Raw genomic sequence first — 72,089 nt, 5'->3', positions numbered from 1 at the left:
TCATGAAGGAGCTGTACAGTCAGGCAGCCCAAAATCTGGAGAGGTGCTCTACTTGAGTGTCTCTCTGTGGATGAGATGGTACAGGCAGAGAACAAGACATGATGGAAAGGTGGTGATGCAGGGAAAGAAAGATGCAAACAGAATCAAACCTTGGAGACCTTGAACATCCTACCCAGAGTAGAACCACCAATTAACATCTCATTGTGCATTGCAGAATTTCCTTAGTGAACACACAGAGTTGCTCATTTATCAATATTCACGGAAGGACAGATGAGAACACTTTATTATTAAGTATTTACCTCTGGGAACAGGAGGAGGAATGTTTTTGGGCAATGAATGACTTGACTTGTCACTGTGTGGTTGTCCCTTTTTAATGAAAATTTTTGCCCTCATCAGATATGCCTTTTATGATAAGAGAAGTCAAAATATGTGGTATTTGGGACATAGTATATCCTTTAATGTTTTTCTTTTTTTTTTTTTTTTAATATTTGGAAGGATCTTTTTGCATGTTTTTTTTTTTAACATCTTTATTGGAGTATAATTGCTTTACAATGGTGTGTTAGTTTCTGCTGTATAACAAAGTGAATCAGCTCTACGTATACATATATCCCCATATCCCCTCCCTCTTGCGTCTCCCTCCCACCCTCCCTATCCCACCCCTCTCGGTGGACACAAAGCACCGAGCTGATCTCCCTGTGCTATGCGGCTGCTTTCCACGAGCTATCTATTTGACATTTGGTAGTGTATATACGTCCATGCCACTCTCTCACTTCGTCCCAGCTTACCCTTCCCCCTCCCCGTGTCCTGAAGTCCATTCTCTACGTCTGCATCTTTATTCCTGTCCTGCCCCTAGGTTCTTCAGAACCATTTTCTTTTTGTCAGATTCCATATATATGTGTTAGCATACAGTATTTGTTTTTCTCTTTCTGACTTACTTCACCCTGTATGACGGATTACTACAAGCAACTATATGCCAATAAAATGGACAACCTGGAAGAAATGGACAAATTCTTAGACAAGCACGACCTTCCGAGACTGAACCAGGAAGAAATAGAAAATATAAACAGACCAATCACAAGCACTGAAATTGAAACTGTGATTAAAAATCTTCCAACAATCAAAAGCCCAGGACCAGATGGCTTCACAGGCGAATTCTATCAAACATTTAGAGAAGAGCTAACACCCATCTTTCTCAAACTCTTCCAAAATATTGCAGAGGGAGGAACACTCCCCAACTCATTCTACGAGGCCACCATCACCCTGATACCCAAACCAGACAAAGATGTCACAAAGAAAGAAATTGCATGATTTCTTACCAGTCAATATTATCACTGAAATCTCAGCTTCCAAAATGTGCCATTGAAGGAAAATGCCCAAGAAAATTGAAGCCCTGTCTATAATGTAAGAAATGATAAAGAGCTTCATTTTGGATGGACAGCGGTCCTTTCGAATGAAGCTGAAGTTGTCAGAAGTGCCTCAAGAAATAGGTTACAAATATGCAGTCAGACTTCTCCTGTTCACAGTTCTCTAGGCATAGATTTGCTCTGACAGAAATGGATTTGTGCACACAGCTATCAGGCTGTCACTGTAATGGATGAAAAGCTTCCAGATCCTCAACCAAGTCACTGCCTGCCCCCAGACCACGAATGAAACAGGATTCTCAAAGTGAATTGTGTTACCAGCACAGTTCAGTTTGATAAAGATTGAATAACTAGGTGAAGCAGCATTACTCAAAGCCTAGAGATTAGGGAGAGAAAACAAGTGAAACAAGATAAAATGGGAAGTACATTTATTTTCCATGGTTATCCTTAAAGCAGCTTAAGGTCTCAGGTTTTTGTGGGATTGCAGTACGTGCATGCTATTTCAGTAGTTACATGTAAAAGTCGATGTCATATAAATAATTGGAGATAGTATTGTTATGCCAGACGTATAGAGTTGAAATATGGTGATTATTTGTACACCTTCTCGGGCCTCTAAAGAAATACTTTAAGCCTCTAATGGAATAAACCTGAATTTTAAAAAAATAATAACATGCTTATGTGCTTCACATATTTTATGGGCAGTTCCATTAAGAAGCAGATTCTAGTGTGTGTGTGTGTGTGTGTGTGTGTGTGTGTGTTTAACTGATTTAACTACTTTTCAACTCTAAACTTATCTGAAAAATAGAGTATGTCTCCTAGTGCTAGATGATGCTAAATGTTTTATAGATGTTAAAGTGTGTTGGTTTGGAAATGAGAAAAGTAGACACGTATCTTTGGGTATTTTTTGGTGTCCATTTCAGAGAGTTTGCAACCTGTGGCTTATACACTGATAGCACGAAAGTGACGAAAACCAATGAGGCGGGTTCATGTTCCAAAAGTCCCTTCCCTTCCGATTTATCTAGTTATTTTTATTTACTTATTTTTCCATCTCCTTGTGGCTTTCAAAACACATATCAACTGTTCAGTCTTTTGGGGGGAACTAGTTCACTGTCCTTTCTTTCATGAATCATTTTTCGTCACTTAGAATGATAGGACTCTGTAGTTGGAATGCAAATATTTTAGTGTGTGTGTATTGTATTTTTGCCTTAATTCTGTCACATAATTATAAGTAGACACCCTGCCACATGCATTGCATTTCCTTGTCATATTTTGCCAAGACTCAAAGAACAATGAATAGTCAATTCCCTCTTTATTAATGCTTTCCTTTTTTTAATACAACATATTTTTACTTTACTACCTTCATAAGATGGAAAGTTGCATAGAGAGCAATAAACTTTTTTCTAGTAAGAGCATGTAGAAATATAAATGTACTTCTAATAATTTCTTACCTGTGTCCCTCCAAAATGAATATTATGCTTTCATTATTTTACCATTCAGGTTGAAATAGTGTGTGGTTTTCCTTGTGATGGCCTCTTTGAATCACAGTTCATTTAGAAAAGGGGTGAGTAGGACGTAAAAGAGGAATTACCAAGGGGCCTACGAAAATCTGGGGGTTTGGCTCCACTGTGTATACATATATGAAAACATCAAATTATATGCTTTAAACATGTACAGTTTAATGTTTAATTAATATGTCTCAGAAATGGGGGCTTTATCATTAAAATAAACTAAAAATATATGACAGTGGTTTCAGTGTTGTTCAAAATTTCCATATGTTTACTTCTACCTATGTACTGATTTTCTAGCTATTTTATCAATTGTTAAAGAGGGATATTGAAATCCCTAATTCTTTGCAATTCTATTAGTTTTTTCTTCATGTATTTTGAAGTTCTCTTATTAGATGCATAAATATTTAGGGATCTTATGTTCTCTTCATGAATTGAACTCTTTATTATTATAAAATGACCTTCTTTATCTAGGGCAATAGCCGTTGCTGTAAAACCTATATTATCTCATACTAATATCGATAGGTTAGCACAATTTTGATGAATGTCAGCTTGTTATATATTTTTTCATCATTTTACTCTTAACCCTTGTGTCTATATATTTAAAGTGCTTGTTGTAGACAGAATAAAGTTAGGTCTTGCTTTCTATATGTCTTTTAATGGGAGTATTTAGATCATTTACATCTAATACGCTTGTTACATGGTCAGGAATAGATGTATGATCACTATATTTGTTTTCTGTTTGTCCATCTGTTCTTTGTTCAGTTTTCCCTCCTTTTCCTCATTCTTTTGGATTGGCTGAAAAATTTTTATCATTCCGTTGTGTCTCATTTGTCATCATATTAGCTATAATTCTTTGTTTTGTTGTGTTAATCATTGATTTAGTGTTTATAGCGTGAGGCTTTAACTTGTCACAATTTACTTTCAAGTGATATTACATTATTTCATAAACAGTATAGGAACTTTGGAAAAATTTACTTTTCTTTCCTTAGAATGATTCACTTCAACTTCTCCTCTCCTGATTTTTGTGCCATGTTCTCATATATTTTAGTTTTACATATGCTATAAACCACAAACTACATTTTAATTTTTGTTTAAATATCCAATGATCCGTTAAAGAGATTAAATGAAATAACCTACTACATTTACCCATGTACTTTTCACTGTAGTTCTTAATTACTTTGATTAAATCCATATTTCCATCTGGCATAATTTCCTTTCTGCCTGAAATTTCTTATACTATAGGTCTGCTTGGGACAAAATACTTCAAACTTTTGTATGTCCAAAACAAAATTTTTTTTTAATTTTTTGAAAGCAAAAAGTATTTTTGCTTGGTATAGATTTCTAGGTTGACCGTGTTTTGTTTGCTTTTTGTTTCAGTTATAAATATTTCTATAAATATTTTTGAACGTTGTTCTCGGACATAGTTAAATTACTTGAAAACAGTTTGTTCTTGCCAGATTTTGCTTTTAGGATTTTTTTCTGGAAAGATCAGAGCTGTGTTCAGTGTTTGATCTTAGTTTGAGTCAAGGAATCCTGGATGGGTGGAATATAGATAGAGGGCAGTTAATCTTCTGATACAATGGGTAAACTATACCACAGGATAACATGATATGGTATGTTGGAATTCAGAGTTTCTAACAATGGCCAATTGATCACTGGACCTCAGAAAATGAAATAGCCTAATAGAGGCTGCTTGATATACAGGAGGGAGGGGATTTTCTGGATCTGCCTGGCAAAAACATAAATCAATATCATAAGGAATCACAAAGTCTTATCTACTGTTCAGACTCATAGCAATTCATCACTGCAGAACTGTTTAGCTGAGGAAGGAATACTCTTGAGCAGAGACCCTATAATTAATTCATGGGTATATGATAAAACTCAAAACTACCCCTATTCTTTCCCAAGAGGGACCTGCAGCCATTTTCCTGAATGAATATAAACAAGGGTAGAAGAAAAACGTCCAGGGATTTTTAGATACTAGGATATTAGTTAGCATGTTAAAGTTATAATCATATTAAATCATTTTTACATTCACTCAGTATGAAAGGAATGTCATATAACAGATTTTTATAGTGAAATGATATATAGTTACATTCATTGCAAATCTTTCTAAGTCATAAACGTACTAAACTAATAAATCCACGTGATAAGCCATTCATATTGGAAATCTTTACAATTTGTTTTTCCTTCTGAGAATTCCATACTTAGATGGATGTTTATATTCATTGCTCCTTGAAACAAGAGTGATTTTCCCATCCCAGATTTCAGCTTGAGAAAATGAAAATAAACAGACATTTTCATGGTTTTACCAAGTGCAAAAAGTAAACATTTTTATTAGAACTCAAATAATAGATACACATTGTATTTTCAAATATTTCTGGGTCTATAATAGTGTAGGGGCATCCTTAGTTTTTAGCAATTAGATAGAAGAAAAACCTCTTCTGAAGTGTGTTTGCAAACATCTGCATCCCTCTGGTTGTAAAACCACGTCTGCTTCTCCCCAAACCATTATTAAGAAAATATCCACTTGTCTGCTGAGGTCCTCAGAGCCGAGGTTGCTGACAGAACGCTGAGTGCACAGAGCTGATTTCTGTCGAGTACAGCACAATGGCCACTTCAGAAAGCAGCTACTGTTGGAAGAAGAATGCTTGCCTTACTTATTTTGTTACAGACTCAGTACTTATAAAACCTGGGTCCAAAAAAAAAAAAATTAACAATTGAGTCCTTCCCTTAATTAGCCCAATGATGTATAAATAGGCTACAAATAGCTTTTCTGTAGTTATTTGTGGGTAGGTTGGAGCAAACATTTTAAAGGCTGGTTAAGAACTTTAGTTTTTTTCCATCTTGAGTGATCCTGAATTATCTGGGAAGGTCAATATAATCATAGTGTCTCTATAAGAGGAAGGCTGGGGGATCTGGGTCAAAGAGGAGATGGGACTTGTAAGAGAACATATTCAGAGGTGTTTGCAATTAGTATGTGGACATCTTTGGGATACATTGTGCTGTCTACCACATCATGGGATCTAGAAATTCTATGCATAGTTATATATCCACCAAAATGCTTGCATACATGTACCTGAAGAGATACTTTTTAAATGCATGTTGCAGTGTTATCTATAGCCACTCCAAAATGGGAAGATGGTCCAACCACAGTAGAATAGATTAATAAATTGTGTTCTGTGTAATTCAAGACAGCAATGAAAATGCACAAACCAATGTTATAGGCACCAACATGGATTAATCTCAAACATGATACTGAGCAAAAGGAATCAAATGCCTAAGATTACGTGGGAAATGGCTCAAAGTGAACTTTGAGGTTCCGAGAAGTGTTCACTTTCGTGACGTAGACTGTGGTTACATGGCTCTTTGGTTTGGGTTTCTTTTTTAAAATAAATTATTGAGCAATAGTGTTACGTTTTGTGTGGTTTCCTGCATACGTGATATATGATGTATAATGAAATAGTTCATTAATGGTGCCTACCCTCATAAGTGAATCATTCCTTTGAGCGTTATGAAGAAGCAAACTTTTGGGGCAATTATATGGTCCACAATAAAGAATATCATCTTTCCCCAATAACAGAAGTTTGTACATACATGTACTTTCTTAGCTGCTTATCTATCTATCTATCATCTCTACTACCTACCTATCTATCCAGTTATCTATCTATCCATCTATCTATCTATCTATCTCTACTACCTACCTACCTATCTATGCATTTATCTTTCTATCTACCTACCTACCTACCTACCTGCCTATCTATCTATCTCATGTATCATCTGTATCTATCATCTGTCTCTAAATCATTTATCAATCTATCATCTATTATCTCTCATCTAATCTATCATTTATCTAAATTTGTCATCTGTCTATATCTTCTATCTATTTATCTTATCTATCCATCCATCCATCTATCCAGCTAGCTAGCTAGCTAGCTGTTTTTCTTCTCCAACTATGTGGCTTGGCTTTTCACTTTCTTTTTTTTGTAAATTTATTTCTTTTATTTATCTATTTTTGGCTGCATTGTGTATTCATTGCTGCACACGGGCTTTCTCTAGTTGCGGCGAGCGGGGGCTACTCTTCATTGCGGTGCGTGGGCTTCTTATTGCGGTGGCTTCTCTTGGTGCAGAACATGGACTCTAGGCGCACGGGCTTCAGTAGTTGTGGCACATGAGCTCAGTAGTTGTGGCACACGGGCTCAGTTGCTCTGTGGCACGTGGTATCTTCCCGGACCAGGGCTCGAACCCGTGTCGCCTGCATTGGCAGGCGCATTCTTAACCACTGTGCCACCAGGGAAGTCCCTAGACTTTTTAATGATGGCCATTCTGACCAGTGTGAGATGGTACCTCATTGCAGTTTTGATTGGCATTTCTCTAATAATTAGCGATATTGAGCATCTTTTCATGTGCCTATTGACCATTTGTATTTCTTCTTTGAAGAAATGGAAGACACACATCTGAACGTCCATACAGCTAATGATTGGGAGTAATACAGGCTCATATTACAAATCACACTAGGAATAGAGGCAGCAAATGCAGTTATAAAAGTGATACTGAAAGTCTTGCTGGTTTTCATAAAGCCAGCCAAACATAATATGAATGTACATAGGTTCCTATTGGATACTATGTTGTAAAAATATACATATATTATTACCGAAATATCATTAATAAAAAATACTATGTGTTCACATGAGTTAGGTAGGAGGATAAATCGGGAATTTTGTGCCATGCAGTTAGGAAATATTGCTTAGGAGAACAAGGAATTAGGTATATGTTTATTTCAAAATATCAAGTATTTGCAATGAAACATTTATGAAACATAGAAAAGTGTCCATCAGAGAATAAAATGAGTGGTACCCCTAACTGTAATGCAAACTACTCTCCATATTTTGTTGTTGTACAGTCTTCCTTTGAAAATTGTTTTACAGAGTAGACTTCGTAGTCAAAGAGATGTGTAAATGGTTCAAATGAAGGATTTTGTTCCGGTGGATAGATGAGAAACACTTTGGAATACATGGGCGTGAAGGAAACAGAAGGGAGGGAAGACATTTTGTTAGGGTCTAAATGTTTCCCCAGGAACCAGCCAAGGGAGCAAAGGTTGAATGTGAGGAGCTAAAGAGCCATGTGAAGTCGGAAGATTTTGTAGATCCTCATGAAATCGATGGTAATTTGACAGGTTGATTAAAGGCGCCAGGGGAGACGGCAGAAGCCCAAGTGGAAAGACAGTTTTTCAATCAAGGGAGCTTGGCATGAAGGCATATGGTCTTCTAGACTAGAGCAAGGTATAGAAGGCACAGAGTCTCTTCCCATATGAAAGAACATATGGGTATGGAGCGGGCATTCTCAACCTTGACCCTATTGATATTTGGGGCAGGGCACTTCTTTTTGGTGGCTATGGGCTGCCCTGTGCACTTTGGGACTTTTGGGGACACCTCTGGTTCTACCTACCAGCTGTCAGTAGTGTTCCCATAACTAAAAATGTCCCCGGTTCTTGCCAAATATCCCCTAGGCTACCCAATGCTACCATCTTATCTCCCCCTCTCACCCCGCAAAGAAACACTCATTTATGCCATAGCCACCTCTCTGGGTGAGACACAGTAGATGAGTTCCTGGAGGGTCCTCCCCAAATACTCGAGACTGAATAACACCCCGGTACTTTCCCTCCCAACCTTTGGGGTTAGCAGTTTACATTCAAATGCCAGGGCTGTCCATCACTGGCTTTCGTAGTATCCAGCAGTAGGAGCTGGAGGTGAGTTTACTTTCATGAAATGAATACATACATAAAGTTACGGAACATTTCTCATTCCAGAGTGAGGTCATTCAACTCTCCACCTGTGCAGATGGGAAGTTCACACCTGCTGGGGATTTGAGGTACCCAGGAGAGTCCAGAAAATAGCCACACTGTGCTTCTCCATAGGACTCTTGCCTGTGTGGTTTTTTATTGGTTTTTTTTTTGCCACGTTAACATTTTAAAATTGAAGTATATAGTTCATTTACAGTGTTGTGTTAGTTTCAAGTGTACAGCAAAGTGATTCGGTTATCCATATTTTTTTTTCATATTCTTTTGCCTTATAGGTTATTACAAAATATTGAGTAGAGTTCCCTGTGCTCTACAGTAAGACCTTGTTGGTTATCTCTTTTATATATATTAGTGTACCCGTTAATCCCAAACTCCCAATTTATCTCTCCTCCCCCAACCCCGCACCAACCACAGATGTAGAAAACAAACTTCTGGTTACCAAAGGGGATCACCCCTATGATTTTAAGCCAGTTTGCAAGGAGCATGGCAGAGCTTTTCTAGCTGAGATGATACCTTCATGGAGCGACAGGCATCCATTCAGAACATCCTGGGTGTCAGTTCTATTCAAAGGCTTCCTGAACTACCAATAGATCCTCTATCAGATGGTTGATCTATGAGAATGACCTCAGGGTTTTGTTTCATTGTCGGCGGTTTTCTTTTAGTCCCCTAGCTGATGACAGGCAATTATGTCAATGACATAATCAGAGGATACACGTGGTTGCATAGAATGCTTATTTCTCAATATCTCCAGGACAAGCTAGTCAGCATTCTCAAAATGTTTCCTTTAGAGACCTACTGTTTAGGAATTTTAAACTTATTTACAGTCAAGTATTCATCTATTGAAATGGAGATAGTCTTACAAAGGGTAGTTCTACTGAAATCACATTCCCAGTATCTTAGCTGGAATTAGGAAACTAAATTGGAATTAGGGAAACAAAAGTGACAAACATGAATGGTCTCACAATGTCTCTGAAACTGACCCTGTACACTACAGAAAATGGGAACTGACGTTGGGCAATATCAGAATGAGAGCAACAAAATCTTTGAAATTTCCATATTGTTTGGTATCATAAAATTACTCTGCACCCAACATATGAAGACACATGTTAAGCATTTTGATAAGAAGGATATTATTGAAACATCTATTTCAAAAGCACATTTTGTAAAAGCAGAATATGCTTCTATGGAGATGTTTTGCATCAATGTGGGGTTTATTTTTAGCTCCCTCAAGGACAGCTGCCAGCTTATGACTGAGAATCTGCAACTTGATGGGTCAGTGCATCTTAAAAAAATATTACGTTACTATGGGAATTTGTTTGCGGAGTGAATTTTGAAAAGATTACACCCAGCAAATAAACAGAGATGAATACAGAGTTTCATATATCTTTTAGATGAGTTCACAGTATTTCTCTACACATCATTGATGTATGATAAAACAGAATTGTTTGGGGCTCAAAGGCTTCCAGGTTACATAAATCCAACTAAAGAGCTAAATATTCAGACTGCATTCCTTCATCGGGGAGAGAAAAACAAAACGCCATGCAGTGTCATGGAGGTTGAGATATTTGATCTGCATTTGGAAATGTCAAACTAGTGTTTATAATGACATGAACATAGATTTCTATTAAAATATTTCAACCTTGGGTTAATAGGAATATATTAACTATACCATCAATGATGCAGCAAAGTACTGATTCATGATTTACACACACATCAAGGTAGGGGTTTAAATGCATAGTAAAGATACCCAAGAGGGGTGATCTGTTTACGTGTTGTAGTAATCAACACAGCTTCCTCCTCATCCTAGAAGACTGCAGTCTAAGACAGGTCCCTCTTCTGTGCTTCCTGACGTGACAGGGTCTCATGTCCTACAGAGCACAATGAAGAAATAAATGAGTTCCACACTTCATAGACATTACTCTTGAAAAATAATGGTCTAATCTATCTCCCCCACGCCCCTCACTATCCCCTTTGGTAACCACAAGTCTGTTCTCTATGTCTGTGAGTCTGTTTTTGTTTCATAGATAAGTTCATTTGTGTCATATTTTAGATTCCACATATAGGTGCTATTATATGGTATTTGTCGTTCTCTGACTTACTTCACTTAGTGTGATCACTCTAGGTGCATCCATGTTGCTGCAAATGGCATTATTTCATTCTTTTTTATGGCTGAGTAGTATTCCATTGTGTATATGTGCCACATCTTCTTTATCCAGTCATCTGTCGATGGACACGTAGGTTGCTTCCATGTCTTGGCTATTGTAAATAGTCCTACTACGAACATTGGGGTGCGTGTATCTTTTCGAATTATAGTTTTGTCTGGATATATGGCCAGGAGTGAGATTGCTGGATCATAGGTAGCTCTATTTTTAGTTTTTTAAGGAACCTCCATAGTGTTCTCCATAGTGGCTGTACCAACTTACATTCCTACCAGCTGTGTAGGAGGGTTCCCCTTTCTCCACACCCTCTCCAGCATTTGTTATTTGTAGACTTTTTGATGATGGCCATTCTGACCGGTGTGAGGCGGCATCAGTGTAGTTTTGATTTGCATTTCTCTAATAATCGGTGACGTTGAGCATCTTTTCATGTGCCTGTTGGCCATCTGTATGTCTTCTTTGGAGAAATGTCTGTGTAGGTCTTCTGCCCGTTTTTTGATTGGGTTGTTTGTTTTCTTGGTGTTGAGTTGTGTGACCTGAAGAATCTTTAGTAGCATATGTAATTGTTAAAAACTCGAAACAATCCAGATGTCCGTTAACAGTGGAATGTGTAAACATACAGAGGCTCTTCCTGTCAGTGAATCTCTGAAAGGATGAAAATGAATAACCTCTTGCTACACATAGATCTGCATCACAGCTGAGCGTCACCAACAAAAGGCTGAGAAGAGGAAGCCACATTTAAAGAGAACTTGCAGAATCAGTCCTTTGGTGTTAAATCTCAGAAAAAAGAAAAAGTTGCCTTTTGGAGGAGAGTAGACATCTCTATGGGCACTTAGCAGGAAGTAGGCCTCTGAAGTCCTGCTAAGGTTCTGTTCCTTGATTTGGTGGTAGTCATATCTGATAAACTCACGGAGAACATACGTTTTGTGCATTTCCTCACATATAAATTATATTCTTTAATATACATCTTATTAAAACATATGACACTTTGATTTCAATTATCTAAAAGGAAAATAAACCAACTCTGCATGTGTGCGTGTCTGTGTGTGTGTGTGTGGCTTTTCACATCTGAAAAAAAAAAAAAAACAGAAGTAGATTCAGCACAATGTTAAAGATATCTCTGGGAGTGTATGTGTACTTTACGTTTTACAATTTTTAAAGTTTTCTAAACTACATGTGTCACTTTATTAAAGTTTTAAGGAAAAAAAGTTGCAATGAGATAGCAAATAAAACCAGCGCATTTTTGACAGCATTGTCTAATAAATTGTTTTGAAGTTGTGCCACTAGAACAGCTGAATTTAGTGACAGCTCTCAGTTCTGTTGTGCCAACGAAAATCTTTGGTTGTATGCAGTGTATTCCCAATGCAGTGTAGTGCTTATTTATTTTATACATAGTAGTTTGTACCTCTTAATTCCCTCCCCCTATCTTGCCCCCTCTCCTTCCCTCTCCCCACTGGTAACTACTAGTTTGTCCTCTATATCTGTGAATCTGTTTCTGTTTTGCATATACATTTGGTTTATTTTTCAGACTCCACATATAAGTGATATCATACGGTATTTGTCTTTCTCTTTCTGACTTATTTCCCTAAGCATGATATTCTCTAGGTCCATCCATGTTGCTGCAAATGACAGAATTCCATTCTTTTTTTTTTTTTATGTATCAGCCCTCTTCATCTTCCCTCAATTTAGAAAGTTCTCATTTTTCTTCAACTGCATTTTATATCTAAACCAACTCCAATACACTAAGTCCATTTTAATCTCTCTTATTGTCGCTACATAAAATATTAAAAATAATCCACAGGCATCAACAATGTTAATTGATTTGTCTGTAACTCACTTTAAAACTATATGTAAAGTTGATTGCTTTTAGATTCCGCTTATTTGTCAATGAGGTGAAGCTTTCCTATCCTGAAAAAAAATTTTTTTTCCAGTGGTTTTCACTTACAAATTCGAATGCATAAAATTTGAGGTAGTAATTCATGATTTGGCTTGTGGGTAGAGGTAACTATTCACCGTGATGTATCTACCTTAAAACGAAGGGCATAATAATAGACTTTAGGGCAAAACACTCAGCTCACAGGGGAAGTTATGTTCCCGGCAGATGTTTAAATAATGTTATTGCCTTCCAAGGGAAACACAAGAAAAGTCCGTAGGTGAATGCATCTGTAATGCATTAGTCTTGCAATGGGCATTAATCCTTCAACAGTGCATGTTCCTGCAGCTTTGTGTGATCAAAACAAAGTGACAGTGAGGGCAACCGCCCGCCATCAAGCCTCAAGCAGGCATCTGCAAACATATGTCAGAACCCCTAATGGCAAATGACAGGATAAAGCCTCACATCATATGCACAGATTGAATCATTTTTACAAACCCCTGACGTGCTGGAAAGTGGACCCAGTCCACATCTCTGTGTAGTGCCCTTCTCTAGAAACTGCCCACTTAGATGGACATCTTTTTGTTGGGATGACTTCACCTTATTCTTACGTCTAAAACTGTAGAGAAATATGTTACTGGGCTTTAGGGAGGGAGCTGCAAAAATAAGTAGCCAAAAAGTCCTACTTTAAAGTCCTATTTCCACACATGAGTTTCAGGCAATAAGGATATGGTGAATAGCATAGTCCTGGCAACCATAAGCCTGAATCGTAACAGAATTCCCATCCACACTGTGGAATCCAAAACCGGAATATAATAGTTACCCTATGAACATGTTCTGGATGAATGTCAGGCAGTTCAACCAGTATCTTTAAATTAATTTTTTTTGCGTATTTTAATTTTTATTTCTAAATTTTATTGAAGTAGAGTTGAATTACAAAGTTGTGTTAATTTCTGCTGTACAGAAAAGTGACTCAGTTATACGTATATATACATTCTTTTTCATATTCTTTTCCATTATGGTTTGTCACAGGATATTGAATATTGTTCCCTGTGCTATACAGTATTATTTATCCATATTATATTTACATTAATTTTTGAAGAGATGATAGATTTGCCAGTGTGAAGATCGTGATGTATGTATTCAATAGCCAAGAGTCTTTACATATGCACATGAAGATTTACAAGTTACTTGGAGGGGGAAAAAAAGTCCCATTAGGATTTAGTTAACAGATTGAGGGCCAGAATGAAACATTTTTTGTGCATAAGGGTAAAAATAACAACAGGATGATGGAAGTGGGAACTCTTAGCATGAAAGAGAATGGCAACAAAAAATATCTGCCTCCAGAAAATCTGCAGAGTATTTTATGGACTCTGTAGCTAGAATTTATAAAAATGAAATACTTTAAAACATTGAAGTATAGTTGATTTGCAATGTTGTGTTAGTTTCTGCTGTACAGCAAAGTTATACATACATATACATCTATGTATATGCATACATATACATACATATATACATACATATACAGTTATATGTATATACATACATAGACATCTATTTTTCTCAGATTTTTTTCCCTTAAGGTCATTACAAAATATTGTATATTCCCTGTGCTATATAGTAGGTCCTTGTTGTTTATCTATTTTGTATATAGTTGTGTGTATCCGTTAATCCCAAACTCCTAATTTATCCCTGCCCCTTCCCCTTTGGTAACCATAAGTTGCACAGCAAAGTTTGTTTCTATGTCTGAGTCTGTTTCTGTTTCGTAGATAAGTTCATTTGTGTCATATTTTAGATTTCACATATAAGCTATAGCATGTGGTATTTGTCTTTCTCTGTCTGGCTTATTTCACTTAGTATGATCATCTCTAGGTCCATCCACCTCACTACAAATAACTCAATTTCATTTCTTTTTATGGCTGAGTAATATTCCATTGTATATATGGACCACATCTTCTTTATCCATTCATCTGTTGATGGACGCTTAGGTTGCTTCCATGTCTTGGCTATTGTAAATAGTGCTGCAGTGAACATTGGGGTTCATGTATCTTTTCAAATTGTAGTTTTCATCTTTTCTGGATATATGCCCAGGAAAGAATATTCACTCTTTAAGTGAAATAGTCCTCTACTTATTGCATCCTCTAAAAATTTCTAGCTGTGGGTTTTTGGGATAATCATTAATCTTTATCCAACTCAGTTTGCTTCTGTCAAATGGGAATAATCATATCAGCCTCAGAACTGTTGAAGAAATGTAAATAAAATAAAGTATCTCAAACAGAGGGCAGAACTTGGCCCAGGAAGCAATTACTGAGTGGGACTTATTGTCATTATTATTACTCCAGATAATCTAATCTGTCCTACCATTGTGTCAAAAGGAATGAGAGGGAGGAGAAAAGCCTTAGAACAAGATTAATCATTTTGATTATGTTCCTGCGGTTAACTAATTGTTTGCTGAGTGATCTTGAATCAGTTTTCCAGTTCCTCTGGGTCTCAGCTGAGGATTTTTCTTGTTCTATAAAATGAAACCGTCATACGAACTTATCTTCACCATTTGTGTAAGCTGTAATGTTACAAGGTTTTATTATGTCTGTTCTTCAACGAGAAAAGCCTCAACAGGACACTGGAGGCCGCTTAATTGGAGTCATAACCAATTAGCTTCTTGTTCCTGAAAGACACGATGCCCTTTGGCTGTATTTCCACTCTGGCTCCTTTGGTGAAGTCATGGTAACATTTTAAAGAAAAAAGAAAAAAAAAGAACAATATTGACCCTGGTTAATGTCCCTTGCTCCATTACTTTTATGACTTCTTTATCTTTTTTTTTTTGAAGAGGAAGCATGGAGGAGAGGACTTCACTAAACACGGTCATGTAATGAATCTCGATGTCAGGAAAGGCTTGTCAGGTTGCTGAATCTCATTAGAATGGCAGGCAGGAAACCTTAATTAAATACGATTAGGAGCAAGAATTCAGTGTCAAGGAAAGTTCAGGATGTCAGAATCAAAACGGCCAACAAGAGCTGTAACGCAAAGTGCATAGGCTTAGCACTTAGCTGGAGATGTTGAAAAACATGTATTTCAAAAAAAATGCATGGCATAAAAAACATGATTGAAATTTTGGGTTACATCAATTTAAAATAATAGGCTAACTTTTTTTTTGACATGTACATATAATGTACATATAGCTGAATCTATAACTAGGCATGAAAATTGGTCTCTGCAGTTCAAGGCAATATACATTCTTTGCAAAACCGAATTTCTTAAATTTAAAAACTAGGTTTTCAGTAGGCAACACAGAAAAATAATTGCCCCTCCCACAAAAGGCCCTCACCATCCATGTTCTGCCAGAAACAGTGAATGTTTTTATCTGTCGTGAATCGTTTCACCATGATAATAAAAATGAAAGCTGATGTGTGTTAGGCAAACAGTATCTCTAAGAACACGCTTCTAAAACTTGTCTTTTCTTATTTAAAACACTTACTGGAAAATGGCCCCATACGGATGTATAAATGCATTTGGATACGTGTATGTGTATAAAGCAGTGGAGACAGAATTAGAAGACGTGTGAGGACAGAAGGAAGGACAGAAAGAAGAGTACTTGGATTGGTCAGCATGAAAGAATGCCAAAGAGAGTGATGTCAAGTACAATCTTTTTGATACATTTTATTCAAAACCACTTAACCAAGGCCTAATGCCCAGCTGCAGACCACTGTGTTTTAATTTAATTTCGTGTAGTTTAGATCTTGGCGCCTAAAAGCAGAAGTTGATTTTAATCTCACCTTTTTCATCTTTCTGTTGTCTTGGAGTCATTAAGAACCTCCCAGGACTTGCTTCTCTGTCCCCCCACCACCAACCCCTGGCCAAATAAAACCCCCAAACACCAAAGCATTTTTACGTCAAAGTTGTCAGATTATACTGTTTGCCTTAGGGATCCAATTTCCCTCTTATAGCAATTACTAGATTTTTAAAATTCCCTCCCTCAAGAGGATGGATACCTAAAGCGATCAAATAGAAAAGTATCATCTGCTATAAAGAAGTTTTGCAGAGAACAGAATTTCTTATCACCATATAAACAAACACTGCTTCTATAAGCATATGCTCAGACATGGAAATAGTCTCATTATATACACCCCAATGGCATAATGCTATTTGCCAAAATGGCACTCAGTATTCCATATATGTTCATTACCAGTTATGCACATGCATCTATACCCATGTATATTTACATGTACATATAGCTATATGTGGTATGGGTATGTAGAGATCTATTCAAAGATATACATAGATATTTGCATACATGTGTATGAGAAACTTCCATGTGCAACGTTCTGGAATTTGCAAAAGAAATCAAGAATATTTGTTGCAAATCACAATTAGTTCATTCTGACAAAACAGCAAGGAGAAAATAAGCCAAACTTCACCTGAAGAAGACAGATTGTATTTCCTTTATGAGCTATGTAAGTGACTGGAGCATTTTAAAAAATCCTTAAGACGCTAAGTGCCATGATGGTGCTTTCTTTCAGTCTACCTATGGAGACTTACTATGTGTGTGTGCCTTTTGTTGCAAAACTTGATCGTGAAAACAACCACAAGAGCATGAATAAGTATATATACTAATAAGAATTATTTGTCAATTTGATTTTGCACGCAAAGTTCTTTTCATAGAATTAAGTTGCTGGAAAAAGAATACTGCAGGTAAACTTTAAAGACATTGTGCAGATAAGTGGATTATAATCTCTACTTCCTTCTGTGATTGACATATGCAGGGGCCATTGTATTCCCCACGGAGACATAACATGCAGGAAAAACAAACTACAGAACCAAGAAAGCATCACCCAGGAGATGAAACTAAATCCTTATGGCTGTTTACTCACATGTGACAGTTGTTTATTCTTCCCTTTTAAATTGATTTCTGTTTATCCCTAGATGGTGTCATATAATATTTATAAGAAAGAATCACAAAAGATAGGAGAGTGCTTTTGAGTTAGACTAATTAGGTGCTTGCTTAGTTGTTTAGATGAAGCGAAGTTATTTAAATGCTGATTTCCGTTTCTGTAATTTCGTAAACATTCCTTCTTCCCAAGACTTATACACAAAGACTCGTCTCATGCACATGCAAGCACGGTACATGCACACACAGCAGAGCGCTATGGGCTGGGAAGTTCATGCGTGAATGTTTACATGTCTAGCTAGAAAGAAAGATACATTGATTGATATCGACCTATAATCACTTTTGCTATCCCATTCATTCGTTATTTGACTCTCCTAAGAATTCATCAATGTTTTACTCTCAAGTTGGAATTGTCTTTGCAATCCCTTAAATTTGGAAAATTGACATGATGATTTGAATAACTCCAAACCCTGAATTATATTTTATCTGAATTGTTTAGGTAATTTGATTATAATAATAAGGAAGAGAGGGTAGAAAATTGCTTTTAGTTTCAATGCTTCCAAACGCTGAGATGCATAAAGTTAAATTCAGAACTGTCAGTCATATATTTCTATGAAACTGTGGAAACAGGAAATCTGTTCATTTGTGGCAATTATATGCTTTTTTTTCATTACCAATTTGAGCAAATCAAGATGCAGTAATTTCAACTCCAAGGGCAAGGCTACACCCAATTCTCACCCAGCTGTTTCTGGTGCTTTACACAGCATTCATACTAATGAATTCTGATAACCAGAATTATTCTTTTTATAGACACTGACATTCAATTAATAATGGAAAAAACTGACTCAGGTTTAAGTTGTGCAAGGGGGCACCCACCAAAATTCTGCAGACATCAATCTCATGAATTTCAAATAACTCTGAGGAAGAGAGTCCGTGAAAATAATACCGTTTATTGTAGCCATTCAATCTCTGTTAGTTGTGATAGATCTTCAGGATGCATCAGTAAACATTCCAGAGAGTGCTATGGTCAATGTGGAGTAAGTATTCCTTCACAGAGTGAAAGCAATATTACGTTTGAAAGATAATATCACACCATATTTAGAAGAAAGACACCCAGGGCAATGAAACGTATGATGTTCTTCAAAAATACCATCTGGGGGTTTCCCTGGCTGTCCAGTGCTTGAGACTCTGTGCTTCCACTGCAGGAGGTGCGGGTTCAATCCCTGGTTGGGGAACTAACATCCCGTATGCCGAGCGGCCAAAAAAGAAAAAATTCTTCAACTGAATAAAAATGAAAATACAACATATCAACTTAAAAATTATAATAAAAAAATACCATCTGTATTTTATGATTCAAGTTAGTATCTGACTAGGAAAACCTAAGTCATCTTCTCACAACTTCAAATGGAAAATTTTGAATGCTTATTAAACATGGGAAACAGGTAGACAATGAAGGAAATCACTGGTGATGGTCTCTCAGAATTCTGCAAACTTCTCCACACATCCCAATATGAGATGCGAACGAAGGGGCATGAGTAGCCCGGGGACCAGAGAGACATCAGCCCTCAGATTGTCTTGACTTCTAGCTTATCGACTGGTCTCTGAATCCCAAGGTCAAATAAAAAGCCGAGGGTTGATTTGTATTCCCTTCTTGCAATTGCTTCCTGTATATATCTTCTCTTTATAGAGCAGTTAGAAACATGGAGAACACCTGGCTATGCCCAGAGGTTCCATGAGACAATGTCTATAATTTCCTGTCTCTCAGCTTCCTCCTCTTTCTTCTCTATCCTTGGAATACTTCCTGAACAAGTCATTTGCCTAGGAGTCTTGGCCTCGGGATATGCTTTTGGAGAACTTGAACAAATTAAGTCATTTTCTAAGCAGAAGAAAATCCTAAATATCTGCCCACAGCTGACAGTAATGTAATTCAAAAGAAAAATACAAATGTCTTCCTGATTGATTACTTGAAGCATTATTTGGTGTTATTTCACCTTGTTTTGTTTTCAGTCATTTACATGAGTTTTGCTAGAAAATGGTGCAGTAACAAATAATCCTCAAATTTTAGGGACTTAGTCAATGATGGGCTATACTTGACTCATGTTGTGTGGTAGGGTATGTGAAGCAAACACCACCTGGAACGTGCCTTTCTTATTTCTGAGGGAAGGATCATGAAACTGGCAAAGACCCACAGCAGGTCAAAAGCTTCTGGTTGTAACTCAAGTAGGACGCTCTGCTCAAACATTATTGGCCAAAGAAGATGTATGGAGCAGATTGAAAATGCTGTAGGATGTTGTTGATTAGAAGTGTCTTTGTATGCTATTTTAAGGATATTGGAATAAATCCTGTAGAGAGTAGAGAGTTGAAGCCTCACTTTGCAGAGAGGGGAAATGGCTATTACAAAGAGAGACACCCAACCAACGTGAATGGCTCAAATGTGAGAGAAGTTTGTCCTGTCCATAACAGGGTGGGTAGGAGTGGTCGAGATCAGCCAGGGTTTTCCACTGTGTGTCCCTGCAATTGTCTGATGGGTGGTTGTCATCTTCAAGCATGAAGCTGCATGCCCATCATACAGAAAGGAAAAACAGAGTCCAAGGAAAGCAAATTTACTTTGACTAAGAGGGATATTCGTTGACAACCCTCAAAAAAAATCAGCTTTTTTAACAATGACAACAAAATACACAAATGACCTCTGTTCCCCACCTCTGGGTCAAGCATGGAATATGAGCCATCACTTGAGTGTATGGACCAGCTCTGAAGACATTCAAGAGGAATGGGCGAAATACAGCATCGGGTATCTTCATAGTCATATTCCGAGGAAATCCCAGCACATCTGAGATCATCATGGGCCACCATAATGTCTAGGTCAGACATATTACCAAGCAATGACTCAGACTCATTTTGATGGAAAAGGAAATGGGAGTATCCTGTGAATGGATTGTCTTCAAGTGTTTTGTGGGACATGACAGCTAAGGTTTGAAGGATGAGCACCACGGTTTTATGAGTCTGTGAATAAGTGGAGGCTCTTTATCCACTTATACAATATTCAGTCTTTTAACAAATAGTCATTATGGTGCGCCACTACCATTTAGAACACTGGGATAACAGTGGTAAGAAAAAGATATGTATTTGTAAAAAAAAAAAAAAAAAAGTAAATAAAATGTCAGCCCCATCACGGAGCTTTTAGTCTGGGTCCCCTACTCTTTTTTAATTTATTTTTTATAAATTTATTTATTTTATTTTTGGCTGCATTGGGTCTTTGTTGCTGCACGTGGGCTTTCTCTGTTGCGGCGAGTGGGGGCTACTCTTCATTGTGGTGCGTGGGCTTCTCATTGTAGTGGCTTCTCTTGTTGCAGAGTATGGGCTCTAGGCACGTGGGCTCTAGTAGTTGTGGCACGCGGGTTCAGTAGTTGTGGTGCACAGGCTTAGTTGCTCCGTGGCACGTGGAATCTTCCCGGACCAGAGCTCGAACCCATGACCCCTGCGTTGGCAGGCGGATTCTTAACCACTGCGCCACCAGGGAAGTCCCCTGGCTCCCCTACTCTTTAAGGGTTAGGTAGCCCTCTACCTTCTGAACATCCTTGCCTTTAAGTCTTCACCTCTTTCTTGAGTACTTATTCCAAATGGGGGACTCTACTAGGTTTCTTACATAGTCTTCTCCTTCAGATATTAAAATACCTTGGGGCTTCCCATATCTGCATCCTTTTGAGAGCAGAGAGTTTCTTACTGAGATGTCCCTTGTTTTCTTCCTATAACAGGAATAGTCACCAGATACACGTACCGATCTGAATTGTAGGGTTGCTTGCCTTCTGGGGTTTCTGCCGTAAGCTGTTATAAGAGGCTTTTGGGCTGGAGGTTCATGGTTCTCATACGACATTGTCGGGGACTTGCTGACTCTGTCACCGTATCCACTGCCTGGGAAGCTAGGATTCTATCACTACTTCTTCCGTTTTCTCGTGCATTGGGGGGAGGGTTAGCTGTTGTTTGCTGGAGCTGCAGGTACCTCCTGTTGTGATGGGGCAGAGATCTTTCTAGGTGGCTGGTGGACTTGGCTTGCCTTGCAGACTGGTTAGGGGTCCATGCTAGTGGTCCAGCCATTGTCTCCGCCAGATGGGCAGTTTGGTCATGTGACATTTAGGAGGAAATGAGCCCCATGAGATGGCAGCTTGCTATCGGCGCGTCTGACCTCACAGCCAACATGGGTGGGGACCTCAGAGCCCTTAGATTGCATTTGTGGTATTATTTGGCCGAATAATAATTTTCCTCTCTCTGTGTCAGGAGATGTATATTCTGGACCACTGTACCCTAGAACACTCAATTGGCTTGAAGTCACTTCTACTTTTCCATGCCGATATAGGACATCCTTCCAGAGCTGAAAGTTCCTGCACCAACTGCAGGAACCTTGAGTTTTAGTTTTGTTTGTTTGCTTTGTTTTATTGAAGTATAGTTGATTAACAACGTTGTGTTTCAGGTGTACAATGAAGTGATTCAGTTATACACATATTTTTTTTTTCAGACTATTTTCTCTTATAGGTTATTACAAGGTACTGAATGTAGTTCCCTGTGCTATGCGGTACGTCCTTGTTGGTTATCTGTTTTATATATAGTAGTGTGTATCTGTTAATCCCAAACTTCTAATTTATCCCTCCCTCACTCTTTCCCCTTTGGTAACCACAAGTTTGTTTTCTATGTCCATGAGTCTGTTTCTGTTTTGTAAGTAAGTTCATTTGTATCATTTTTGTAGGTTCCACATATAAGTGATATCATATGATATTTGTCTTTCTCTGTCTGACTTACTTCACTCAGTATGATAATCTCTAAGTCTATCCATGCTGCTGCCAATGGCATTATTTCATTCTTTTTTATGGCTGAGTAATATTCCATTGTATATATGTACCACATCTTCTTTATCCATTCATCTTCCTATGGGCACTTAGGTTGCTTCCATGTCCTGGCTCTCATAAATAGTGCTGCTGTGAACATTGGGGTATGTGTGTATTTTTTTTTTTTTACTCTTTTTTTTTTTTTTTAAGCCTTATTCTTTTAAATTTTATTTACTTATTTATTTATGGCTGTGTTGGGTCTTCGTTTCTGTGCGAGGGCTTTCTCCAGTTGTGGCAAGTGGGGGCCACTCTTCATCGCAGTGCGCGGGCCTCTCACTATCGCGGCCTCTCTTGCCGCGGAGCACAGGCTCCAGACGCGCAGGCTCAGTAATTGTGGCTCACGGGCCCAGCTGCTCTGCGGCATGTGGGATCTTCCCGGACCAGGGCTCGAACCCGTGTCCCCTGCATTGGCAGGCAGACTCCCAACCACTGCGCCACCAGGGAAGCCCTGTGTGTATTTTTTTATTAGGGTTTCCTCCGGATATATGCCCAGGAGTGGGATTGCTGGGTCACATGGTAGTTCTTTTTTTAGTTTTTTAAGGACCCTCCATACTGTTTCCATAGTGGCTGTACCAATTTACATCGCCACCCACAGTGTAAGAGGGTTCCCTGTATTCAGCAGCTATGCAGTTGTTCATAGTGATACACTACTAACACAGAGAGAACAGCCTCAATCCAGAAAACAAGTAGCAAACACTACGTGGAAATCATAGCCCTTTGCCTCTGCTACTCTCCCTCCAGAGAAATTTCCAGACTTTAAAAAACTTTTTGTGCTTTCTCCTTTACTTCCAACACTTGAAATCAAAGGATAACAAGTAGTGAATTGATAATGAAATTATCACAGTCAAACCAACCCTGAAGAAAACATAAAGATAAAAACGGGGTTGCGGGGGAATGGTATCGAAAAGATAATGTAGACCTAGTAAGTCTCAAACATGATTTTTGGAGAAAAGATAGATGTTCTCATTAAACTACATACATACAAAAAAAGAAAAAGCCACAAGTGAAAACTAAGAAATGACAAGTGGGAAAACAGCCAAGAGATGTAACGAATTTGGTAACATGTTCAGTAGTAAGCAAACAACACATTTACAAGAAATACCTATTATGGGATAAGAAAACTGGTTAAAATGATCCAAAATGACACATAATCTGTAACTGCTTTTCTTGGAATAATATAAAAAATGGTTTAAAAAATGGCTTTAAACAAAAAAGAACTTCCAACAACTCAAAAGAAGTAGCTTATCCAGATGATTTTACAGGAAAAAGTACACCAAGCTTTCAAAGAAAATATTTACTCCAGTGATTTTTTTTAAGACAGTGTTAGAACCCTGAAAAGGAGAACCTTGGAATTTTATGGAGTGAGTGTAAATGGTAAAAACACCTGGACACACAGCACACACACAAACATTTAACATAAACTCACCTGTGAAATTTGACTTGTTTTATCAATTTCTGACAGTGTGGTCTTAAAATCCCAAGTGGGGTGTGAATCTCTCTCTCTCTCTCTCTTTCCTTCTTTCCCTCCCTTCAGTTCTATCCTTTTTGCTTCATATAATTTGAAGCTCTGTAAATAGGTCCATATACATATAAAATCATAATGCCTCCCTGATCACCCATCTCACCTTTTTTCCCCCAAGAAGAACCGTCTTTATCTCTGACAGTCGTCCTTGTGTTTACATGAACTTTGTAGGAGATTGGAAGAGCTACTTATGATCTGTTGGTATGATCATGTTTTCACCTTAGTGCTTTTCAATCTGTGTCTTTAGACTTCAATGCATTTAAAAATAAACAGCGTATAGCAGGGTCTTGCGGTTTTATCAGCCTGACAATCTGTCTTTTAACTGGAGCATTTAGTCTATTTTCATACAATGTCATGTTTGGTGTGGTTGCATTTCAGTGGGCCAGCTTGACATTTATTTTCTGTTTGGTCCATCTGTTTTTTTCGCTGTTACTTCTTTTCCACATTCTTTTGTGTTTTAGTATAATGTTGGTACTTTAACTGTTTATTATTTTTAGACATTTCTATTTTTTTGGTAGTTATTCCATTGATTACAATATCCCTCTTAGATGCTTATTTAACTTTAAAAAAAACTGTATATCTGAATCACTTTGCTGTACCCTGAACCTAACATAACATTGTAAATCAACTATACTTCAGTTAAAAAAAAGAAGGCATAACATTGTAAATCAACAATACTTCAATTAAAAAAAAAAAGAAGATGTGATAGATTGGTCAATGAAGGCTTTTAAGTCAGAGTACAATAATGACAGTTGGATTTTAGAAAGGGCATCTTGGTGGCCTTACAGAATACAGGAATTAGATGGGCAAAAAGCACAAGAGGTGGCTCGTTCGTTCTAACAAATGTCCCAGATTAATGTAAGATACTAACAATAACAGAAGCTGGGTATAGGGTAGATTGGGCTTATCTGTACTATTTTACTATTTTTAGTAAATCTAAAATTATTCAAAAATGAAAATAATAAAAATATTTCTTTAAAAACAGTGGTAGGAAGATACTGGGGGCAAATACCACAGAAGTCATAGGAAGAGATAATTTAAGAGTAGGTAGAAACCACCTTTGTAAATAATTGCAGATGAATCAAGCCAGTAAGGGACGGACTTTAGGTTTTAGTAAGAAAAAGTTCATTAATGACCATTGTGAAACCGGTTAAAAGAGATTCTGAGATTTTTTTTAAAAGCAAAATATTACTAAAAAAATAGAATTGAAAAGCAATTTTCCATCCCCTCTATGTTATCAATAATATATTATTTTATTTTATTCTTATTTTTTTCATTTTTGGCCACATGGTGTGGCACGTGGGATCTTAGTTCCCCAACCAGGGATCGAACCCAGATCCCGTGCCCCCTGAGTTGGAAGCGTGGAGTCTTAACCCCTGGACTGCCAGGGAAGTCCCTCAATGATATTTTAAATGTTTTAGCTACTTAAATTCTTGTTGAGAGACCTAGTATAGTGTCGTATTTCTGAGTTTTGAGATATTTCAAGTGAATGGTTATTAAGTTATAAAGATATACCAAAATATGGGCTTCCCTGGTGGCGCAGCGGTTGAGAGTCTGCCTGCCAATGCAGGGGACACGGGTTCGAGCCCTGGTCTGGGAAGATCCCACATGCCGCGGAGCAACTAGGCCCGTGCGCCACAACTACTGAGCCTGCGCGTCTGGAGCCTGTGCTCCGTCCGCAACAAGAGAGGCCGCGATAGTGAGAGGCCCGCGCACCGCGATGAAGAGTGGCCCCTGCCTGCCACAACTAGAGAAAGCCCTCGCACAGAAACGAAGACCCAACACAGCCATAAATAAATAAATAAATAAATAAATAAAAATGTAAAGATATACCAAAATATAATTTTAATATAATTTTCCTTTAAAAGTCATTCCCCAAAATTGAATAGTCATGGGGTTACTAAAGTTCCTTTTGTCACAAAGGCTGCTTCTTTATGAATGGCTGTTAATAGCCCCATCTACCTAAATTATTTTAAATATCAGATTCCTCTAGCCTTAGTACTACCCACCTTTACATTTGTATGATGTAATTTAAAGAAATTAGAAAATGTCAAGGGTTGCCAAATTAGCAGTATGTGCCTTGATCTTGACCCCAAGAGTTGTATATCTAATTTATCATTCAGTTCGTCCATGGGCAATTAGGTGAGTACGTTAAAGCTAACTTCAGAGGCAAGATGGGCTTTCAGCTTGCATTTTCTGACTGCAGGTAGCTGAATTTCTGAGGAGGATGGGCCATATCACAGGGGGAAGATTGGTGACTGGAGCAAGATGGTGTTTCTCACCCAGGCTCAATTTTCAGGGGTTGTGTGTTCTTTCAAGGCTCACTTAATTTTTCCAAGGACTGGTTTCTTCATCAACCCTGAGGGTATACATAAAAACAGATCCAACTAGTAAACGGAGTACACTGGTACTACAATTGCTGAGGATTGGAATTACTGTTTTTTGTTGTGTTTTTCATAAACACACACTCCCATGCACCTCTACACCTGGCTCCAAATTCACTGCCCTCACCATCCTAGGTAACGTGGGAAGAGTAGGTACATGGAAAACCAGTTCACGGTTATTTGTCGCCAGAGTCATGTAGGGTTGGGCTGAGCCTCCCTGGGTAGATAAACCATAGCTAGAAAATAATCCTTTGGAGAATATGAAGTTTATCTGGACACCTCCATGGAAAGCACTGACTATTGAAGGGGGCTGGGCTTCAGTAATCTTCTTGGGCTGCTTGGGCAAGAGTTGGTCGTGTGGGTCCACATGAAGGGTGACTGCCGTGAGCCCTGATTCTTCCTAGTTGGCCCCGGAATAACAGATGCCCGCCTTGTTTTTAGCCAGTCGTCTGGGGAATCCACAAAATTTATTTAGGAGGGATTCTTGATGGGGACAGCTTCAATTTTTATATCACCCGTGTGGGTTAAAAACAAACCTTCCAAATACAGTAAGTCCCCTACATATGAACCTTCAAGTTGTGAACTTTCAAAGGTGCAAACATGCATTCGCATGTGCAGTCATGTAAGTTAGTTCATGTGTCTGGCATACACTGTCACATGTGTGCATCCTCTACAAGTGGTTGTGCTTTTGTGTACTGTACAGTACTGTATAGAGTACAGTAGTACAGTATCTTTATTTCAGGCCCAGGATGTCCGGAAGCAAGCGTAAAAGCAGCGGTGCTGTAGCTGGTACTGCTAAGAAGTGCCAGCTGTTGTACTGGACTACTGTACTTTTCAAGGTACTGTACTGTAAGATTAAAAATGTTTTCTTTATTTTTTTGTGTTTGTTTTTGTGTATTATTCGTGTGAAAAGTATTATAAACCTATTACAGTACAATACTATAGATTACGTTAGTTGGGTACCTAGGCTAACTTTGTTGGACTTACAAACAAATTGGACTTATGAGTGTGCTCCTGGAACTCGTTCGTATGTAGGGGACTTAACTGTATCTCTTTGGGAAAATGTCGTATATTGAACCACTCATTCTGTGTGTCTCAACCTCTTTAAATCACCTGTGTAGTCACCTCGAGAGAGGTCATAATCCCAACTGTGATTTTTCCCTTTCATAAAATAGGGGAGTGTCTGGGAATGGTGCTTCCCACCATTCTTTCCAAGACTAAATTTCACTGATTTCAATGCCTTATATAGGTCTGTAATACATCCTTTTATGTTTGGTAGGCTACCACATTTATTTCAGTCTTACTAATTTCCATGAACCACTTTGTGTCAAAACAAAGTTACTATTAGATTTTGCAGATTGGTGTTGCTATAAATCTTTCAGTTTATCTCCACTCACACACCAGACTGTAGCTTATCAGTCCAGACCTCTAAAGGTAAGCTCTTCAAACCTACAACAGTACCTTCATCAATGAAACAGGGAAGGAAGAAGTAGGACAAAAATATCCTTTGCCTAAAATATTAAGAATTGTTTCAACAAACTATTAGGTATAAAATAAGCTACAAAAATATACTGTACAACACAGGGAATAAAACCAATATTTTATAATAACTGTAAATGGAGTATACTGTTTAAATATTGCGAATCACTATATTGCACACCTCTAGTTTATATAATATTGTACATGAACTACACTTAAATTTTAAAAAAATTCTTTCAAGCTTTCCACATTTCCATAACTAGTTCTTGGGATATATTTGTAGGCTGTGTGTTTTATAGCCTATAGAAATACTTAGAACACTTTGTTCTGATGGCAATTTTCCCTCAAGTTATTTGGAAGTATTTTGAGACTATTTGGGAATATTTCTACCCTTTTCAGGACAAGAGGAAGTCAAATACATTTTGTCAAATGTGGATGTATCAAATAATACAAGCTTGGTACCTGGACAGGTATGAATATGTATACAAGCTCCAACACTATACAGTAGGGCACCCTGATGAATATCTTGCAGCCTGTGTCCACATCTATAAAAAGAAGATACTGTCAAATTTTCAAAGTCATCACACTAATTAAATAAGCTCTTGTGATAGCCTTAAAGAAATAGAGATTAAACTCAAAAACACTTTTTTTCTCTATTCCTTAGTTTTAATGAATGAATGACAATGTTTGAATTAGAAAAAAAACAAAAACAAAAACACCCCAACTATTTGCATATTACAAAAGATGGCAAGAATAAAGCAAGATTGGAAATAGAAAATAATGTTGAAATGTTTGCTAAAATTCTGCTTGATAAATCTCTCCCTTTTTCTTTTGGAAGGAAATGTACTTTCATTGTAGAAAATTTGGAATACGAAAGACAAAAAGAGTCAGAAATCTTACTCCTCCAAAATTCCAACCCAAATCAATGATGAAAGTCGATGAAGATAACTAATCATCTTGTTCTCTAATATAACTTTCTCTGTGCATGGGGAAATGCATAAAAACAAGGAACTATAGTCATTTATAAGAATTCCAGGAATTTTAAATTTTATTGTATTATTTTTTAATAAATTTATTTATTTATTTATTTACTTATTTACTTATGGCTGCGTCGGGTCTTCGTTGCTGCGCGCGGGCTTTCTCTAGTTGTGGCGAGCGGGGGCTACTCTTTGTTGCGGTGCGCGGGCTTCTCATGGCGGTGGATTCTCTTGATGCACAGCACGGGCTCTAGGCGCGTGGGCTTCAGTAGTTGTGGCACATGGACTCAGTAGTTGTGGCTCGTGGGCTCTCGAGCGCAGGCTCAGTAGTTGTGGCGCATGGGCTTAGTTACTCCGCAGCATGCGGGATCTTCCCAGACCAGGGCTCGAATCCGTGTCCCCTGCATTGGCAGGCGGATTCTTAACCACTGCACCACCAGGGGAAGCCCTGTCGATGTATTTTTAGGGAAAGAAAAATGTCCCTATTTTTTTCAGGAACTTTAGTATAAACATACAGATAATCAAATGCCTATCAATAGCCTACCATGCTTTACTGAGATAATTAACAGCATCTGCTTTGAAATATGAAAATAAGGCCATTCCATAGTGATAGCAGACGATTTGGCGGCCAGAACTTTTATCAGCTGACAGGAGAGCTCCAGAGAACCTAAAATAATATGGCAAGAGACAGACTATAATTACAATCCATGCAAGATCACTACTTAACTAAAGAGACGATGGTATAAACAGTGGAAATACTAGAGGAAAAAAAAATAGATAAAGCCTTGCAGCTACTACTCAGGAGTAGTTGGATAGGACACTTTCAGCAGTGAAATTGAACCTTTTATAATGGAACAGTGGGATTTAATATATAATTACTATCTCTGAAAGCAGTAACGTGAAAAGCAATGAATACAACTGAACACAGGAAATAATGAGAAGATTGTAGGATGCAGCCATAACAGCAAACTAGAGCTTTTGGAGAGTAACCCAGATACAAGATCACCAGGAGACACAATTTTGACATCTCCTGAGTAGAATGTGAAATTCTTCAAAAGTAGAAATATGTAGCCCTCATGTCTACATAGTGTTTTCTGACTAGGATTAACAATGTCTGGTGTCAGAAATCCAGTCAATTCCTATCCCAAAAGAGAAGAGAAACATAGAAAAGCTAAAAATCAGATGAAGAAAACACCCTAGGAAAAAAATATTATAGGAAGAAACACCACACTTAAAACTAACACGGTATCAAAATAAGTATAACATGTGATCCTTGGAGCAACAGGAATGAAAAGACAAATACATGAATTAAAAAGTGAGCTTCCTGGAAAGACACTTAAAACAGGTAAATATACTAACGGCATAAGAAACATCCCGCTGTAGAAAAGATAGTTTGGAAAACACAGGAATATGAAAGAGTCATTTTGGTAAACACAGCAAAAGCAAATTTGTATAAAGTTAAAATATTTAGAAAGTAACATTTTATTCATATATAATTTTAAAAACTTTTCATGGAGCAAAGAGAAACTGGCATCTCTATACTGATTTGTATGGTATTTCAAGGGCTATTCAGTTATTATAGAATATGGTCCTTTTAGGTTTTATAAATCATTGTCTTTAAATTTTTTAAAATTTACTCTACTTTATATGTTATAGACTGAGTAGAACACAAAAAAGGAGCACATTTTATTCATATATAATTTTTTTTTAACTTTTCATGGAACAAAGAGAAACGTGGATCTCTATGCAGATGATTTGTACCATATTTCATGGGATATTCAGTTATTGCAGAGATATGGTCCTTTTAGATTTTATAAACCATTGTCTTTATTTCTTTTTTAATTTGGATGACTTTATACATCATAGATTGAGTAGAACACATTTTATTCATACATAATTTTTTTAAACACTTCAGGGAACAAAGAGAAGCTTGAATTCCTATGCTGATGATTTGTATCGTATTTCAAGGGATGCTCAGTTATCCCAGAGACCTGTGATATCAGTTGATGACAGAGATCAGTTATCACAGAGTATTTCCCACTTTCTTTTATCTTCTATAGTGTTTGTTTTATAGAAGCTAATGCTATGGTATTTGTGTGCCAAAATATGCACAATTAAAGCTTCATGGTGGACTGTATTCTTGGTAATTAGCAGTGTCATTCTTTTCTCTCTTTTTAAGTTTTTTAAAAATTTATTATTGGCTGCACTGGGTCTTCGTTGCTGTGCACGGGCTTTCTCTAGTTGCGGCGAGTGGAGGCTACTCTTCGTTGTGGTGCGTGGGCTTCTCATTGTGGTGGCTTCTCTTGTTGTGGAGCACGGGCTCTAGGTGCGAGGGCTTCAGTAGTTGTGGCACGCGGACTCAGTAGTTGTGGCTCACAGGCTCTAGAGCACAGGCTCAGTAGTTGTGGTGCACGGGCTTAGTTGCCCCGCGGCATGTGGGATCTTCACGGACCAGGGCTCGAACCCATGTCCCCTGCATTGGCAGGCGGATTCTTAACCACTGCGCCACCAGGGAAGCCCCCATTCTTTTCTCTTTTGATAGTGTTTTGTTTTATTTTTTCACTAAATTAACCTTCTCTCCAGATTGACAACAGAAGTGGGTTTTGGTTGGGTTTTTTTTGCCATTGTTATTGGATTTTGCCCATTCTTTTGTTTCCATCATTTGAGTCCCTTTGGATTTTGCTTTTTCCTTTGGATAACATTTTGTGTGTGTGTGTCAATAGATAAGATTAGATGTCTTACATTTGTTGGTAAGATGAATATATTCTGCCTTGAAGGATTCTATTGTCCTAACTTGTGTAAGTAGATAGTTATATTTCACAGAACCCTGTACTTTGAGTACTCTATGGAATTGCTGCTCTGAAGAAGGATGAGATTAAGGAAATTCTACATCCTTTGCCTTTTCACAGATGTCACCGTCTGATTTTTGTTGATCACATTATTTTCCTAGCTGAATCTTAGTCCTATTTTAACCCTAAAATGTCCAAGCATATTTAATGTATGCTGATAATATATAAATAATCTTGTTCTCCATCTGTATAAAGAAATTATGTAACTTGTATATTTCTATACATATTTATATATTTAGCTGAGAAGACTTTCAAACAAAACCCAGTTACACTTGGGTTTAGTTGCATATACAAGACTGATTAACCTTTCTCTTAATTAAACAAAAATTAAAACAAATACAAATTTTCTTCTTTTATTTTGGTCAATTTTATAAGCCTGATGATAATACAAACGCAACACGAGTTTGGAGGAGACTGGAAGTCAGGGATTCACATATAGACTTGGAAAGAACCTTAGCTCATAAAAAATTTTGAAAGAAATTTACAAAATTCTAAAATAAACTAAATTTATTTGGTTTTATAACCTCAAATCAGCAGTTATAATGCCAAGGTTGTGTATATAGATGGTTACATGGGCATAAATGTGTATGTACAAATGATATTATAATATTTTTTCAAATAAAAAAATAAATATTTGCACTAAACTGGAAACCACTTAATTATCCATCAATGTAAGCTTGCTTAATTAAATAAAGGTGTATCAGGAAGTGAGATACTTGAAAGGCAAAACAGTGGGATAGATTTGTATCAGTTGACATGGAACGTCTTTTTCTACCCAAATAGGGTGTCAAACAATATGTATAATTAGCTTCCATTCATGTAAAGTGGGGAAAAAAGCCCTATATTTCAAAAAATGCTATATTTTCATATTTTAAAATGATTAATCAACGTTCACATATTATTAAACAATGTTTTTGAATGGCTTATTTGAAGGCACTGTTCTATTTATCTTGTTATTATTCTGAATAAGGGGCCCAATTCTATCTGGTATGTTTGTATCTGTTTCTGTGTAACTTGTACATATCTACAAACTGCCCAGTTTCTCTGAAAGTATTATCTACAAAGATAATCCTCTACTTGTATTATGTACATCAGTAGAATAATTCGCAAGAGAAAACGTATGTTCATGTGTGCAAAATTACATGCTCAATTTTAAATCATCAGCATGTATCAAGAGATTATTTTTTGAAGACCCTTGATGAATATCATCCATATTTAGACAGCTTTAAAACTGTACTTTTTGGTAAAAAGTAAGTCTTTAGTGATATTTCCTCCTAATTTAGTTTAAATGCATCAGTCGTTGTTTTGCCGTCAAACCATTGATTATATTATGGTGTTACACAGCCTTGTGACATTTATAAACTGTCTAAATGACTAAGCACAGAAAATTGAAATAACAGGGACTTTGGGTTATAGACAGATCTGCAGTGAAAAATCCTATGTTAATTTTCCTCTTGTGCAATTCTGGAAAAGCCATTAGGTTTTCTAAATTCATTTCTGATTTGCAAAATAGAGCGAGGTATCTGTTATGGGCTGAATTATCCGCCTCCCACCCAAGGATTTCTGTGTTGAAGTCCTAACCCCCAAGACCTCAGAATCTGACTGTATTTGGAGATGGGGTCTTTAAAGAGGTAATTGGGATAAAATGAGATGATGCGGCGGGGGGGGGGGTCCTAACTCAATAGGACTAATGTCCTTATAAGAAGAGGAGATTAGGACACAGACACACAGAGGGATGACCACGTGAGGACACAGGGAGAAGACAGCCACTGACATGGGCAGTAAAGAGGTCTCAGGAGGAACCAGCTCTGACCATACCTTGTCCTTGAACTTCCAGCCTCCTGGTTGACTTTTAGACTTCTAGTGTGAAAACAAAATGCTTAGCTTTATTCTACAGAAGTAGAATTATTAGTAGTAATAATTTTCTGACACATGGCAAACAATTCATACATTGATTTCCTTTCTTTTTATTCATTGACCTCTAAGAAGTAGGATTACTAGGTTGAGATTTAACTCACAGAATAATTATCTTCATAGGACTGATGTGGTAGTCTTTAGAAATGTACAATTCTCATTTTTCTTCTTTCACAAGTCACTGAACCATCCTGAGAAAAATCCCTTCTTCTCTAGACACAACAGCACACATTTATATGCTTCTCACGTGTAAATTCCATGCGCTATGTTTAATGTTCATTTTGTGGTGTTTCCCAAGAGAGCAGCCAGAGAGACCAAGACATAAAACACATAAAAATAAAAGTCAGAGCTCAAAAGAATGTCATTTCCTCTTCTCTACTTCATGAAATATAAATGTTTTCAATTATCAGTGTTCATCAGCTTTCTACCACTGACACGTTGGAAGAAAATTTACAGCTGTCTCTTTACTATTGATTTTATTTTCACATTTAATCTTGATTTAAGGGTAATCCTGTGACATTCAAATGTTGAATATGATTTCTATTTATATGAGATGGGAATACAAGTGGGAGGAAATACTCAGTTATCTCTGAGAGATTTTTATATCTGCATCTTGTCGGTGGCCAATTCGTCTTACCCCGTTGGAAAGGTTAATATCCACTTTTTCTAGTCCAATACCGCTGCTATCTCCTTTTCCTATTTATCTTGTGGATTATCACAAGACCCTCTGTTAGGGCTGAATCCATTTTCCCTCCGATCAGAGAGTCTTCAAAGCCAAAGTTTTGCTGGACAGATGAAAATATAGGACAGTGGTAAAGTGTTCCAACTCCTACATGAACAGAAATGGACTTTGAAATCCAGTTGAACAGCATCCCTTTTGCTACTGAACTAAAAATCTTGGGTAAATAGGCATAATAATACTGTTACTGAATAGAAGTTTGTGTGCCCTACGCACAGTGAGGCCAAACAATACCAGAATGGCAGACTTCGGAGCAGGGCCAAGCAAGGAGAATGGGCAGCTTGCGCTCAAAAACCCTGAACTCTCTGATGTTTTTCAGGGAGGAGTTTTTAAAGGCAAAATTTGGGGTGAGGGCTGCAGGGTGTGTGACCTTCTTCTGATTGGTTGGTGGTGAGGGTGGTTCTCCAGGAATCTTGAGCTCAGCCTGAAGTTACCATCCTCCCCTCCACCCTCCCGGGGAGGGGGGGGCATTTTTCCAGCAGAAGAACTCAGAGATATCATTATTTATATCCCTTGTGGCAGAACCAGGACCCTGCCCCAAGCCTGCATTATTGTGTCTTGGCTGCTCCTGCCTTGTCTCTGCATCCCCTCTCTTCCCTGATTAGCAACTGTTTGAATCTGCCCTTTGGGACTCAGGGAAGGTCTAGGAGGCTGAAGCCTTTATCCTGAAAATAAGAAACTGGGGACACGGAAAGGTTTTTGGGCCCAGGAGGCCCACAGGGTCCTGCTTGGTTTCAATATTACCTAACGCAAAGAGTTTTGTTTTTAAATGAAATCCTACTGAGTTGATACGCATAAAACATATCAGGATTTCAGGAAACACCCATTAGAATTTAATACTTTTTAGGTATTTTGACTATAAAACCTAATTCATTTTATTATAATTGTCTGAGATACTCTAAATGTCCTTTCTCTTATATGTGGATTCGTTAAAATTTTCATGGCTCCCAAGGAACAAAGCCTTCCATTCCACTCATAATCCCATATTATAGACTCTCATCATTCATGTTCTGCAAAAATGATCAAATCAGCTCCATAGGGTTGCCTCACCTAGACTCACTTCACCTCCACTCTTCCAGCTGAAACGGTCATGATCTTCCAAAACCCAGCTGAGACTGCTCGCTTATCCATGTAACCTTTTTCTACCGTTTCCTTCTTTCAAGTCTCCATCTTGTACAAAATCCTTTATTCCTGTACTGACTTTGCAACGCAACTGAAACCGTGCAACTCAGATTGGGACTTGGACCCGCGGGCCAGGACTTGAACTTGGCCAAAACCCAGATTGAGACTTGAAGCTATGGTCTTTTAACTGAGATCACACAGCTGGTCTCAGAACTTAATGAAGCTCAGGTTCTTGACATCTCATCATAGAAAGAATTCTGTGAGAGAAAAAGTGATAGGTAAGAAGTGGATTTATTTAGAGAGAAACACACTCCACAGAAAAAAGTGTGGGCCATCTCAGAAGGCAAGAGTGGCACCAGGGTATGGGGGTTGTCAGTTTGTATAGGAGTGGGTAATTTCATAGGCTAATGAGTAGGAAGAGTATTCTAGCTACTTTGGAGAAAGGGTGGGGATTTCCAGGAATTGGGCCACTGCCCACTTGTTGACATTTTATGGTCGACCTTGGAACTGTCATGGCACCTGTGGGCGTGTCATTTAGCATGCTGATGTGTTACGATGAGGGTATACTGAGGCTCAAGGTCTAGTGGAAGTTGACTTGTCCGCCATCTTGGACCTATTTGGTTCAAACCATTTACATCGTGTCCTCGGGCTGTGTCATTTTTTAAAGGTTGTGCCCTGCTCCCTTCCCTCCTGTTTCACGGCCATATGTACTTCCTGCTGCTCTATTGTAATGAAGTATAAGATTTCCCAAAGGCTTTATCTTTTGACATCCACAATATGATGGGTTGTGTTACGGAACCAAACTTGGGTCCACTCGCCCACGTGCAGCAAAGCCATGTACTGACTCAGGTTTGTAGTGAAGGAAAGTCCAGCATTTATTTGCAAGGCTCCCAACATGGGGCCAAGCAAGGAGAATGGGCAGCTCATGCTCAAAAGACCCAAACTCCTTAAAGGCTTTCAGGGAAGGGTTTTAAAAGGCAAATTTGGGGTGAGGGGTTCAGGGAGCATGACTTTCTTCTGATTGGTGGATGGTGAGGTAACAGGGTGATGTTTCAGGAACCTTAATCATCAACCTTTTGTTTTCAACCAGTCTGGGTTCTTTGTGCTTGTGGTCAGCATGTGGTCACCATCCTCCACTTGGGTTTGTGGGGGGAGGTGATGGTGGTATCTTAGTTTCAGACTAACAACTCAAGTTGGAATCATGCAGTGGTTGTCCTTCAGTGACTGACTTATTTCAGTTAGCATAATGCCCTCCACATTGAGCCGTGTTGTAGCATATAGCAGAATTTCCTTCTTTTTTAAGGCTGAATAATATTCCATTGTGTTTATATACCACTATATAATACACTTGCAAAATATTTTACAGAATGCCAGAGAATGTACGTACCTAGTAGCACAAGCTCATTTTTTAAAAAATAAATGGCAGGACTACAAAGTGAAATAAACAAATATTCTACCATGATGGAGAATGTTCACACAATTCTCTCAAGCATGCAAAACATAAATAAATAAGGATTCAGATAATTAAAAAAAAAAAAAAAGATATGTGTCTGACTGTTTTGTAGATCCCTCAAGGAGGAACTAAGACTCTGTCTTACTGATTAACTGTTGTTCAAGCTGTTGTGTTTAACTGCTTTTCCTTTCTTTCTGCATTCCCTCACTTTAGTAACTGACTGAGTCTCTTTGGAACTCAGGGGAGGCCTAAGGGACTAAAGCCTTTTTCTACAACCAAGAAACAGGGGACACAGAGGGGCTTCTGTACAAGGGAAGGCCCTGCAGGGTCTCTGTACCGGCTCAGTACTGACCCTGCTCGGTTTCAGTACCCCCTTTTCTTTGATATTCCTCAGTCCAGAGTGGGGAAGGATAAGAGAGAGAAGAACATTTTGCATAGAGAGGTTAATCATAAACTCAGCAGTGGAACTTGGTTTTAAGGGGACTTGTTTTCAGCTGGTGAACAGTTTATGTATGCTTACCGAAACAGCTGTTGATGGGCTGATAATTTTTATTTTTTAATCAGTGGTCATTTCTTAATGCTTATGTGTATTCTTGGGCTGAGAAAAAGTGGTGAGAGGTTATGCTGTTTGGCTAAGGATGGCAGTGGAGTGGGGGAGATGCCTTACATTTCAGAATTAAAATCAAGTTCATAAAATTAGCAAAAAAATGCTAGCTTTTCAGGTTTTGTTCAGGGTGGCTAAAAAGAAGCAAAGCATATTGCAAGAGCATTTTCAGGAGAGTTCTAAAAAGAAGAAAAGAACCTTTCTAAATTGCTAAAAGAATACAGAGCATTCACTCTTGAATGGTGTTGTGCTCAATGGGCTGGAGAGTGTAGTTTTTGTGTTTATTGGAAATTAACATACCTTCACAGTGCTATCCTGCGGTCGTGTGTCATGGGAAACTAAAGATCTTGCAAAGTGAGCTGTAGGAGCCCAGAGTTCTTCGTTTGATTTCATGTGCATTATTTTTTTTTCTCTAGTATTTAAAGAATATTGCTAACATCCTCTTCTATACCATACAAATCATAGCTGTTTAACTTGATTTTTTAATCCATTTAACTTTGGTGTACTGAATTCATGGAAAATAGTTACAGAAGCATTCTGAATTCATTTATGGAAAGAGAAAGCCTAGTTTAATTTTATTTTGCTGTAAAGGGTTGATCTCTGCATAACCACCTGTAAGACAACATCATCTACCAGCTAATATAATGTTATAATATAATGGCTCTACCAAGCCCTTTCCAAAACTGTACTGTACTTCCTATGTAAAAATATCACTTTGGTAAAGTTTGCAAATCTGAGAAGTAAGGAAATTATAGCAAAGTACATTTCATTTATTTTGAATTAATAAGATTTTTGGTTACCTGAACTTTAACATATTCTGGTATGTGTCTGGATGCTTGGGAAACATAACACACTATCAGTAAAGAGTGCATATACTTGGCAGATACCAAAAACACTAATATGCCGCTTAATTTTTGTACACATAAAACACTAAAACGCTAACCTATCAAAATGTATGCTTTGGTAAGATGCATTGAATCCCTTTCTCTTCATTTTTCTTGTAGAGTAAAGCTGGACAGGGTGTATTTAAATAATGGTATAAATGTTGACTCTCGGATTTGTATAACAAAAATCAGGTTAAATATCTAAGTCACTTGAAGTGGTATGAGTGTTATTAATTTATGCTCTAAACAGATGTAGATATTTCATTGTGTTTTGTGGCTATGAATGAAGACACAGAGTACACATTCAAATAATGTTTCTTGGACTAAATTTAAATGCTTACCTTTGTAAAATAAGACAAACCAAATGATATGGAGTCGGGGGCAAAGACAGGGAAGGAAACTTGACCCTGTAGTGAATTGAATAGTTCAGGCAATGGCATAAATTAAAATTGCATGTCTGTCATTATTATCTCAAGTCTTTGTCAGTCTTCCCAAACATAAAACTACTTTAATCCATGTGGAGAGAAGACATAGAGATGTCATTTTCTAAAACTATAGTCACCACAGACATATAGAACAGACTTGTGATAGCCAAGGGGAAGGGGAGGTGAGGGAGGGATCCACTGGGCGTTTGGGGTTAGCAGATGCAAACTATTATATATAGCTTGGAGAGGTCCTACTGTAGAGCACAGGGAACTATATTCAACATCCTTTGATAAACCATCATGGAAAAGAATATGAAAAAGAATGTATATATATATACACACACAGACACACACACACATATATGTGAATCACTTTGATGTACAGCAGAAATAACACAACATTGTAAATCAACTATACTTCAACAAAGTTTTTTAAAAAAGAATAGTCACTATAAGAAACAATAATACAGCATCAATAGTTATATACATTTTCAAAGAGCCCTGCTCCCACCATCAATCAAGACTTGCTTCAGTAATAGCTAAGAATTCAGACTATGTTATTGTTTGTAGATATTAAAGAATGGAGTGCATCGGCTCTCTTCTCTGTGGCCATATCACATAAACAAATGTAAATTCAACATTGTTTCCACTGAATTCCCGCCAGTCTATAGAATAGTAGATGCTTGATAGAATTGCATGTTACAAAGTTTCTGCAATTTTAATAGAACCACAAAGATGCATGGAATGTTAAGATTATCAACTGTCTTCCTGCAGCCTTGGGCTAAACAGATAGTAACAAGCAGTCATTTTCCACCCTGTAAAGCCCTCCACAAGGGCTCTCCAACCCCCACCTCAAGGACAAACAGTTAGTAAAGGTGTTGCAAAGAAAAAGAAGAGAAGCATCAGCTGGGGATGCAACCATGTTCCTGGAAGGGTTACTGGATCCATGGGAACCCAACAGGATACACGGGCTTACCCCTCATGTACTAGTGCACTCTTCTGCCATCGCTCACTCAACTCCCGTAAAGATACACCTCACACTCCGTCCATTCGGGACTTCTCCAGTTGCCAAGTCTTCATCCCATGTGTGCCCTTGCAAAAATGTGCTTTCACCTAAAGAGAAACAGTGCAGGTTCAAATCCACCTTCAAACAGGAAACTATTCCACAAACGGATTCTTTTTTTTATATTTTTTTAATTGAAATATAGTAGATTTACAATGTTGTGTTAATTTCTGCTCTACAACAAACTGACTCAGTTATACATATATACATACTTTTTTATATTCTTTTTCATGATGCTTTATTACAGGATACTGAATATAGTTCCTTGTGCTGTACAGTAGGACCATGTTGTTTATCCATCTTATATATAATAGTTTGCATCTGTTAATCCCAAATTCCCAATCCATCCCTCCCCCACCCCTTCTCCCCCTTGGCAACCACAAGTCTGTTCTCTATGTCTGGGAGTCGGTTTCTGTTTCTTAGGTAAGTTCATTGATGTCATATATTAAATTCCACACATAAGTGATATCATGTGGTATTTGTCTTTCTCTTTCTGACTTAACTTCACTCACTATGACAATCTCTAGATCCATCCAGGTTGCTGTGAATGTCATTATTTCATTCTTTTTGATGGATGAGTACAATTCTATTGTATATATATCATATCTTCTTTTTTAAAATTATTAGTTATTTATTTATTGGCTGTGTTGGGTCTTCGTTGCTGTGCACAGGCTTTCTCTAGTTGCAGCGAGTGAGGGCTACGCTTCATTGCGGTGCACGGGCTTCTCATGGTGGTGGCTTCTCTTGTTGCGGAGCATGGGCTGTAGGTGCAGAGGCTTCAGTAGTTGTGGCACACGGGCTCAGTAGTTGTGGTGCATGTGCTTAGTTGCTCTTCAGCATGTGGGATCTTCCCGGACCTGGGCTCAAACCTGTATCCCCTGCATTGGCAGGCGGATTCTTAACCACTGCACCACCAGGGAAGTCCTATCATATCTTCTTTATCCATTCATCTCTCAGTGGACACTTAGGTTGCTTCTATGTCTGCACTATTGTAACTAATGGTGCTGTAATCATAGGGGTGCATGTATCTTTTTGAATTATAGTTTTGTCTGGATATATGTCCAGGAGTGGGACTGCTGGATCATATGATAGCTACATTTTTAGTTTTTAAAGGAACCTCCATACTGTTCTCCATAGTGGCTGCACCAATTCACGTTCCCGCCAACAGTGCAAGAGGGTTCCCTTTTCTCCACACCCTCTCCAGCACTTGTTATTTGTAGACGTTTTGATGATGGCCATTCTGACCAGTGCAAGGTGATACCTCATTGTAGTTTTGATTTGCATTTCTCTAATAATTAGTGCTGTTGAGCATCTTTTCATGGCCTGTTGGCCACTTGTATGTCTTCTTACAAAGGGATCTTTAATCTCTCAAAACATGGCATGGAGAGCTTACATCCAGTATTACCCCAATTGTCCCACTAACTGGGGTTGGAAGAAGACCTCCTTGTTTCTCTCCTAGCAATTTTAACAACAGAGTTTGACCTCATGACCTTCATAGTTTGGGGAAAATATTTTTCTCGGATGATATGTCAGAAATGTGGCTTCAATCCAGTTGGCAGTCATGTAAGCAAAGACATTGCCAAGCGGAGACATAATTTGCTTCTGACACCCAGCAGCAAGAGAAGAAGCATGGGCATGCTTGCCTCTCAGCAGTATAGTGTCCATGATCATTATTTCAAGCATGAACAGTCATACCATTGAATAAAATCACTCAGCTTATCTAGGTGATACCTTTGGGTTATTCTTATTTATTTACTTTTATTTTCTAGGGGATTTCGGGGGGCTACAAATACCCAAAGAGACCAAATAAATGTTCTAAAAACTTTTCCACTGTGACCAGCTATTTTTGTGGGACCATGTATTTTTGGTACCATTCTACAAGCTCTACCCAATGATATTTTTATTAATATATATCAATACATTTCTCTCTGATTAAATACCTAAAAATGGGAGTTTAGCACCATAAAATTTGCACTCACCACCGAAAGCCCTGCCCCTCTCTACATGGCTTCCATAATAATAAGGTTGTAGATAATAGTTTGCTCTTGTGTTTTTTTAATACCAGATGTTCTGCCATTTATTCAAAACAGAATATGCCATCAATTGTAATGTTTGCAAACAACAAAACAGCTTGCTGATAGCCCAAAAGCATTAAAACAGTATGCTAGATCATTTTTTCAAGCATGGCCTGTAACCTAGAATTTTATGTGTGTGTGATTCTTTGTGGAAGTAAATTGGAAATAGGTGGTAGGGGTTATCTCGTACACAATTAATGACTATCATTTTAGATGGCAGCTATTCTTAGAAACATGACTCTGTATTAAGAAAATAGGATATAAATCTGTCTTGATGGAACTTAAAGTGATTCACTTTCCATCATCTGTATGACGGTCAAGAGGCTGTCTTCTTTCCCCTTCTGGAACGAGGCAAAATATATTGAATAAGCTCAAAACATTCTTCTTCCTCTAGTATGTGGTTTTTCTATAGTGATACATAATGTCTCAGGTGTAAATATACTTTTCAGAATCATGGTAACACTAAAGGCACCTGATAGTTTGTTATTACTGCTCTCATGAATAGAAACTATGACAGAAAATAAATTTTTAAAATTTATTTTCTTTGCGTATTTCGATTAATTTTTACTTATATATTAGTCAGCGAGGGCTGCCATAACAAAGTACCATAGACTGGATGGCTGAAATAACCGAAATTCTCTCTGTCCTGGAGAGAGAAAGTCTGAGGCTGAAAGTCTGAGATCAAGGTCTCGGCAGGTTGGTTCTTCCTGAGGCCTCTCTCCTGGGCGTGTAGATGGCCATCTCCTCCCTGTGTCCTCACAGGGTCGTCCCTCTGTGTCCTAATCTCTTCTTTTAAGGACACCAGTCCAGTTGGATTAGGACCCACCCATATGACCTCATTTTACCTTAATTACCTCTTTAAAGACCCCATCTCCAAATACAGTCCCTTCTGAGGTCCTGAGTGTCAGGACTGCAACATGTAATTTTCAGTTGGGACACGATTCACTCTATAACACCCTCCAGTAGAAAGATTGGATGCTTCACTCAGTCCCCACTCAGCGCATGTCAATACATTTCGTTGTTCCTACCTGAAGCCCCTGAACCCACCTGAGCCAATCAAAGCACCTCCGCAGGATTTATACCACTCAGGTTGAAGAGAGAGGCAATTTTTCTGGTAATTCAACTTCTTTACTCCAGGCATAAACCAGCTCTTCCATTGGAAGGAAGAGGTGATTCAGCTAATCAGGTGGGTACTCAAGAATTGTAGTATGAAATAGTGTTTCTCAACATCTAGTGCAGTGGTCCCCAACCTTTTTGGCACCAGGGACCGGTTTTGTAGAAGACACTTTTTCCATGGACTGGGGGGGAGGAGATGGTTTCGGGATGATTCAAGCACATTACATTTATTGTGCACTTTATTTCTATTATTGTTACATAGTAATAGACAATGAAATAATTATACAACTCACCGTAATGCAGAATCATGGGAGCCCTGAGGTTGTTTTCACTTGCCACTCACTGATAGGGTTTTGAGATGAGTCTGCAAGCCATTGATTTATTATGGTCTCTGTGCAGTCAAACCTCTCTGCTAACGATAATCTGTATTTGCAGCCGCTCCCCAGCGCTAGCATAACCACCTCAGGTCATCAGGCATTAGATTCTCATAAGGAGCGCGCAACCTAGATCCCTCGCACATGCAGTTCACAGTAGGGTTCGCGCTTCTATGAGAATCTAATGCCGCGGCTGATCTGACAGGAGGAGGAGCTCAGGCGGTAATGGGAGCGATGGGGAGCGGCTGCAAATACAGATGAAGCTTCGCTTGCTCACCTGCCGCTCACCACCTGCTGTGTGGCCCGGTTCCTAACAGGCCACAGACTGGTACTGGTCCATGGCCCGGGGGATGGGGACCCCTGATCTAATGCACACAGACATGCCCTGCGGATCCTGTTGCAATGCAAATTCTGATTTGACAGCCCTATGCTGATTCTGCGTTGCCAGCAGTCTCCCAGGTGAGGATGACTGAGGTGGTCCAAGGTCTCCACCTTGCCCAGCACAAGAATATAGCTATTTATATGGAACATTGGGCTCTCTGGAGGTCTGAAAATACTTTGAGGAGGTTCTACTGACAAACCCATCTCCCCCCAATTTTTATTTTATTTTATTCTTTTAATTAATTTTTATGGGAGTATAGTTGTTTTACAATGTTGTGTTAGTTTCTACTGTACAGCAAAGTGAATCAGCTGTACATATACATATATTACCTCTTTTTTGGATTTCCTTCCCATTTAGGTTACCACAGAGCATTGAGTAGAGTTCCCTGTGCCATACAGTAGGTTCTCATTAGTTATCTATTTTATACATAGTATCAATAGTGTATATATGTCAATCCCAATCTCCCAATTCATCCCACCCAGCCCCTTTTCCCCCCTTCATATCCATACGTTTGTTCTCTACGTCTCTGTCTATTTCTGCTTTGCAAATAAGATCATGTATACCATTTTTCTAGATTCCACATATATGCATCAATATACGATATTTCTTTTTCTCTTTCTGACTTACTTCACTCTGTATGACAGTCTCTCGGTCTATCCACATCTTTACAAATGACCCAATTTCGTTCCTTTTTATGGCTGAGTAATATTCTATTGTATATATGTGCCGCATCTTCTTTATCCATTCATCTGTCAGTGGACATTTAGGTTGCGTCCATGACCGGGCTATTGTGAATAGTGCTGCTATGAACATAGGGGTGCATGTATCTTTTCAAATTATGGTTTTCTCCAGATATATGCCCAGGAGTGGGATTGCAGGATCATATAGTAGCTCTATTTTTAGTTTTTTAAGGAACCTCCATGCTGTTCTCCATGGTGACTGCACCAATTTACATTCCCACCAACAGTGTTGGAGGGTTCCCTTTTCCTCACACCCACTCCAGCATTTATTATTTGTAAGAAAATTATCATTTCTTAAAAAGACATAATAACTAGTTGACATAGGCTTCACCCCATCTTAATTTTAAAACCTTAAATATCTTAAATGATTTGAAATAAGTAGGATTTTTAATTAAACATTACCTAAAGTGACCATATAACAAGAATTTACTTTGCTTGGGGAAATAAACGTCAGTAATATCAAATTTAGCATCAAAGGCAACCCAGTGACAAACGGATTTGTGTGAACCACGAGAAAAGAGAAGGTTGCTTTAGTTTGATGGTAATGTGTGACGTACAGGATTCATTTTACTGGAGAACTCAGTTTAAAATTGCATGAAAGAAGGTTTTCTGCTCACATGTCAAAGGCCATTACTAATGAAGGGTAGCAACTGGGTAATGATTGAAATTTACAAGGCATCACTTTCAGCATCTTTTTCCCCTTTGGATTTTCATTAACTGGATGATAAGCTGTAATTTTTGGTTTCATTTCATACTAAAAGTATATGCTGTCTATATAATTAGCAATATTTTATTCTGCCATCAACTTCATGAAGAGAAAATCATATCATGGTGTCCTATTTTCATGTTGTGGTAATGGATCCTTTTGTCAGTGATAGAATACAGATAAATACCAGCATCCAAAATGGAAGGAAAAGAGGACCTATTTACTAGAGGATATTATTTCTCTGCATTACTGTGAAAATTAGGTATAGATGAACAGGAAAATGACAGAGTTAAAAATTAGTCTTCCAATCTGTTTTTGTAGCACAGGCAATCTGTAAAATTTCTACTAAGGGCAAGAAGATTTTATCATATACACCCACATACCCCCAAATTATACGGCATCATCTTATGTTTTTTTTTTTTCTTCCAACTTTTGCCTGGATATGATATTCTTTGACTGAGATATGATTGTTCTAGACCAAGAACATATACACATTTAAGAAGATCTCTGTGTCAATATGTTTTCCATTATTATCATTCAATTGTTTGCTCAAGATTAATAACTTGTCAGGTCACCTATATTAGTCAAATAGTATGTTTTAAATCTGATATGTTAGTAAATATAAATTTTAAAAGCAAAATCAATTCTATAAAAGGTCAGATTCATGCCAACAATATTCCTCCCTATACATTGCTAGAAATATCAAATGTGAATTGAATCTATACCTTTCCGAGCTCATTTGGTATAAAAATGTTTAGATTAATTATAATAGTCATAGAAGCAAGAGAAAAATTAATGTGTTTTCATTTTTCACTTTTACATGATTTCATGCAAGCCAGTATTGTGATTTAATTTAGGACCTGGGTTGCTCACTTATCATTCTTTTCAAACTGAAGACCGTGCCTATTTAGATTTCTACAGGCTGCATCCAGAATTTCAAAAATTCATAAAAGTAGAATTTCAAGTGATACCATTTTCAACCACTTATGTGAGAAGATGCCTTTTGTATGGTTTAATGATCACTTTGCAATTCAGGGAAACTTTTTCGATTTTTAGGTTTACTTTCCACTTTATCTATTAAAAGTTCTGCAGTATGAGACCCTGAGAGACCAAAGTTGCGCTACCATATAACTTTTGCAGGAACTTTGCCCCCAGTGACCCATCCTGGCTTTTCTGGCTAAACACAAATTGTCCAACCAAACTTAGATAAACCACAGCTCCACTCGTGCAGCCTCTGTTTCCTTAAGGGGGCCCCAAACAGCCATAGCTTCTCCTACCTTCTTAGAATTTGATCAGTGAAGAATAATCAGAAGACATTCCTCCATCAGTCCTATACTATGCTCAAGCACCTCACTCATTGGAAAAGTCACCACACTGCTCTTCTCCTGTTGAAATATTTTCATCAAGGCTTGCACTAATGACTTTTACCGGATTTCTCCTTCCACAGTTATTATAAAATTTGTCCTTCCCATGTGCAAGCATCTAGATGTCTCCAAAAAGTCAACCTTTCCAGGTGTCTTAGCTCAAAGAGTAGTGTTCCATGGCTGGTATCTTGAAACCCAAGTTGTATGGGAAATGATACAGTCTCTCATGTTACATGAGTGTATTTAAATATTCACTAAAATTAAATGCAGTTTACACAAATGATTTAATAAACAGCTAGAAACAGTCCCCTTTGCTCCAGGAAGAAGCTAGAAGCCAGCATCTCTGGAAAATTCTCTCATATCCATGAGTGCGCTGTCACGAAAAATCAATATTTTTCTAGCAACCTCCAGGTCCATCCCCACGTATCATTTTCCGAAATGGTCTCTTGATACACACGTGATCTCCTCTGAGTGAGATCTGTATTTGCCAGCATGGTCCAGGGTGTTTCTGAGCTCCTTATAGATTGGAAGCAATGCACATTTTCAGGTGTGAAGAGTAAGGAAAAGTGGCAACTTACTAACAGGTACCTACTTTGGATAAGAAAACTGTAGGGTCTTCAGGAGAAGAAACAACCACTTCATCAGCTTCAGAGATGGGGTGTCATTTGCTGGCTCAGAGGAGTTTGGGGGTGTCCAGAGTCCTTTGATCCCACCTGAAGGTCCACATCCCAGTGCTAAATCCTGGTATTTTCTAATGTATGGGACAATGTTCGTAAAAGATGTGTGATGCTGTGAAGTCAATCCAGATTCCATTTCAGTAAGCGTCAGCCTCGAGTCTTCTTGGTTTTGTCCTAAATCAGCCTGTGTCTTCAATAAAACAGCGATTCTTTTTTTTTTTTAAATAAATTTATTTATTTATTTATTTATTTTTGGCTGTGTTGGGTCTTCGTCTCTGTGCGAGGGCTTTCTCCAGTTGCGGCGAGCAGAGGCCACTCTTCATCGCGGTGCGCGGGCCTCTCACTATCACGGCCCCTCTTGTTGCGGAGCACAGGCTCCAGACTCACAGGCTCAGCAGCTGTGGCTCACGGGCCTAGTTGCTCCGCGGCATGTGGGATCTTCCCGGACCGGGGCTCGAACCCGTGTCCCCTGCATTGGCAGGCAGATTCTCAACCACTGCACCACCAGGGAAGCCCACGATTCTTTGGAAGTAGGTGCCCCCTTCCTCTCACCATGCCCTGAGATAAGACTTAAACTTTGACCTCAGTTGTCACTCATGAGCTCTGTCATGCAGTCCAATCAGTCTGTCCATCTTGCTGTCTTTCCCACCAAAGATTCCACCAAAGCAGTCATGTGGTCTTGACTTCAATCCATATTTCATATTATGGGTTTCCAGTGTCCCATGCTGTTTTGGTAGAGATATGCCTACTGCCTTGAGACGCACCTGGGGTGATAAACCATCCCATACTCACCTTTCTCTGATGGACTCCTATCTTCGATCTCTATGGGTACTAATGTTTGCATTGGTCAGCATTCAACAGCAGAGGAAAGAATGCATGTTGTCCAAAAGTGATTTCACAAGAGCATTTAATGGCTTAAATAATCATCAGGCGAGCTGAAGAAATGGATCTTTGATTTCCCAGGGATGATCCCCAAATTACTTGATAGATAGGGCTTATCAATGAAGCTGATATTTCTTCTATTGTCAAGAATCTGCTTGCTACACTTTACATGATGCTGGGTTCAAATCATACCACATCTGCTATGATCTGAATCAGTATAATTGCTGCCTCACACCTGCCTCTCTTATCACCTGTGTCATCTCTGGTTTCATAACTCATGCAAGTGCGTTGAATTGGAAGAACTTTAAAAGTTGACACCTGCATGGAAGATTGTCCAGAAAAATGCAGATGTAGCTTCCTGGTCTTTCCTTCAGGAAGGGAAACTGGAAGAAGATAATAAGTGTTTTGAGAGGCAGCCCACATTTTCAGCCACAGGTGGTGGTTCTTTTTACTTTTTTCTTTTTTTGATAAATTTATTTATTTATTTTATTTTTGGCTGCCTGGGATCTTCGTTGCTGTGCGAAGGCTTTCTCTAGTTGCGGTGAGCCGGAGCTACTCTTTGTTGTGGTGTGCAGGCTTCTCATTCTGGTGGCTTCTCTTGTTGCAGAGCACAGGCTCAAGGCATGCGGGCTTCAGTAGTTGTGGCACGCGGGCTGCAGTAGTTGTGGCTCGTGGGCTCTAGAGCGCAGGCTCAGTAGTTGTGGTGCGAGGGCTCAGTAGTTGTGGCTCGCGGGCTCTAGAGCACAGGCTCAGTAGTTGTGGCACAGGGGCTTTGTTGCCCCGCGGCACGTGGGATCTTCCTGGACCAGGGCTCGAACCTGCGTCCTCTGCATTGGCAGGTGGACTCTTAACCACTGCGCCACCAGGGAAGCCCTTTTTTGTTTGTTAACATGTCTATTTATCTGTGCAGAATCCAGGTGCTTGTGAAAAGTGACAGTGATCTAGACAGGGATTCAGCTGTGGGTGCCTTCAGTTGCTACTGCCATTCCAATGCATTCTCTCTATATCTCTTCAGAAACAAATTAACTAAATGCAGGCACCTGGCCCACAGAATACAGCTATTGTGCTGCCAAATGTATTTGTTTCATCTCTTCCTTTTGTTTATTGTCTCTCTCAATAAGCAACAAGGTCTGAGAGACACTTACTCTCAGGTGACAGTGCCAACATTACATCTTTATCATCTTGACAGCTTTCTGTGCCTCAGTGTAGATCTCTACAATTTTGATTTTCTCACTATCCCACGATTTCATAACCCTCGTCTACGTCATTGATGCGAAGGGAAACTGAAACTTAGGATGTAGCAGTATTCCAGATTTATGTAAGACCAATGCTTGCCATGGGTGATAACACCTATGTATTAGTTGCTAGAGCTGACATAACAAAGGGCTATGGACCGGGGGCCTTAGCAACAGACATTTATTCCTCCCAGTCGTGGAGACTGGAATCTGAGGTGAAGGTGTCAGCAGAGCTGATTCCTCCTGAGCCCTCTCTCCTGGGCGTGGAGATGGCTGTCTCCTCCCTGTGTCCTCAGATGGTCGTCCCTGTGTGTGTGTCTGTGTCCTCATCTCCTCTTCTTATAAGAACACCAATCCTATTGGATTAGGACCCACCCTAAAGACCTCATTAACCTTAATGACATCTTTAAAGGTCCTATCTCCAAACACAATCACATTTTAAGATACTGGGTGTTAGGGCTTCAACATATGAATTTGGGGGGGGGGCACAGTTTAGTTCATAACTGCCCCCGAAACAACAGGGATCTGAATCCTCTCTGGAATATCGCCTTATCCATGACCATACAGCTTATTCTTCATTTTGCCTTGATATGAAAATGAACTGAAATAAATACCTATACTCTACCTGCTGGCTGTCTTTGAGTGGTGAGTGGAGAAGTGAGGGTTTCCCACCTGGTTCACCTGCTAACATTTTCCTGCAAATTTTGTCACCCAGCACATTGATTGTTGTGTGAAGTGTATGTAACAGGTCATGGTGCTGATAGAATTCGTGGAAAGCCCCGCCTAGCTAATTATAGTGAAATCCCAAGATTTCCTACGGGGAATGCCATGCTATCTTGCAAACTCTTGCCGTTTTGGATTAGGTCGCTTGCTTTTTACAGAACTCATAGAAAATGTGTCTCATACCCTTAGAGTCCAGTGATCTTGCATCTTGAATGATATCTATCAGTAACTAGATGTTCTTTAATTCAGAAAGAGAAAGACAAATACATGATATAGCTTATATGTGGAATCTAAAACAATCATACAGATGAACTTATTTACAAAACAGAAACAGACTCACAGACATAGAAAACACAGTTACCAAAGTGGAGAGGCGGGAGGGATAAATTAGGAGTTTGGGGTTAACATATACACACTACGGTGTGTAAAATAGATAAACAACAAGGACCTACTGTATAGCACAGGGAACTCTACTCAATATCCTATAATAACTTATAATGGAAAAGAATCTGAAAAAGAATATATATAACTGAATCACTGCTGTACACTTGAAACTAACACAACATTGTAAATCAACTGTACTCCAATAAAATTTTTTAAAAAATAAACTAGATATTCTGCAACCCAATGAAGGAATGAGCCCGGAACACTCCATCATCAAGGGGAAGTGGCTGTGTGGAGTTCAGAGCAAGCAGGTGCTACAGGCTCACAATCCTTTGCAGGAGCAAATCATTCATATACCAAGGTGCGTTCTCCTGCATGGCCTCAACGCCCATCATGGCCTCATGGAAGGAAACCTATGGTCAGGTGACAAAGTAAAGCCATGCTTGTTTGTGATTGACACTGGACAGTATAAGACATGCTGAAACCATCTGGGTATGTGCTACCGCTATGGTCTCTTGGACCTATTAGGACTCCAAAATGATGCTTGAGGGAGGAGACGTTGCTTCAGGCTTTGTAGGGACAGAATGGCTGTTTAGAAGCACAGGGCAGTATGGTTTCTTGAGCCCAACGAAACCCAACTTCAAGCAGAGAGAGAAAAGCAGATCACATACAGAGGAATAACAAGTAGACTAAGTAGACTAGCAAGGTTTCCACTGGTCACACAAAGGAGCCCTAAAACCCAAGGGATGCGAGAGATTGCCTGTCAGTAGAGAAATCCGTAACCCCTGAAGTATATATTTCAGAAGTGTGGACGGAATAAGCATATGTTTACACTGACAGACCTCAGCAGGGAAATACGTGTGCTCAGAAAAGATACCAGGTGGAAGAACATGGAACACAGCACGGGTAGAATATATTTGCAAACTGACTAAATGTCGTGTCTGTGATATTTATGTCTTACATGAAACCATGTTGAACTTTATCTCCTAAAATATGTATAATTAGGATACACTGTTTTTCACTCCCTTCATTTTTGCCTTTATTCATTCACTCATCCGTCATTCTTGAAGATAGACCAATGCTGCCCTTCCTGTCCTCAAAATGACCTTCTAACAATTGAGAATCTGGATACAAAGCTTGGGTACCCACATGTCCCATGTCCCTGGGAAAACTCTGGTTTATACTGGCTATTTCAGTAAAGAGGTAAGAGACCCTCTTTCTCTCTCACACGTGTTCTGGTATGTACAATAAATTGTAAGTTCATTCTGAAGAAATACTGAAAGATTAACTGTTTCCATCCAAATACTTATAGTTGAAATTGAATGCCTTTGTTTTATCTGGGACTCACTCAGAAATCTCTTAGCCTTTCCGGTTTAGTCACCCATGCAGGATCTAATCCCTTCTTCCTTAGGTTGGAGGTGAAACAAAACAGAATGTGCACACACACACAAACACACACACACATATTTTGTTTCTGTCACCACCCCAGTGCTGAATAAATAAATAGTTGGGTTATAAAGAAGAGACCCAGTGAAGTAAGTCAGAAAGAGGAAAACAAATACCATATGCTAACACATATATATGGAATCTAAAAAAAAAAAAAAATCGTTCTGATGAACCTAGTGGCAGGACAGGAATAAAGACACAGATGTAGAGAATGGACTTGAGGACACGGGGCGGGGCAGGGAGGGGGGAGGGGGAAGGGAAGCTGGGACGAAGTGAGAGAGTGGCATAGACATATATACACTACCAAATGTAAAATAGATAGCTAGTGGGAAGCAGCCGCATAGCACAGGGAGATCAGCTCGGTGCTTTGTGACCACCTAGAGGGGCGGGGTAGGGAGGGTGGGAAGGAGGCTCAAGAGGGAGGAGATATGGGGATATATGTATACGTATAGCTGATTCACTTTGTTATACAGCAGAAACTAACACACCATTGTAAAACAATTATACTCCAGTAAAGATGTAAAAAAAATAAATAAATAATAAAGAAGAGACCCTTCATTATTTGATTGCACTGATCTAAGCTATTTTGAACAAAAGCTAGCTGTTATCCCCCCAACCAAATGGTTCTTAGTCATATTCGCCGTATAGCAAAGTTTCAACGAAGTGCCGTTTATTTGTCAGTATGAGGAATTCATCATTCTGTCTCCTTTCCAAACCAAGACAAAACTCGTCAAGTATGTTAAAGTGTTTTTATTTTTACCTTTTTATTGTTATTGTTGCTGAGAAATTGAGTAAAACATATAGGCAATGTGTGAAATGGTTTGTCTGAATGAAGGTTTAATAAAACATGCTGCATTCACAACAGCAAGAGTTTGGCAAGCTTTTGTGGGTAATTCTTTGACAATTTAATACCAAGTCCAGCTCCCCTTACTTTACTACGTAGCTTTTCAAAGTCAGACATGAATCACAGTGCTGGGAGCAATGATACCAATTAGTGAAGTTGGGTGACATGTTTTATTATTCTTCTTAGGAAAAAAAAGCAACCCTGGAAATAGAAATTGGCAAGGGAAGCATTCATCACTGCTCTGCTAGTGTTGTTCATTTGAGTATGCCCATAATTCATGGCTGTTTTGTCAATGCGGTTCTCTCCTTAGAGGGTTTACGTAATAGCCAAGCTTTGACCTAAATTATGAACTGACCAGCAAAAATGTTAACCATCCAAAAATCTTAAGATGGTATTAATTGTAATGACTTTAATTCCTGGGCTTTGAATGGTAACCTTGTAGCTCCCAGACAAAGTTGTTAGCTTGAAGACGGTTTATGCTGTCTGGGATTCATTTATAATGTGTCAAGGCTGCATGAGTCTCTATAGAGATATAGAACTGGTTGGTCCCTAAGATGTTCTGACAGTTGTCTCAGATTAAATGTTCTTAGGAGGGCCAGCTGGTATTTGTGTGTGTGTTTAATTAATAAGGTAGGAAAAATATTGATTTGTTTTTCCTATCTAATATATCCTTCTTATTAAGCATCACTACAATTTTTTTTTTTTTCTAAAGCAGCTCTGTGCTAAAAGGAAATTGAAGCCTTAGAAAGAAAGGAATGTCCATTTTCATTTGGGGGGGAGTTCTCCGAAGTAGTTCTAACCTGGTCATCAGACATTTGAGTCTTTGATTAGAGAAATGAAGGAAGGAGAGCGATTATGAAGAAGGACAGACCGAGTGGAAGCCTAGAGTAGATTCAAGCTTTAATTTTAATTTTAATAAAGATAGGTGTAGTATTCAGGAGCAATGTCTACACACAGTATGAGGCAGGGTCATTTAGGTGGAATGGAGGCATACATTTTTCCATTAAAAGGCAACATGTAACCATAAACAAGACCAAAAGACAACCATCAGAATGGGAGAAAATATTTGCAAATGAAGCAACTGACAAAGGATTAATCTCCAAGATTTACAAGCAGCTCATGCAGCTCAATAACAAAAAAACGAACAACCCAATACAAAAATGGGCAGAAGACCTAAATAGACATTTCTCCAAAGAAGATATACAGATGGCCTACAGACACATGAAAGAATGCTCAACATCATTAATCATTAGAGAAATGCAAATCAAAACTACAATGAGATATCATCTCACACCGGTCAGAATGGCCATCATCAAAAAATCTAGAAACAATAAATGCTGGAGAGGGTGTGGAGGAAAGGGAACACTCTTGCACTGTTGGTGGGAATGTAAATTGATACAGCCACTATGGAGAACAGTATGGAGGTCCCTGAAAAAACTACAAATAGAACTACCATACGACCCAGCAATCCCACTACTGGGCATATACCCTGAGAAAACCATAGGTCAAAAAGAGTCATGTACCAAAATGTTCGTTGCAGCTCTATTTACAATAGCCAGGACATGGAAGCAACCTAAATGTCCATCGACAGATGAATGGATAAAGAAGATATGGCACATATATACAATGGAATATTACTCAGCCATAAAAAGAAATGAAATGGAGGTATTTGTAATGAGGTGGATGGAGTTAGAGTCTGTCATACAGAGTGAAGTAAGTCAGAAAGAGAAAAACAAATACAGTATGCTAACACATATATACGGAATCTAAGGGAAAAAAAAAAAAAGGCCATGAAGAACCTAGTGGCAAGACGGGAATAAAGGCACAGACCTACTAGAGAATGGACTTGAGGATACGGGGAGGGGGTGGGGTGAGATGTGACAGGGTAAGAGAGTGTCATGGACATATATACACTACCAAATGTAAAATAGATAACTAGTGGGAAGCAGCCGCATAGCACAGGGAGATCAGCTCGGTGCTTTGTGACCACCTAGAGGGGTGGGATGGGGAGGGTGGGAGGGAGGGAGATGCAAGAGGGAAGAGAAATGGGAACATATTGTATATGTATAACTGATTCACTTTGTTATAAAGCAGAAGCTAACACACCATTGTAAGGCAATTATACTTCAATAAAGATGTTTAAAAAAAAAAAAAGGCAACATGTGACTGTCTCGGGGCTTTGAGAGTAGGCGGAAGTGGAGGCGTCAGGGAAGGAGACAGATACGTAGCGGAGGTAGGGACGGTGTCCATCTGGCCAGTACAGGCAAGACTGCACGGGAACACGTGAGAAATAACAACCCCACCATCATGCTGGGCGTGGAAGTTGAGGCAGAGGAATGGACCATGGACAAAAAAGGCAGGAACCTGATCCCAAGTCCAAAAGAGCAACAGTACGATTAGGATGATTTCACAGTGAGAAGGACCAGTTTTTAACCCCATTTCCTGGCGTTGATTTGCAACATGTGTCTTTTCCTCCAAAGCCAAATACATATCTGGTAAATGCTAATAGATGATAGATAGATAGATAGATAGATAGATAGATAGATAGATAGTTAGATAAAGATAGATAAATAGATAATGGATAGCTATATGATAGATTAGATAGATAATATATGAATAGATACTAGATAAATAGGTTGTATAGATAAATAGATAATGTATAGATAGATAATAGGTATGACAGATAGACAAATAAATGAGATAAATAGATGTATATAAAATTAATTTCTCCAATAAAGGAATTATTTATCTTTTTATAACTCTTGCAATAAGGAAGCCAACGATTATAGTATAGGTGAAGAAATGGATTTATGGCTAAAAACAGTTAAGCTAAATTTTAACCTACATACCATTCAAGTGACTGCCCCTCTGTGAGTGAGACCTAATGCAGTAAAGACCCATGATCTCTGCATCATGGGGTCCAGAAAATCCAGGGTCTGATGGCCAGCGGTAGAGAAAGAAGCCTTTTATTTTAAAATATGTACTGATTTTTCAAAAATACTTTTAAAATTGAAGTATAGTTAATTTACAATGTTGTGTTAGCTTCAAGTGTACAGCAAAGTGATTCAGTTATACATGTACATGTACCTATTCTTTTTCATATTCTTTTCCATTATAGCTTATTAAACATATTGAGTAGAGTTCCTTTGTTGTATTTAATATATAGCAGTGTGTGTGTGTTAATCCCATACTCCTAATTTATCTCTCCCCCCAACCCCCCAAAATATTGATTTTTTAAATTCATCAATAAAATATAAATAACTTCTAAAATTAGGCTTTTAATGAATCCACAAAACTCTGTTATTGTCTTTTTTTAAAAAGGAAGATATTGGCCAAAAACCTGACTACTTTCTGAGTTGTCTAATTCAGCTTTTGTATTGTAGCATGATATGTAAGAAAGCAACAGGAACATTTGTAAGAGAACTCTTTATAGAGGTTCTGCTGAGTCCCAGGCATTGCTCAGTTGCTAGGGGAAGAAAAGAAAACATCATGGTGTGATGTTCCCCTCAACTCTGATAATCCAGTGAGCAACCTCACTGAAAGAAGAAGAAAAAAAAAAAAGGAGTAAATAGGCATCCTTTATGGAAGTATTTCAGTTTCCTAATCTGCTTGGAACCATTGTGTCTTATGCATGCTGTTTATTTTTTAATATAATTTAATTTAATATGTATTTATTTATGTATTTTGCCATGCCTCGCAGCATGTGAGATCTTAGTTCTCCAACCAGGGATCGAACCTGTGCCCCCTGCATTGGAAGCAGGGAGTCTCAACCACTGGACCGCCAGGGTAGTCCTGGAAACACTCTGTCCTAGATCGTAGTTAAATCATGTCTGTATGGGTCCTCAGTAGGAAATGCTCCAGAAATAATAATTTCATAAACCTTCAGGTCAATTATTTTTATTAATTTAAATCAAGTGAAAAGCTTATCAGTGGTATTTTAATTTTAAATTAGCTTCATTTGCTTATAAATAGAAAGGAATTAACTCTAAGTAACTATATACAATATGAGTGTGTTGTTATCACAGAAGTTAAAAGGAAGCAACTGGGAACATTTAAAACATATTAGAAATACATATAAATAAAATTGTCCTCTAGATTATTTTGTTCTTTACAAGTACCCGTGATTGACTTTCAAATAAGATGTCAAAACTTCTCTAATAAGATACATAAGGTCATTTACAATGATTTTAAACTTTTTTATTTTTTTTGGTTTTTTTGTTTCCCAGAGAAGTTCCAAACATAGATTCAGTTTTTTTTTTTAATTCATTTTTAAATTTTAGCCCAAACTGCCACTCAAGAGACTAACTCATGATCTTACCTGGAAGAAATATCCCTGTTTTTCAAATTAGATTGAATTTTCAACTCTGCATAGAAATATTTTAATCTTACAATTATATTTGGGTAATATTTTCTTGATTGAATGTATCTAAATAGGAATAAACCTGCAGGTATTTAAGCATGCATGTATAGCATAGTATATATGTAGAGCACCTACACAGAATGAAAAATGTTACTTTCTCATATTTTAGTGAAGATTTTTTTCTTTATATACACAATATGCTTTTTGGGTTTTTTTAATCTATTTTTTATTGAAGTATAGTTGAATTACAATGTTGTGTTAATTACTGCTGTACAGCAAAGTGACTCAGTTATATATATATATATATATATATATATATATATATATATATACACACACACACATTCTTTTTCCCATTCTTTTCCATGATGGTTTGTCACAGGATATTGAATATAGTTCCCTGTGCTCTGCAGTAGGACCTTGTTGTTTATCCATCCTATATATGCCAGTTTGCCTCTCCTAATCCCAGACTCCCAATACATCCCTCTCCCACCCACCTCCCCTTGGCAACCACCAGTCTGTTCTCTGTGTCCCTCAAATTTGTTTCTGTTTCATAGATAGGTTCATTTGTGTCATATTTTAGATTCCACGTATAAGTGATAGCATATGGTATTTGTGTCTTTCTGCCTTCATTTAGTATGATCATCTCTAGTTGCAACACAATATGTTTTTATCAATATCTTTTTTTCAGTCTATACCAGAAAACTTAAAGAATTAAGGAATGAAGGTGAAATATTAGAAATAATTGAGAGGTTTGTGTTTGTTTAAAACATACATGTTCAACACTTTGGAGTTTCTTTAGTAGTTTTTTTGAACCATTTTATTGACATGTGATTGACCTACAAAAAGCTGTACGTATTCAATATATACCACTTGATGACTTGGTAGATAAGTATATACCCGCGAAACTACCACCACAATCTACGCCATGAATATTTCCATCACTTACATAAGTTTCCTCTCAGTATTATTATTATTATTATTACTATTACTATTTTATGATAAGAACAATTAACATAGGATCTATTGCCTTAACAATTTACTGAAATAAGCCAGACAAAGAAGGACAAACACTGCATGATACCAGTTGTATGAGGAATCTAGAATACTCAAAACTCATAGAAGCTGAGAGTAGAATGGTGGTTTCCAGGGGCTGGGGGAAGGGAGGTGCAGACAGGGAGATATTAGTCAAGGGGGTACAAACTTTGAGTTATGCAAGATGTCTAAGTTCCAAAGATCTACTGTACCCCATAGAGCCTACAGTTAACAATGTCATATTGTGTACTTTTTTAGAGCATTTTTCTTTGAATTAGTGAATGATCTACTGTGAGGTTTCAGTGATAAAACATAAGGTTGAGCAAGTTAAAGTAGTTTTATCGGATGACAGTAATGCTAAAGTGTTGCACACAGTGTGGTCATGAATTCAGGAAAGTTAGAGGGGAAAATATATGTATATGTCTTTTACTGTTGAGTGGGACTAAAATAAGAACTCCATCTATGATCTGTTATGTCATAAAATATTCTACTTAAAGTCGATTCTCATCTTTTCACATAGATTTTTGGAATTTCTTATTTCTTAAGAGAAACAAAATTCTTGCTGCTGAAATAGCTTATTTTTAGTTGCTTTCCTTTTCAGTAAGCACTTAAAAAATCATTTTATCCTTAAGAAACACATTCACAAAAATTTATTAGTTTAATAATTATGTTTTAAAATCTAAGTATGTGTTATGTTGTTTTGATCATGATGTTCCCATTATTTAATAATTAGGGATTTAATTTTGAAGGAATTTTGTATACTAACTATATTTATGTGAAACCAATCAAAGAGGGGTCATTATTCATTGTAATAAAACAATGCAGAAGAACATTTTTTAATGAGGCACCTTTCTGCCACAGGAAATAATATACAGATAAACACTGTAATCTATATATAATGTTTTTATTAAGAATTCATATGGTAGCTTTCATTGGTTATGTTCTCACTTGGTGCCATATTTTCTTTTTAATTTTTATTTTATATTGGAGTATAGTTGATTTACAATGTTGTGCTAATTCAAGTGTACAGCAAAGTGATTCAGTTATCCATATACATGTATCTATTCTTTTTTCAAATTCTTTTCCCATTTAGGTTATCACAGAATACTGACTAGATTTCCCTATGCTATACAGTAGGTCCTTATTAGTTATCTATTTTATATATAGTAGTGTGTATATGTTAATCACAAACTCCTAATTTATCCTTTCCCCCCAACCTTTCCCCCTGGTAACCATAAGTTCGTTCTCTAAGTCTGTGAGTGTTTCTGTTTTGTAAGTTCATTTGTATTATTTTTTTAAGATTCCACATATAAGCAATATCATATGATATTTGTCTTTCTCTGTCTGACTTACTTCACTTAGTATGATCATCTCCAGGTCCATCCATGTTGCCCCAGATGGCATTATTTCACTCTTTTTTTACTGTTGAGTAGTATTCCATTGTATATATGTACCACATCTTCTTTATCCATTCATCTGTCAATGGACAGTTAGGTTGATTCCATGTCCTGGCTATTGTAAATAGTGCTGCAATGAACACTGGGGTGTATGTATCTCTTCGAAGTATAGTTTTCTCCAGATATATGCCCAGTAGTGGGATTGCTGGATCATATGGTATTTCTATTTTTAATATTTAAGGAACTTCCATAGTGTTCTCCATAGTGGCTGTATCAATTTACATTCCCACCAACAGTGCAGGAGGGTTCCCTTTTCTCCACACCTTCTCCACATGTTTCACTGAAGTCTTGTGTATGTTAATTCATTTAATCACCACAACTTCAGGAGGTGAGTGTCACAGTTATTCCCATATCATCACTAAGAAATCAAGAGCAAGATGACTTTGCGTCCATGCTTGAACTCACCCAATTTCCCAGCAGCAGAGTGGAGTAGAAAATGACATTTAGAAAGAAGGAGTGTTCTCACGTCACCTAGTCATCCGCTGGCTCTTTCTAACCCTCACCACCCCCTGAGGAATCCAACCTGTATTTCACACATTTTTCTTTAACTTAAGAGTATCCGATAAGTGTTCATTGTGAAGAAGAACATGAGGAGGGATGACAACTAGACTCTACACAGCGGTTACCTAATTTTTTCAAGTGGTACTTACTTGTAAAACATTATTGTAGTAATTATCTTTTTTCAGCGATGTGTCACTCGAATAAAGCTGGGATGGAGCTCTGTGTGAAGAAGATTAGCGACAGGTCAGTGCTGAGAAAATTGAAATTAGGAAGAAAAGATCACGCTGTGCCCTTTCCAAAGTCGTGCTGGAACACTAAATCCCCTAAGTCACGTGTATCCCATCTGCACCTTGCGATGTGTTTTGTGTTACTACTCCCGACAAACCAGAGCCCTTGCTCAATGGCATCATACATTATCATGCAGAAAAGTGACGGGCTTGGGAATACACTCTTCCCTATAATCCCACCCCATGGATAATGTTTGATTATTTAATATATTTAACATATTAATTGTGTTGACTATCAATGATAATATTTAATTATTGAGTTATAAATGCCAATGCTTAAAATTTTAATAAATAAAACCATTCAATATATAATAATGAATGCTATGCATAAATGCAATACCATTTAATTTCTATAAGGTAAAAAAAGGATTTTTTTTCTTTCTTTTTCTATTGAACTATAGATGAATCACATTATTATAATAGTTTCTGGTGTGTAGCATAGTGATTCAGTATTTTTACAGATTATACTCCATTAAAAGTTCTTACAAGATAATGGCTACAATTCCCTGTGCTGTACAATATATCCTTGTTGTTTATCTATTTTATATATGGTAGTGTGTATCTGTTCATCCCATACTCCTAATTTATCCCACCCTCCCCCTTTTCCTTTTCGTTACCATTAGTTTTTTTCTATGTCTGTAAGTCTGTTTCTGTTTTGTAAATAAGTTCATTTGTATCATATTTTACATTCCACATATAAGTGATATCATGTTGTCTTCCTCTGTCTGACTTACTTCACTTAGTATGATAATCTCTAGGTCCATCCACATTGCTAGAAATCGCAGAATTTCATTTTTTTTTTTTTTATGTTTGAGTGATAGTCCATGGTATACATATATACCACATCTTCTTTACCAGTCCTCTGTTGATGGACACTTGGGTGGTTACCATATCTTGGCTATTGTAAGTAGTGCTGCTATGAACATTGGGGTTCATGTATGTATTTGAATTAGTGTTTTCATTTTTTCTAGATACATACCTATGAGTGGAATTGCTGGAATTTCATTAAAAAACAAACATTAGAGTAAAATAATTTTTTTTTTAAATAAATTTATTTTATTTATTTATTTTTGGCTGCATTGGGTCTTCGTTGCTGCACGCGGGCTTTCTCTAGTTGCGGCGAGCAGTGCGCGGGCTTCTCATTGCGGTGGCTTCTCTCGTTGCGGAGCATGGGATCTAGGTGTGCGGGCTTCAGTAGTTGTGGCATTCAGGCTCAGTAGTTGTGGCTCGCGGGCTCTAGAGCTCAGGCTCAGTAGTTGTGGTGCACAGGCTTAGTTGCTCCGCGGCATGTGGGATCTTCCCGGACCAGGGCTCGAACCCGTGTTCCCTGCATTGGCAGCCGGATTCTTAACCACTGCGCCACCAGGGAAGTCCCAAGAGTAAAATAATCTTAATGTATTGTCCTGATCATAGTCTAATTGATTTTTTCCTTCTCTTGGTGTGAAATCAGGAGAGATACCCTTGAATTAGGCAATATTAAACACATTTTAAGAATAAAAATGTTGAACAGATAATACAGCCAAAGTTCTGCATGTAAAATTTGGATTCAAATCATAAGTTCAGGAATATTTATTATTGGAGTTATTTGGAATTTGTAATTGAGTCAGAAGTGATAAGTACAATCAATAATATAATTATTACAATATTAGTAAGTACCAACTTTTTAGATCTTTTTACACACTTTAGTATATTTTAACATTCAATAGAGTTTATAAATTTGGCATTTAAATTAATAAGTACACCAGTGTTCATTTTCAGAGTTGTTTAGACATAGAAATTTGAAAGAAATTTTGAATAAAAATTATAACATTATTATTTTGAATATGGCCATACAGACACACCCATATCTATTAATGGAGTTATATATATTTTCTAATGTAAATGGGTCTGTTAACCAATAAGTATGTCAGTGTTATGGCTATTGAGACTAGTAAATGCCCCAGTGCTTATCTGGAGATGTTTTGATTTTTGAATTTGAATTTGAACAAATAAATACACAGGTGTTATTTGAGCTAAATGCACCAGAGCTTGTCATACGAGTAGTATTCTACTTGAATTGATATTGGAAAGAAGTACATTTGTGTTTGTTGGAAATTAATCAAAGAAGAGCATGGGTATTAGTTGGAAATGTAAATGTGCATTTTAATTTCAATCAGTAAGTAAATCATTGTAATCTGGCATTCATGCTATTAAGTGTACCAGTACTTGTATACTTATTAAATTTTGAGATATTTAGTTTAAAAATTTTGAACAAATAAAAATAATTAGATAGAATTTCAAATAATAAGTTTACCAGTATTTGCTATCAAAGTTATTTGGGTTTTGGAAGGTGAATTATAATTTGAATTAATATGTAAGTCAGTGTTATTTAAGATTAGAATTGAAAGGTAAAATATTGCTATTTGAAAATTTGAGGAAGTTTATCAGTGTTCTTTGGGATTCAAATTAATAAGTGCAGTAGAACTTTTTACCAGAGATATTTGTATGTCGGAACTTGATTTGAAGTATAAGCTAATAAGCCAACTGGTGTTGTTTGGGATTGGAATTAATACATGTACTGATCTTTGTTATGGTCTTATCTGAATTTTTGAATTTTAATTAGGAATTCAGTGAATGAATGTACTAGTGTTATTTAGAAATGTGAATTTACATTTGATTCGAATTGAATTTAAATCAGTAAGTATACCAGTGTTATTTAGAATTTGAGCCAGTAAATGCCAAGTACGTGCTATCAGATTTATTTGGATTATGGAATTTGAATTTAAATTTGAGCTAATAATTCACGTGTTATTTGCATTTAGAAATAATTAGTGGACTGGTACATGTTAATGGTATGACTTGGATTTTAAAATTTCAACTGAAAATTTCAGTTGGAAGTTTCAGACTATTATCTGAAATTTAAAATTGACATTATAATTGAATCAACAAATATGCCAGTGTTATTTGTAAATAATGTGAAAAAGTATACCTTATGTTACAGGTCTTTGGGATATCAGTTGAAATTTCAAAGAAATTTACGCCAGTGTTAATTAGAATTTGAAATAATACGTGCAACAGCCAGTGCTTGTTATCAAATTGTTTTAGATTTTAAAATTGTCTGTGGAATTGGAACCAATAAATAAAACAAAGGTATTTGGAATTTGAGCTGGTAAGTGCATTGGTGTTTTTTATTTTAATTACTTTTAATTTTTGGTTTGTGGAATTTGATTTAGAATTTGAAATAAAGCATAGTCGTTTTTAATTTTAGCTAATTAATGCAGTAGTACATTTATCAAAATTAATTAATAAGTAAACCACTGTCGTTTTGAATTTTGTCTAACAAGTAAACTAAGGTTATCTGAAATTTGAATATTTATACACTAATGTTATTTGGAATTTGAAGAGATAAGTGGAATAATGCTTCTTATTGGAGAAATTTGTATATTGGAATTTTACTTGAAATGTGATAATTACATTTCACAGCTGATAATTACAGCAGTGTCACTTGCTATTGGACCTCAGAAGTGTGTCTCTTCTTGTCATGGGTATTATTTGAGTTTGGGAATTTAAATTGGAATTTGATTTGATAAGACAAATGGTATTATGAGGAATTTTAAACTACTAAGTATATTAGTGATTATTGTCTGAGATTTCTGAAATTTGGAATTCTAAATGAAAATTAAACCAAAAGTTAAAATTTATATTATTAGGTACACCCGTGTTAATCAAAATATTAGCTAAAAGTCCACCAGTACTTGTTATCTATTTATTTGGGAATTTTAATTGGAATTTGGACTGATACCAGGGTTATTTGGAATTAGAACAAATCAGTTTACCAATAATTGTTGTCACTGTGACCTGGATTTGGGATAGTGAATTGGAATTTGAATTTATAAGACCTCTCATGTTATTTACCATTTGAGCCAATAATTATGCCTTTGCTTGGCATTAGAGATATTTGGATACTCCAACTGGAATATGAATTAATAAGCACACCAGTGTTAATTGAAATTTGAATCTGATCAGTGCATCTTGGCTTGTGGTCAGATTTATTTACCCTTTGGAATTGAAACGGCATTTCTGTTTGAAGTGAACCTCAGGTTGTTATGGAAATGGCATTTCTGTTAAAAGTGCACCTCAGGTTATTATGGAAGTTACCTGCATATGGACATAGGGTTGAATAAATACATCAGTGTTATCTGAAATTTGAAGAGATAAGCGCATTGAAGCTTGTTATCAGTTTTATTTGCATTTTAGAATTGGAACTGAGATATGAATTAATAAGTAAATCGGTCTCATTTGGAATTTGAACTTAGAAGTAAACTTTTGTAATTTGGAATTTAAATACATAAGCACCTGTTATTTGAAATTTGGATGAAATACAAGACCACCGTGTTACTAGTTATTTGAAATAATGTGTACCAGTGATTGTTATAGGAGATATTGAAATACTAGAAATAGAGTTGAAAGGTAACATAGTCATTTATCAGTGTTATTTTGAATTTGAGCTAATAAGTACAATGGTATGTGTTATGAGATATTAGACTCTGGATTTTAATTGAAATAGGAAGTAATAATTATACCACTATTATTTGAAATTGGAACTAATAATAGTTGCAGAGCTTGATACCAGTGCAATTTATATTTCAGAACTTGAATTGGAACTTGAATTAATAAGACCTGAAATACTATTTGCAATTTACGCTAATAAATGCATTAGTGTTTGTTATGGATAAATTAAGATAGAAATAGAAATTAGAATCAGAATATAAGTTAATAAGTATACTAGTGCTATTTGGAATTGAAAATAATAACTGTACCCGTATTTATTCTCAGTGTTATTTGGATTTTGAAATTTGAATTGGAAATTGAAACAAACACACTAGTATTATTTGGAATATTTAATTAGCATTATTATTTGAGCCAGTAACTACACTGGTGTTATTTAGAATTGGGGTGAATAAGTGTATCACTGCTTGATTACTGGGTTATTCAGATTTTGAAATTTGAATGGAAATTTGAAATAAGTATCCCATTTTTACTTGGAATTGGAACTAGTAAGTCCACAAAAGCTGGTTTTCAGATATATTTGTCATTCGGACTTTGATTGGAATTGTAATTACTTGTATATAGTGCTATTGGGAATTTGAATGAAAAGTATGCTTTTACATGTTATGTGAGATTTCTCATTTTGTGCAATAATTCCCTAGTGTACTGGCTGCTTAGAAATTTTTTTCCTACTGAAATTAATCATATTTCTTTATGACATCAACTCTCTCAGACCATCCATTTAACTGTTTCTATCAAGTGGCTTCTGTAGGACTGATAGGTTTCTAAACATCGATATCACGTTACAAATCAATCTCAAGCCTTGCCAAAAAAATAGAATTTTATTAAGACGTTAAAAATGATACTAGATAATTATTTGAATCCTGTGCAAAATCATCAAAAAATGAGAAGCCTGGCAGTTCTCATTACCAATTAACGTTAGGAAGTAGGAATGTGATCTCATGTTGGAAATTCAAATCGAAAGAATGAATCTCACAGGATTAAGAGAGATGCTGGGAAGACCACTGGAAAACCATTTTCATTTTGTGTTTCCACCAAACAGACTCTCCTGTTGCTTTGCAAATTCAGACATAAACTGCAGCGTGTTTCACTGTACTAAATGACATATACACCAGGGGAAACTGCCAACAATGCAATCTCTCAGGTAAGCATGCGCACACAGTTAACGTGACTTAAATGATGACAATTATGAGGATAAACACATTTGTTTTCATCCATCCTTTTTGTTTGTTTGTTTGTTTAAATTTTTATTGGAGTGTAGTTGATTTACAATGTTGTGCTAGTTTCTGCTGTACAGCAAAATGTATCAGTTATACATATACATATAGCCACTCTTTTTTAGATTCTTTTCCCACATAGGTCATTATAGAGTATTGAGTAGAGTTCCCTGTGCTATACAGTAGGTTCTTATTAGTTATATATATATATATATGTATATGTATATATATACATCAATCCTGATCTAATTTATCCGCCCCCCCCCTCTGGTAACCATAAGTTTGTTTTTTATTTTTGCAGGGAAATGCTCCATTTTTAAAAACATTTTACTTGTAGTTAGTAGGCTAACATTCTCAAAGGGTGCAGTTTGAGTGGTCTTTGATTGTTACCAGTTATACTAAGATAATGAGGAACAACTTGTACTAAATTCCGTCAGTATTTTCCAGGTAACGTTAACTGTAAAAGGGTAATTAGTGGAGAATAGAAAGGGAGTAGCTTACCGAATAATGACCACCCACCAGTGAATATCCAATTCTGTATATTACATGAGAAATGTGAAAATAAAGGACATCTGAAGAATATCTCATTCTGCCTATTTCACAGGATATATATGGATGTGAAGAGCAATGAAACATTTCATGAACATTAAATTGCCACGGGCATATATAAATATAATAAATGCACACTGTGAGTGCCATCTAGCAAAAACAATATTCAAGATATTGTTCTGGACAGAATAATCCAGAGTTGTTTCTGGAGGATATTTGTGTACAAAACTAATAATACATGTCCCCAAATTTCTAGTGAACAGCTCAGTCCAGGATGAAGTATCACTGAGAAAACAAAACATTGTTCACTGTATAAATAGACTATTCACATTCATCTGGACTAAATTTCTTTTCTTTAAAAATTTTTTAAATTAATTAATTAATTTATTTTTGGCTGTGTTGGGTCTTTTGCTGAGTGCAGGCTTTCTCTAGTTGTGGCGAGCGGGGGCTGCTCTTTGTTGAGGTGCGCGGGCTTCTCATTGCAGTGGCTTCTCTTGTTGCTAAGCACAGGCTCTAGGTGTGTGGGCTTCAGTAGTTGTGGCACATGGGCTCAGTAGTTGTGGCTCACGGGCTGTAGAGCTCAGGCTCAGTAGTTGTGGCGCACAGGCTTAGTTGCTCTGCAGCATGTGGGATCTTCCCGGACCAGGGATTGAACCCGTGTCCCCTGCATTGGCAGGCGGATTCTTAAACACTGCACCACCAGGGAAGTCCCTGGACTAAATTTCAAAAGCTGGAAATGCATTCAGATAAGTATCTGGACAGTTTCTTGTATCACCAAGCCCCAAATTTATTTCCCTTTATGACATATTTCTGGATTTCTCAAATCTATGTACAGCACAATTCCTTTAAAAATAGATTTTGAAAGGACAGGAGTAGTTTTGTTTAAACGTTCTCTCCCTCTAAAAAGAAGTCATTTCTGAATAGCTTCAGTTATTTAGTATGTTTTAAGAAAACCAACGAGACACAATGGGTCACTCAATAAAAAGCAAGTCACGCATTTGACCACCATGTTAATGACTGTTGCCACCTAAAATATTATCAACCTTGAACTTTTTTCTCAGGCTAAGAATCCATATTGCTTCAGAGAAGGAAAATATAATAAACAAAATGAAACACATTGTATAATTTTCTGTAGCAAACATCTTGATGTTAGAATACAAAAATATTAAATGAGACCAGAAGGATCTGTAGCCACATTTATTTTAAAATTTTTAATTTAATTATCCTTTTGTTAAATTGAAGTATCATTGATTTACAATGTTTCAGGTGTAGAGCAAAGTGATTCAGTTTATATATACATATATATGTATATATATATATTCTTTTTCAGATTATTTTCCATTATAGGTTAGTACAAGATATTGAATATAGTTCCCTGTGCTATTCAGTAGGACCTTATTGTTTATCTGTTTTGTATCTAGTAGTGTGTATCTCTTAATCCCAAATTCCTAATTTAGCCCCCTTCCCCATTTCCCCTTTGGTAACCATAAGTTCGTTTTCTATGTCTGTGAGTCTGTTTCTGTTTTGTAAATAAGTTCATTTGAGTCGTATTTTAGATCCCACATATAACTGATATCATATGATGTTTGTCTTTCTCTTTCTGACTTATTTCACTTAGTATGATCATCTCTAGGTCTATCCATGTTGCTGCAGGTGGCATTATTTCATTCCTTTTTATGGCTGAGTAGTATTCCATTGTATATATGTACCACGTCTTCTTTATCCATTCATCTGTCGACGGACATTTAATCTTCTGTAGCAAACATCATGATGGTAGAACATAAAAAAATATTAAATGAGACCAAAAGGGCCTATAGCCACATTTAAATATAGATTACTTTCTATTTCCTCATTGGGCTCTATTCCTGTGGGTTATATGATCATAATTGATTATTTACTTAGTAAACATTTGTTGGGTGTTCTAATAGGTGCCAGGTACTCAGCTAAACAAGAGGAAACCAAGATAGATAAGACATGCTACTTGCCATGAGTGAGGTTGTAATCTACTAGGACAAAAAAGCATGGCAACCTGTAATCCCCATGGAACCATTCCTCTACCTTGGTATGTGTATGAAAACATTGTGTAGAATCTCTGAGGATGGGCTAAATATCTCTGAGGTTGGCACCTGGAATCGAGAAGAGACAAGATTATGACAGTACGAAGTCACTTTTCTCTTTCAGGTGGCTGCAATTATTTGTGAAATTACATTGAGTAACTGTCTGTGCAACTCAGCCATCAGAGATGGGTCCATACTCTTCCTTTTCTGAAGGGCTGGAATAACATCCCTATGTAGATTTTTTAAGTAACCTCCATATTGTTCTCCATAGTGGCTGTACCAATTTACATTCCCACCAACAGTGCAAGACGGTTCCCTTTTCTCCACACCCTCTCCAGCATTTATTATTTGTAGATTTTTTGACGATGGCCATTCTGATACCTCATTGTAAGTTTTGATTTGCGTTTCTCTAATTATTAGTGATGTTGAGCATCTTTTCATGTGCCTCTTGGCCATCTGTATGTCTTCTTTGGAGAAATGTCTATTTAGGTCTTCTGCCCATTTTTGTATTGGGTTGTTGGTTTTTTTGATATTGAACTTACCATATGACCCAGCGACCCCACTACACATTCTCCAGGATAGATCATAACTTGGGTCACAAATCAAGCCTTGGTAAATTTAAGAAAATTGAAATTGTGTCAAGTACCTTTTCCGACTACAGCGCTATGAGACTAGATATCAATTACAGGAAAAAACCTGTAAAAAATACCAAAAAAATGGAGGCTACACAATACACTACTAAATAACCAAGAGATCACTGGAGAAATCAAAGATGAAATCAATATATACCTAGAGACAAATGACAATGAAAATACAAAAACCCAAAACCTATGGGATGCAGCAAAAGCAATTCTAAGAGGGAAGTTTATAGCAATACAATCCTACCTCAAGAAACAAGAAAAATCTGAAATAAACAACCTAACCTTACACCTAAAGCAATTAGAGAAAGAAGAACAAAAATACCCCAAAGTTAGCAGAAGGAAAGAAATCATAAAGATCAGAGCAGAAATAAATGAAATAAATAGAGATGAAGAAAGTAGTAGAAAAGATCAATGAAACTAAAAGCTGGTTCTTTGAAAATATAAACAAAATTGATAAACCATTAGCCAGACTCATTAAGAAAAAAAGAGAAAAGACAAATCAACAGAATTAGAAATGAAAAAGAAGTAACAACTGACACTGCCAAAATACAAAAGATCATGAGAGGTTACTACAAGCAACTACATGCCAACAGAATGGACAAAGTGGAAGAAATGGACAAATTCTTAGAAAAGCACAACGTTCCACGACTGAACGAAGAAAAAATAGAAAATATAAAGAGACCAAATCACAAGCACTGAAATTGAAACTGTTCTTAAAAATCTTCCAACAAACAAAAGCCCAGGACCAGATGGCTTCACAGGCGAATTCTATCAAACATTTAGAGAAGAGCTAACACCTATCCTTCCCAAGCTCTTCCAAAATACAGCAGAGGAAGGAACACTCCCAAACTCATTCTACAAGGCTGCCATCACCCTGATACCAAAACAAGACAAAGATGTCACAAAAAAAGAAAACTACAGACCAAATCAAAGATAAACAAAATTGATAAACCATTAGCCAGACTCATCAAGAAAAAAAGGGAGAAGACTCAAATCAATAGAATTAGAAATGAAAAAGGAGAAGTTACAACAGACACCGCAGAAATACAAAGCATCCTAAGAGACTACTACAAGCAACTCTATGCCAATAAAATGGACAACCTGGAAGAAATGGACAAATTCTTAGAAAGGTATAACCTTCCAAGACTGAACCAGGAAGAAACAGAAAATATGAACAGACCACTCACAAGTAGTGAAATTGAAACTGTGATTAAAAATCTTCCAACAAACAGAAGTCCAGGACCAGATGGATTCACAGGCGAATTCTATCAAACATTTAGAGAAGAGCTAACACCTGTCCTTCTCAAACTCTTCCAAAATATAGCAGAGGGAGGAACATTCCCAAACTCATTCTACGAGGCCACCATCACTCTGATACCAAAACCAGATAAAGATGTCACAAAGAAAGAAAACTACAGGCCAATATCACTGCTGAACATAGATGCAAAAATCCTCAACAAAATACTAGCAAACAGAACCCAACAGCACATTAGAAGGATCATACACCATGACCAAGTGGGGTTTATTCCAGGAATGCAAGGATTCTTCAATATACGCAAATCAATCAATGTGATACACCATATTAACACATTGAAGGAGAAAAACCATATGATCAACTCAATAGATGCAGAGAAAGCTTTCGACAAAATTCAACACCCATTTATGTTAAAAACCCTCCAGAAAGTAGGCATAGAGGGAACTTACCTCAACATAATAAAGACCATATATGACAAACCCACAGCCAACATCGTTCCCAATGGTGAAAAGCTGAAACCATTTCCTAAGAGGAACAAGACAAGGTTGCCCACTCTCACCACTATTATTCAACAGTTTTGTAAGTTTTAGCCACAGCAATCAGAGAAGAAAAAGAAATAAACGGAATACAAATCAGAATAGAAGAAGTAAAACTGTCACTGTTTGCAGTTTGCAAACTGAAGAGAGGGGAGCTCCACGCAGGTCCCGGTTCTCTGCTGAGAGACCTGGGCTCCTTCCAGATGGTGGGAAGGCTCGGGCCCTGGTGACGGAAGCACAGGAGATGTGGATGCTTCCTGCTCGCCGGAGAGCAGCCCTAGTCCTGGGGCTCAGCACCCTCCCCAAAGCCCGCGCTCTGCACTTGCGCTAAGGCTTGCCAGGCCTAGTGCTGGGCCTTGAACCCAGAAGAGCTGATGGACCGGAAAAGGGTCACGAGCTGGGACCCCCAAAGCCCTAACCTGGTTCCACCAAAGCACATCTGATCACCTGGAAAAGGCCCCTACGTGGGACATACTCAATCAGTGTCTCTCAGCCGTGTGAACTGAGTTGTTTTGGTTTGTGTTTGTTTTAATTCTCCAGGTGATTCTGAGGCTGAGTTTGGACTCTGTTGATTTCAAGTTTTCATAACTTCCACCATAGGCCATGCAGCTGCACACCTGGAGTGGGTGACGGGCCACCTTTCCAGGGAGTTCCACCAACTCGGATTTCTCCATTAGTCTTTTAATGTAAAATGGCTCCTTTGATAAAGGGTATGGTGGTTATTTCAGCCAAATGTGTCCTTCTCAAGAAGTTTGGGGTGTTTTCTTGTTGTTGTTGTTTATTTTTCTTTTTGTTTTTTTGTAACACAAAGTAATTGAGT

This window comes from Eschrichtius robustus, chromosome X (genome assembly GCF_028021215.1).
Source record: "Eschrichtius robustus isolate mEscRob2 chromosome X, mEscRob2.pri, whole genome shotgun sequence".
Classification (NCBI taxonomy): domain Eukaryota; kingdom Metazoa; phylum Chordata; class Mammalia; order Artiodactyla; family Eschrichtiidae; genus Eschrichtius; species Eschrichtius robustus.
The sequence above is the reverse complement of the archived record's forward strand: the minus strand, read 5'-3'. Positions refer to the sequence as shown.